The 72089-nt window shown below is 42.5% G+C and overlaps 1 protein-coding gene and 2 long non-coding RNA genes across 3 annotated transcripts; 1 reads left to right on the top strand and 2 right to left on the bottom strand.

Annotated features, from left to right (window-relative positions):
* Positions 1–11947: 11947 nt before the first annotated feature.
* On the bottom strand, positions 11948–13325 carry LOC134628525 (uncharacterized). The gene is made up of 3 exons (XR_010093995.1): positions 13263–13325; positions 12297–12380; positions 11948–12173 (listed from the first exon to the last, which is right to left on the bottom strand). It is a non-coding gene; the product is annotated as an uncharacterized LOC134628525 (long non-coding RNA).
* Positions 13326–22278: 8953 nt separating this feature from the next.
* Positions 22279–23924, top strand: LOC134624670 (uncharacterized). The gene is made up of 5 exons (XR_010093597.2): positions 22279–22367; positions 22482–22633; positions 22752–22784; positions 23087–23270; positions 23727–23924. It is a non-coding gene; the product is annotated as an uncharacterized LOC134624670 (long non-coding RNA).
* A 19334-nt stretch (positions 23925–43258) lies between these two features.
* Positions 43259–53393, bottom strand: LOC134628433 (alpha-2Db adrenergic receptor-like). The gene is made up of 2 exons (XM_063475141.1): positions 53067–53393; positions 43259–44506 (listed from the first exon to the last, which is right to left on the bottom strand). The coding sequence occupies exons 1-2, from the start codon at positions 53391–53393 to the stop codon at positions 43361–43363; spliced, it is 1473 nt and encodes a 490-aa protein (XP_063331211.1). The 3' UTR covers positions 43259–43360.
* Positions 53394–72089: the final 18696 nt, after the last annotated feature.

Below are 72089 nucleotides of genomic sequence, written 5' to 3'. Positions count from 1 at the left end.
TGAGTATCAAATGTTCACCCCACACTAGCTTCAAAGGTCCTCTGAAAGGTTTGCTGCTCGCTCCTTCATCGGTAGTCAGCTTTGGATTCACAGCTGTTGAGTGCAATCAAAGACTGACCCAGTTTTATGGCATCAAACTGTCCATAGAAACCTCTCAAAGTGGATATAAGCTTCTTCTGTTCATATTCTCAGCATGAATAAAGACGTAAAGAGGAAGAATTTTTTCATTTATGGACACAAACTTCTCTCCTTCTTTGAACGCATCAGCTCTGATTGGCTCATTTCTTAAACTGAAGTATCTAAAGTATGACATATCAACATAAAGCCACCACATCACACTTCATTAATATGCTGAATGTGGATCACGTTTGCGTGTGTGAGACTCACTTTTTAATAAAAAATTTCCCATATGCTTCACATGTACACAGTTAAAGTTTTCTGAGTCATACGCAAAGAAATGAGGCAACAGAGAGTCGAGCTGGCAGGAGATGGAAGGAAGAGCAGGAGAGATGTGAAAGATTTTATGATTCTGAACAGAAGGCTAGATAACATTAAAGATGGATATGAGGTGTTGAGATAAAGAGAAGATGAACCGAAAGAGATGAGGTTGCTTTCATGCATCTCATCATCATCTCATCAGATGCTTAGCATTTTCTTGACAGCCATACTCTTTGATGTCGCTCCACTGAAGAACAAGGTTATGATCTTCAGTCCTTTAATATCTCTCCTGCACATCTTCACCTTCCTGCAGACATCACCAGCTGATAGATATGAGAACATTTTCACCCGTACAGTTACATAAATATCTACAATATTTACTTTTAGCTGGATACTGGGACTCGTTTGTCTTTAAGAAAAAAAAATACACATGTGAAAACACTTCAGTGCACATAAAACGGCGTCACTGGCAAAGTATACTAAATTATTAAAACTTAAAATAATTATCCAGTGGAACAATATTCCCCATCAGTGTTATATAGATGGATATTACTGTTGAACACTACATGATGTTTGTTTGGCCTGTTTCCCAAACTTGAACATGATACGAGGCGTGTATGAAAATAAGTCTCCATCACTCTGAGACTCTTTCCCTGCCATAGTGTCGCTTTGAACTTACCAGTGACTCGTGAATCATTCAAGGCCTCCCAGAATATTTTTGTTCCATGAATATAGAGAAAGTTAGCTTTCATTTGACGTGAAAACACTGATTGCTGGACTGTTACATTATTGACAGGATAGATTTAAAAACATGGCCTGTTGTAGCTGCATGCGTCTTTTCAACTTTCTGAAGCCTGTGGTCCCAGCCTCTTACTCCATAGCTGTGCTGGTACGTGGACTCAAACATCAAATGATCATCAGATGATAGGGCTGCACGATTTTGCATAAAATGAGAATCACGATTTTTTTGCTTAGAATTGAGATCACGATTCTCTCACGATTTTCTTTATTTATATATATATTTTATATATATATATTTTATATTTATATTTTATATTTATATATATATATTATATTTTTCCATATATTATATATATTTATTGCACTTATTAACTGCACATCAACTTCGTAACAGTTGAAACTGAACATAAAAACAATAAATACACATAAAAACAATAAATGCCTCACATTTTGTGGTTGCCGCAAAATGTTGTACTGCTTGAAATTCCGTCTCCACCGTTGCTCGACACTGCGTGTATAGAGCAGGTAGTGCAACAACAGAAAAATAGTTGCGGGACGGCACTGTGTAGCGTTTGTCTAGGGTGTTGATCATTTTCCTAAATCCCTCGTTTTGCACAGTGTTGATATATCTTTGGTCAGGTGATAAGTAATAGCCTCCATAATTTCTTTGTGCCTGCGGGAGTTCGACGTGTATAGGGAAGCGCTGTATAAGGTTCCCGTTATTGATGTTTGGGTGGTTGACCGGGACGGATTTTCTCCTGTCACTTTCTCGTCATCCCTGACGTGTTCTCCGTTGTTTTTCCCTGCCAATTTGAGCATCACGGCACAGCTTCTGTATCACGTGGTATAAGGCTCCGCCCTTGTCATTTGTTGAGCAGGAAGAGTGAGCGCTTGTTTTCATGCAGATTACGTCCCGGATCAAAATGCGTTACAATCGTCGTCGTCTTTTTTTTTTTTTTTTGAAATCGTTGTCATTTGGAAATGAGATCGCACATAAGTATGAATTGAGATCGCGATTTTCTAACGATTAATCGTGCAGCCCTATCAGATGATGTAAATTATCTTTTTGGGAACTAGAAATTGTCTCATGGCCATTTGTCTTTGGTTAGTATTCAAACACAGACTACTCTGTTGAGATGATTTCAGTATTAGCTTTTCTGTTAGCTAGCTTGTTTGCATGGACATGCTGTGGAGGTGCTGATGTGTTGATTTTTCGGCTACATCCACTCGTGTTTTTGTAAACAGAGATATTCTGTTTTTGTTTTTTTTTAAAAATCTCCTCCACGTGTAAACACAAAAAAATGACGTCAAACGCTTTCAAGAACATGCCAAAGCAACAGGTGGCGATATAATCCTAACTGTGTAAAAATGTTGGCCAATCAGAAGTCTAGAAGCCTGGGAGGGAAAGAGTTAACACAGATGGCGCATAGAAGCAGAAATGAGTCCTACGTGTGGACAGTGACAGTGAGGTGGAATTATTCCAAAATATCACACTGGAATATAAAACAGCAAAAACACAAGAAAACGTTCGTCTATGTAAGCGTGTAAAAACTGCAGATAGTAACATTAAAGCAACAGTATTTTGTCGATATCCACCATTGTAGAAATTAATTTCACAGTGTGATGTCAAAAAAGGCGCGCACCTTTGACGTTGTGTGTCTAAATTTCCGTTTTCATGTCCACACATAAACGCAAAATCTGAGTTTTCGAAAATCTCCACCCTGGCAGGAGCTTTTAAAAATCAGTGATCCAAATTTACAATTTACGTGTGGACGAAAGGCCCAAACGCATAGAAAAAGCTGCATTTTCAAAAACACCAGCGTACGTGTGGACTTAGCCTTAGGTTGCTTATTGTGTTTTTTGTTCCAGGTACTAATGTGTTCATTGTACTCCCTCCGTCATGTTGCACTGCGTGGCAGGCAGAGGTAGGACCCAAACGCAGGACTTAACTAAAACTCCAAAAGTACAAACATACAACAACTCAGAAACTAGGAACTAACACCTAGGAACTAAAACTCGGAAATAATTAGGAATTCATGAAGGAAATGAGGGAGACACACAGCAAACAGGGACAACTAGCAAAGGGAGACTAAAGACTAAATACACACACAGGATAACGCGAGGAAGGGCAAAAGGTGGGATCCCAGCTGGAAATAATTACTAAAACGACAAAGGAAGCAAAACAGAGCACAACACACACAGGATGGGAGACTATCAAAATAAAACAGGAAGTAACAAACACTGAGACTCAGACTACTGTACGACACGCGGGTTTGACACAGGGACCGGGAGAAACAAGCATCGAGACAAAAGATCAACAACGTAAGGAGAAGAGTGACTAACGTGGAACACATGAAAACAGAAACCTAAAGTCCAGATAACAAACCAGCACTCGAAGATACAAATACTCAGCAGAGCAGAAATACAACTACAAGAACCGAAAAAGACCAAATACATAAACACTGGAGACCCAGGACTGTGACACACTCTCTAGTTTCTGCCTCCTCTCTATTCCCCATGTCCTCTTGTTGAGTTTTCATTGCCTTCTTAGATTTTCCCATTTTTAGCTACTTCCTGTTTTATTACAAAAATTTGAAGCTGATTTACAGTGGGTACGGAAAGTATTCAGACCCCCTTAATTTTTACACTCTTTGTTATATTGCAGCCATTTGCTAAAATCATTTAAGTTCATTTTTTTCCTCATTAATGTACACACAGCACCCATATTGACAGAAAAACACAGAATTGTTGACATTTTTGCAGATTTATTAATATATCATAAAAATATATCACATGGTCCTAAGTATTCAGACCCTTCGCTCAGTATTTAGTAGAAGCACCCTTTTGATCCAATACAGCCATCAGTCTTTTTCACACCTGGATTTGGGGATCCAGGCGTGATCCTGGTGTGGTGCAAGTCCGGGCTCTGCTGGGCCGTTCAGCAACAGTCACGGAGTTGTTGTGAAGCCACTCCTTCGTTATTTTAGCTGTGTGCTTAGGGTCATTGTCTTGTTGGAAGGCAAACCTTCGGCCCAGTCTGAGGTCCTGAGCAGTCGGGAGAAGGTTTTCTTCCAGGATATCCCTGTACTTGGCCGCATTCATCTTTCCCTTGATTGCAAACAGTCGTCCTGTCCCTGCAGCTGAAAAACACCCCCACAGCATGATGCTGCCACCACCATGCTTCACTGTTGGGACTGTATTGGACAGGTGATGAGCAGTGCCTGGTTTTCTCCACACATACTGCCTAGAATTCAGGCCAAAAAGTTCTATCTTGGTGTAATCAGACCAGAGAACCTTATTTCTCACCATCTTGGAGTCCTTCAGGTGTTTTTTTAGCAAACTCCATGCAGGCTTTCCTGTGTCTTGCACTGAGGAGAGGCTTCCGTCAGGCCACTCTGCCATATAGTCCTGACTGGTGGAGGGCAGCAGTGATAGTTGACTTTCTAAAACTTTCTCCCATCTACCGACTGCATCTCTGGAGCTCAACCACAGTGATCTTTGAGTTCTTCTTTACCTCTCTCACCAAGGCTCTTCTCCCCTCTCTCCAAGGCTCTTCTCCCCCGCCAGCTCTAGGAAGGGTTCTGGTCATCCCAAACGTCTTCCATTTAAGGATTATGGAGGCCACTGTGCTCTTAGGAAACTTAAGTGTAGCAGAATAGTTTTTGTAACCTTGGCCAGCTCTGTGCCTTGCCACAGTCTCTGAGCTGTTCAGGCAGCTCAGAGACTGTGACCTCATGATTCTCATTTGCTCTGACATGCATTGTGAGCTGTAAGGTCTTACATAGACAGGTGTGTGGCTTTCCTAATCAAGTCCAATCAGTATAATCAAACACAGCTGGAGTCAAATGAAGGTGTAGAACCATCTCAAGGATGATCAGAAGAAATGGACAGCACCTGAGTTAAATATATGAGTGTCACAGCAAAGGGTCTGAATACTTAGGACCATGAGATATTTCAGTTTTTCTTTTTTAATAAACCTGCATCCGGGACATCCGTACCCACTGTAGTTTTATTTCCTTTGTCTTGTCTTCTGTAATTAGTTTCACCTGTGTTTCTTTCCCCACCTGCTTCCCTTATTACCTCTTTTATTTAAACACTCAGTCTGCTTGTGTTCGTTGTTACCTGAGGATATCCTCTGGCCAAGCATCCCATCTACATCACTGCTGGTCTCCTGCCATACTTCATAAGTAGTTCCTTCATATCCACTGATGCCGGCCTCGAAATTGAAGTCATCACCAGATGTTGTATGTCAACCATCCGTTGTGCTAAAAGTGTCAGTTAATTTGCCAGTAGACACCTGCAAAGATGATAGACCGCTGTGGCCACAAGATGACCACGATTTACATAATAATGGGCTAGTCTTTACTGGAGAGAGCACAGTTCAAGGTATAAGGAAAGCTTTAGATTTTCCCTTTTAAACCCGAAATATGCACGTCCAGACTTCAAAACCATATTCTTGCCTCATATTATCTAAATTCAAATTCACATACAGAGAAAAGTCTTGATGCATGCTGAATCATCCAGGTAAGAAAATCCCAAAAGCTTGATCCTGTTGATCTGGACGTTTTCAGTGGGAGAAACGTTTCATCACTCATCCAGACGTCTTCAGTCTCAGCTGACTGCAGGTTTTCCCAATACTATAAACAGTACATTTGCACAATGACTGAAACCAGCCCACTGAATGATCAATGGGCTGTGATCTGTGTCAGTGGTTGTTGATCAGTGGTCATAACAATTTGCATATTAATGATCAAGGAACTGACCTCACAGCCCATTGTTCAATGTTTCTCCCGCTGAGAACACTAAGTCCAGATGAACAGATTCAACCTTTAGGGATACAGAGAAACATTTGCTTTATTCTTACCCATGAGAACCCGCCACCGCCCCTTTGCACATTGAGGAAAGCTCCTTTTAAAGTTATAACACTGACTCTCCCATAGCTTTCCTGACAGTAAAAATGGGTCTGGGCTCTTATGGGTTAAGCTGAGTTTCTGTGCTTCTCTCCACAGCTCAGGCTGGATGAAAGCTTGCAGCTGCCTCCTCCTATGTGGAAACCTTCTTTTCAGTCAAAGTTAATAAAATCTTAGTTCACCAAATCCACATAAATGGGCTTTTCTGTTTGCACTAACAAGATCAACATGTTGTTTGAATGTTTTCAGAAGCATGAGGTGATTATGAGGTGAAGTCCTTGAAGGCTTCCACCTCCTCTTTTCCAAAGAGTGTTAATTCAGTGCACAAAAAGCGTCCGCTGGGCCAACTGAGGCTGTTTCTCTTTTGAAAATCTGGGTTTTATGAATTCCAAAGTGGTGAGCGTCTCCTCAGTTTAAGAAGGAACCACTGCCTGTCACCATCTAACAACATGAGAAAATGCTCCCCGTCCTTGGGCCAAAGTCAAATAGCTGATTGTGTATTGTGCTAAATTTGCACTGAGGCAAAAATAACCTCTTCCCATTCACTCCTTCAAATGAATGATAAAAGAGGAAGAAAGTGTGTTGATTCTCTGTGCTACAGTTTGACTTTCTTTGCACTTTCAGTTGCAAATTCTTTCAAAAAGAAACAAATCAAGAAAGAAAAAGTTAAAAGCAAAGAATTAGAAATGAAAGAAAGAACTGAGGAAATGAAAATGACAAAGAGCACAAACAGCCCAGAGGATCAAAGCACGAATGAGAGCACGTCACAATAAAGTACCTCGGAAAAGCAGGCAGGACTGCCATGCATTATCACACAGAGACCCACTCTTCTGTTTTGGTGCAAAAGCATGTGTTGTACCCTCAGCTGGCATCTGAATAATATTTGCTGGTAGTGCTGGGCGATATGACGATATATATCGTGTGGACGATAGAAAAGTGTCTATCGTGCCATTTGTCTTCTATCGTTTCTAACCCTAATTTTATAAATTATTACATAAAATATATCATTAACCCTTTACAACCGGTCGGAGCAGGCACACTCCGTTTTGCCTAACTATTTTTAAATCCCTGTAGAACTGGAACCACGTAAGGTAGCGCAATAATGGTTTTTTTTTGCATATGAAACCGTAGGAGTTGTACTTACATCTTATTCCATTAGCTTGTCCTCGGTCACGGTTTCCTTACACATATAACTTTGCAAAAATTGCATAAAAAGCACTTCCAGTAACAAAAACATAATATTCCAGAAACAGGCTTTGCCGATCCGATCAGCTGTTCATAACACTTCCTATGTTGGAATATAAGTCAGCACGAACTATCGCATGTCCGCCATTACCTGTCCGAAACCGGAAGTGACGTCATTTCGCGCAAAATTTAGTTTTTTACCTTCAAAGCCTATGTTGGTGTTTTTAAAAGTCATGTTTAACTTTATGCTTTTCTGTATCGTTTCTGGGATGCTTAGAACTCAAATTACACTGTTGGAAATAGTTTATTTTGATGCACATGCTGTGTTCTTGCAAATTTGCATTTATTTATTTTCATTTTTCCTGTAGTATATAAAAATTAGTGTATCTCAAAAATAAAACTATGAAGACACTCAAAATAAATTTCTCGTGGTTGGAAACTATTTTGTGCAACTTTTTTGTATTTACAGTTTTGAGGGATAAACCTCTTAAATTTCTCTAACTAGAAATATATGTAAAAAACAAAACAAAAACGATTTTCAATTTTTTTGTAGTTTATTGCACTTTTTTGCAATTTATGTAGTTACTATGGACTTAATGCATACATATTATTAAAATTTGGGCTATAACGGTTGTATTGATGTATAGCAACTTGAAATGCTCCCACAAATGGCACTACAGCATGTAAAATGTAAAGATAAGCTCTGGCGGACTTGGTTCTATGGTTGGTCTTAAAGGGTTAAATAGCCTGTGGCAAATATATTAGTGTTGTCTTCTCACTATACATACTCTGAACTTTATGCAAGAGAAAATAAAGTATAAAAAAATGATATTTTTCACAAAGAAACTCCATCTTGTGGTTTTGCGACATGGTGCTGCTTTACGTGCACCTGGATTTGCGACATGCTTTACGGTAACTCAAAACAAAGACTGCACCCTCTCCACTCGCTGTTTACAGACTGCATACTTTCCAGATGACCACAGGTCAGGTGGTATATCGTGATACATATCGTTATCGTGATATAAAAGAATTCATATCGTGATAAATATTTTTTCCATATCGCCCAGCACTATTTGCTGGTTTTATTATAAATATAAGAAGCCTGAAAAAAGGATGTTAGACATATGAGACGCATACAAACACAAGAAACAAACAGAGTGGATTGTCATTTTTTATTGTCAAGGCTGAATATGTGAAGAAAGCTCACTAGAAAGCTTCACAAAGATGTTCCTTTGCTACTATCATGGAAGCACAAAGGTATAGTTACTTGTACGATATGGGTCAGATTTACTAAGCAGGCCAAATTACTGTACCAACAGGTGAGAATTACAAGAATCAATAGATGGGAATGTTCGGAGGGTCAGTCACTGTTTAAACAAAGATTCAGTTTGCTGTAATAATTAAGTTGCCGACCTACAATGCAAATTAGGACCCAGTGAGAATGAAAGTAATCTGCTAGGATCAGCTTAGGTGTCACGTCAGGCACTAGGTCAGTGGGGAACATCCAGGAAGGGGGAAGGGTCCAAGGGGGCTCGAGGGGGTCCAGGCAGGAGGGAATCCAACTCTCAAACCAAACCAGCAGCCACTCCACATAATCAACTTAGGGGGGAAAACTCTCTCTCTCTCACTGCGACAAGGAGAAGCCACGACCTGCACACAGGGAAGACAAGGATCACTGTGGAGATGCCACAGAAAACACTGGAGGAGACGACAGAGATGTAGGAGCCAGAGTTTCACTACCAAAGTGGGTCAACGTTCCAGCGATGACTGGCAGGCTACCCACGCCTGAAGTAAGAGCCCCTGATTGCTCATCTTCCACAGGTGGGGACCAGCCACAGGTGAGTTGGGAGGCTCAGGAGGACTCTCGTCCACAGATGACTTTGAACACAAAGCAAAGAGACACAGAGACAGACAGAGTCCACTGCAGAGGCCGGGTTTGGTGACAAACACCTGTCCATTGATGATGCCATCCATTGTCAAATGCTGATTGGTTGAGAAGTGGCCAGAATAGTAAAAGGAGTGATAGTAGAGTTCACCAAGAAAGGAAGAAGCAAAATAATAATAATAATAAATAATAATAATAATAATACGGTGGTTAGCACTGTTGCCTCACATCAAGAAGGTCCTGAGTTCAATTCCACCATCAGGCCGGGGTCTTTCTGTGTGGAGTTTGCATGTTCTCCCCATGTTTGCGTGGGTTCTCCCCGGGTACTCCGGCTTCCTCCCACCGTCCAAAGACATGCAGTTTGTGGGGATAGGTTAATTGAAAAATCTAAATTACCCATAGGTGTGAATGCAGGAGCGAATGTGAGTGCGAATGGTTGTCTGTCTCTGTGTGTTGGCCCTGTGACAGACTGGCGACCTGTCCAGGGTGTACCCCGCCTCTCGCCCTATGACAGCTGGGATAGGCGTGTCCCCTGCGACCCTGAAAAGGAGAAGCGGAAGCGAATGGATGGATAAAAAATTAAATACAGTTTGAGAAGTACAGGGAGTGTCTGTAGTCAATGCTTTCCATTATTTTAAACACTCAGTGTCAAAACTAGTCATACCCTTACAGAATACTAATATCTTATAACAGCCAACTAATGCACATTATAGTATAAAATTCATGATTGATTTTATTTCTCTGTGAACTAAAAATGATGTTTAAGTTGTCACAACCCAGCTCAAAGGAAGTGACAAGCAAGAGACACAGGCTTTTAAAGGCTGTAAGATATATTTAATGAAAATAAGGTGAAGAAACTTAAACACAATTGAAATGATATAACAGCCATAACTGAAGCCTCAAATAAACATGATGGATGCCAGGCAGAGAGAGACAGCCGCCCATGGTTCAGTCAAGTGCTGTGTCCGAATTCAGGGGAAGGATGCTCATAAGGACACTACCTACCTACGTCACAAGGTAGTGTCCCGTAGTCAGGAAGTGAGCGGCTGTGGACAACCCCCTTTTTTTTCTCCATAGAAACTTTATTGAACAAACAATGAGTATCCAACATAACAGACGGGCTGTGGACAGCCTCCTAGCCTTCAACTCCGCCCTTACTTGCGTGTTTTTCCGGTCGCTAGCGCCACAGCGCGAAAACTTTAAAATGGACCCAGAAATGTCGCTCCGTTGTTTGGACAATTTTAATTCTCGAGGAGCTAGAAAAATCTTATCGTCGTTGGCCGCACGTTTTGTACCTTAGGCTCATCAGAGACAATCATATCCAGGTAAAATAATTTCCTTTAATCTACACGCATTTAGGAATTACTTAGCTAATTACACGGATAATTTAATTATTGCCGGCGTTGTGCCAAAAAAGTGTTCGCCTGCCAAAACTGATTTCCAATGTTTCTGTGTGTAATATGTGTAATATCTTTATGTATGTTGGTAAATAGACTTCGGTGAACATGGTTTACTAAGGGGTTTTATATATACAATAATTACCTGTTGTTCAAGTATCTTTATAACTCAATTATAGGTACAATTGATATATTTGTTGCGCTGTCTGCTGTCCTCTTGGCCAGATTACTCTTAAAAAATAAATTTCTAATGTCAACAAGATTGTTTGTGAACTGGATAAATAAAGGATATATAAAAGTCACTGCCAAAAACTGATTGCAGCTTCTACCTTGTTACAGGAATGTTGCTGGTGGCTCAAAGTGACTTCATTTCATTAATGAGGGAAACATTTGACATGTTTCACGTATTATAGACCAACAAGTTATTCATAGCAGGTTAAATACGAGCAATCAGTTTAGGGCAAAAACCGGAAATCAGTTTTTGGCACAACATCGGTCATTCTTACACATGTACTGTATCATATAAAATATATGAACTAAATATCTTTGAAACGTATAGAATCTAATCTTTTGTTTGTTTTTTTACATAGCACTTTATCAAACTGTTGTCTGCTACAGAGTTACAAGTATTATACTAATAATGTAGCATCCACCATCTCCTGCTTGCATATTTCTGAAAACATCTTAGTGGTGTGGCAGCCACGAGTGAGCCAGCCCTGCGAACCCTGTGGATGGACGATGCAGTGGACAGTGGGAGGAAGCATCCTAAAGCTCTTTGCAGACCACCCTGTGTGATTCTCCACTCGCCGACCAGAAAAGACAAACCGCAGGTCTCAGTTGCAGCACCCCATCCACGTCTGATCTTGCTCGGGCAGATTCAGCAACACTGCCAGCGACTTCCTGTAATCTATTACAGTTGTTCAAGAAACGGTCCAGGAACAGGTCACTCAGGTTAATCCTGTGTGAACAACTGAAAATACTGTTTTTCCATCTTTACATACTGTGTATTTGAAATATTCTTGTTTAATTGTTATTGTTATTTACTTTATTGCTATCAAATAAATATCCAAGTAAAATTGTTCAAAGTTAGCATTATGTTAATACATGTTACAAATGCCTGTAAATCAAATTGAGTTCAGTGACAATTACTGTTTGTTTGAATCAATTTATTAATAACATAAAACCTTTAAACTAATGCAACACATATAACAATGTAACAAATATATTCAAATAAGTAAATTTCTCAATACATAACTCATTTGGGAACTAATCTTTCTAGAAGTGAAAACAGTCTGTCCATCCTCTCCCTGCTCTCCTCTCCTCTGCCTCTCTTTGCTGCCTCATGTCCTCTCTGATGAGGTCTAGCAGCTCATCATCCCTGTCTCTTTCCCTCTTTCTCCCTGTCGTAGGTGGCTGAGCCGCTTCGTCATCGCTGTCGTTTTGGTCACCCACTGCTGTGCTTGGCCCTGGAGTGTCCTCAGGGAGAGAGGACATTAGGACAGGAGGCTTAATGGAAGGCATCTGTCCTATCACCTCATCCATGAGGGCAAACCAGGGCCAAGTAGCAGCAGTGGGCTTCCCACTGACCCCCTCTCCTGAGCCTGGATACTTGCAATCCTAAAGGCAGAGGAAATCAAAAATGACAGCAGGCAAATAAAAACACCACAACAACTCTTAGTAATTGCACATTTATTAACTTGTGTTCCTAAGAATTATCTTCTTGATAACACACATACGTACTTTGTATTCTTTAAAGTTATCTCATGTCTTCTGGCCTGCAAGGGGGTGACTTTCCCCTGCAGGCCCATCTTCTCCAGAATTGTCCTGATCACACACAACAAATAAGAGAAGAAAGGAAACCATGGCAACTATGTTAATCCCTAAACCCAAAAGTGTTCACAGCAGAACACCAGAGGAACACCGTCTGGACATCACAGGTTCTGTACAGCAGCGGTCCGTGAGTCGTTTGGTACCGGGCCACGAGAGTTGAGGCTCCGCTGTGAGATTTATGGTTTTCAGGGTTTTTATCGTTAACTCGGTTTCCCTGAGTCTTTCCCTTGTTGTAGTTTTGTGTCTTATTTTGAAAGAAATATTTACACGTTACCATAGCGACCACAAGAGGCAGAGAGGAGGATGTTACTCTTAATTTGGCACATTCTCAGGAGGACGCTGCTAATAAAGTTACACAATTACACAGTACATTCACGTTTATTATTATATTTACAAAATACCACCGTTTTTGTCTTGGTCGGATCATTTTATGTGGTTGTATTTATCCGCGATACCTTAAAGGCTCCGTGTCTGACATAAACCGGTCTGCGGCGCAAAAAGGTTGGGGACCGCTGCTGTACAGCATGAGGGTTAATAGGACCGTACTCATATGAATATGATGTGTACATTAATTTATTCTTGTACCTCCACGCCGTAGCGGCTCAATTCTTCACCCCAGTGAAGAGGTGATCGTTTTCTCCTCGTTTTAATAAATTAAGCCGTTTGGTCTTTGTTCCCCACAACATATCACCAATTTGAAAAAATCTAAATTAGCTGTATGTAAGCGGCAATACATGAAAAACCGCGGGACCCGCCATACAAGCTGGTTTACGGTTATTTAAATAAAAGAAACATGTCTATGCAGATGCCCAAAGCTTAACAACACGACCACTATAACAATTTAACTTTTGTACAACCAGATGTTCATATACTTACATTTGAAAGTGTTTTCCTCTCCTGCTTCGACCACCATCGTTATCAGAAACAAATCTCCTCTATGACCCGCAATGAATCCTGGGATACAGTAGGACACGAAGGATACATCGGACCCATCCTTAAAATTTGGGGAAATGTAGGACGCATTTGTCGCCACATTTTGAGTACTCTTTGAATTTGGACAGCCCTCGTCGCGTCGCTGTGACGTCATTGCCTCCAAATATGGCATTGAAGCATCCTTCTTCTGAATTCGGACACAGCCAAGGTGTCTTTGTCTGGGACTGGCCTTCTCAGGTGTGCTGCATCTATAATTGGGTCAGCTCCACCTACCTGCAAGAAACAGGTAACAGAAAAAGCAAAACACAAGGCCAGCCCACTGGCTGTCACAAAGTTCAGACTCTTCTTTCCACAAAAAATGTTTCACAAATGACGGCACGAGGCAAACTCACTGTTCCTACTGAAAGCACACACAATGTGACCAATAGAAAATGAGATTAAATATACCTGTTTTGTTTTTTTTTTAAAGAAAAATAACACACTGACACAAAAGTCTTTAGAAAGCTGTAACAGATACTGTAAATATATTATGTAAAGGATTTAGCTTTTAGCCCAGTGACACATTAAACTAAGACTAAGACCATTAACTGAAAACAAAGGTATTATTTAACTCTACAGAAAACACCGAGCTGTCAGCAGCAAAGTGAAGCGCGGCACATTTTTGACATATTTGTCTTTAAGCTGAACACAACCCATTTATAAAACACACTGTTGTGGTTTTTTTTTTTCTTTTTTCTTTTTTTTAAACCTGTCCCGTTTGGTTCTTTTGCCATCAGAATTATTGTCTAAAGGCGAAGAAAGATGCCCAACGGATTTACTTTACCAAATGGACCATCCCAGCCTTGCCGTAATGGTCCATTTGATTTACCTTTTATTGTTTATTTTATTTTATTTTTTTTTTTTACTTGCTAGATACGGGACAGGGGAAAAGAAAAGGGAGAAAGAAAGAGGGGGGAAAAAACAAAACAAACAAAAAAAAAACAGCGGAGAAGAGGGACGGGGATAAAGGGCAAAAAACAAAAACCAACAAAATAAGCAGACAAAAAATACATATATCGATCACCTGGATCACCTGTTGAGAAAGAAAAAAGAAAACAAGCAGAAGAAAACGAGAGTAATAGAATAAACAACATCACAATGATATATGGGAATATAACACTACATACTTAATATTAAACATTATTGTGCAGCACGTAAGATCGACAGCGCACAGTGTGCTTTGAGGTAGGAGCCAAAAAGGGTGTAGTTTGTGTGTGTGATCACCTGTGTGTACACCTGTGAGCATGAGCGCGCTTGTATTTAAAAGGTTCCTTAATGTAATGATCTGCTAGAGGGTGTGGGGGGCCACAGTCCCATCCTCCAGGGCATGAAGCAGGTATGGAGGAGATCAAAACTCCAGACATCCAGAGGCCCCCAGAACACAAGAGACCAAGGAAGACCAACAGAGGGGCAGCCGCGCCACTGTCCCAGAAAGAGCTGAAGAGAGTCCCAGATGAGGGATCACTCAGCAGCCGCGGACCAGAAGCCAGGGGGGGTTGCAGTGACGTGCCCGTGAGCTCCGCCGGCAGCCAGCTGTGCCTGAGTGACCGAGCCCCAGGCCGAGAGGCCGAGGGCACCCCACCCCCGAAGTGGCCTGAGCGAGCCCCAGGTTCCAGGCCCCGATAAGCAGCCACCAAGGAGTGAGCCGGTGTGTACCCGGACGCCCACCCCCGGACACAAAGAACCACCAACGCATCGATGTCTGAGGGCGTCTGCCACCGGCAGGGGAAGTGGTGGGGGGAGATAGGCCTCCAAACCTTGGAGGGCCTGAGATGTCCCCAGAGAGGTGGCGTCTGATACCCAACCTGACATATAGACACAGACATACAGGCACACTCAAATACAAACATCCATTCCCACCCTCATGCTCTCATAGGCAATTACTCCACACTCAACCAACGTGAAGTCAGACATAAAGAGACGCTGTACACACAATCACACTCCCCAAGCGTACTCTAAGAACCGGGTCTAGGTACCCTTGCCCCTGGAGGGGGAAACTGCACCCAGACCCAGGTGGTGTTACCCTTTTCCCTGCAGTGGGGAGAAGCAGACTGCCCCGACTCCGCAGCAGCAGGGAGGCCCCACACCCCAGACCCCAGTCGGACGGCCAACTCCTCCTCCTAGCCCCCCCGCTCCAGCAGGCCGCAGAGACCGGGGGTGTGAGAAGACTCCAAACCTCCCTCTACCCGCTCATATGTAGTGTTGATGTATATGTGTTCTAAGGTGCAATTAAAACCCAGGAGGGCATGGAGCTACCTGCCAGAGAGCAGCAGGTAAGCGCATAGCCCCTCCTGATAGCCCTCAATGTCTACGTGTATTTAAAATTGAGAGGTGGGCAACGACGCCAGGGGTGAGGTGTACACCCTGATGGTAATTTGGAGTCCGTGTTGTGAGCCCACCCCCAAGATCCTATATGTATGTGTTATGAGAGTGTGAGTAATGTGAATGTCTAAGTTGTGAGATAAAATTGAGGCAGAGGCAGCCAGAAGGGGACAGAGGGGGGGGATGCCTCCTCTGCACCCTGGTGACACACCCCTACCCCAAGGCCCTGCATGTGTGGGTGATTGTGGTGGAGCGGGAAGAGGGAGGCAGCTGGAGATGGGGAGGGAAGAAAGGGAGGGGCAAGTGACCCCTCCCTGGGGCCAGCTCCCCCGCTGACCCCAGTAGGCACCCCCATGCTCTGCAACCCGCCAGGGAAAGGGGGCCCAGGCCCATCCGGACCAGGGCCCAGTGCAGCAGCGCCGCCCGGCCCCACAGAGCCCGGGACAGCCCACCCGACCCCACTACAGAGAAAACTGCACCCACCCCATCATCCACTCATCTTCCAGACTACACAAGACAATAGACGCCCAGGCTGAGATCTTCCTCCACCTCTCCTATATCTCCCCCTCCTGCAGAGAGAATTCCTGAGGAGAGGAAAGCTCCTGCAAGATGTGACAACCTCCCCCACCAGTTGAAGAGTCCCCCAGGTGGCTCGATGCACTGGCGGCGCCCTGCGCCAGGACTGGGCCCCCATATACCCACCCGCCCACAACCCCAGCAACATACCAACCAGGACCCGAGCCCCCGAGGCCCGGCCAGGACCCCAGCCCAGAGACAGAGCGCCCCCAGAACCTCACGCCCGTCCCGGACCCACCCAGGGGCAGCCAGGCTACCAGGTCAGTAACCCACGTCCGTCAGCACAGACCCTCCCCTAGCCCCACTGCACGCAGCCACGAGGAAACCGTCACCTAAGAGCCAACAGAGCCCTTAATTGGCCATGACCGCTACCCCGGGTTGAGCCCCCCAAGGAAGATGCTCCTGGGGAACCCCCCGACGCCCTAAGCCTGTCCCTACCCCCACACCAATCACAACAGTAAAGGTGGGACCAAACTATGACCCCCCACCCCCACTAGGTGATGGAGCTGATCAAAGGAGCCCAGAGCAATTGATCTGATGTGGTGGCAGAGGCTGTATCAAGACTAATGTAATCTAATAGATAATTTCTATATTGGTTAGAATTAAGATTATTTTTATTTTTCCAGTTCATGAGGACTGTTTTCTTGGCTATGCATAGGGCAGTGAAAACCATGTGGGCTATATTCTTTTCTGAAGTGACATTATCTAAGCTGCCCAACAAACACACTAAAGGAGAAGTTGGAATGTTACATTTCAGACACTTCGATAAGTCTTCACATATCTCACGCCAAAACTTCTGAACTGGTGGACAGAACCAAAGAGCGTGGATATAATTGTCCAGTGAATTGGTTTGGCAGTGTGAGCAGTTGTTGGTAGACGTAAAGCCCATCTTGAACATCCGATGACCTGTATAGTGCACTCTATGTAGTATTTTGTATTGAATTAATTGAAGACTGGGATTTCTAATTAGATGAAAGGTTTTTAAGCAAATCTGAGACCAGAAGTTTTGGTCTAAGTTAACTGATAAATCCGCTTCCCATTTTGCAATAGGAAGTGATATTGATTCATCTATTTTAGAAAGCATTCTGTATATTTTGGATAGTAATTTGGGGGTTTTAAGAGTAAGAAATTGAACCACACTTGGTGGTGTTTGTAGTTCAACTTGACCCGGTTTAAATTTCTTTTTTACTATGGATTTAATTTGTTGATATTCTAAAAATCTTTTCTTGTTGATCCCATATTGTGTAACTAGTCTGTCAAATGAAATAAATTCTGTTCCTTCTAGTATATGTTCTAAATATTTGATTCCTTTACCACTCCAATCTGAAAAGTTTATCATATTATTGTTTTGTAATATGTCAGGGTTGTTCCAGATAGGTGTACGTTTGCATGGGATTAATGAAGACTCTGTCAACTTCAGAAACTCCCACCATGCTGTCAGAGAGGAGCTAATGTTGACGCTTTTGAAGCATTCATGTCGTTGAATGTTTGAGCTGATAAATGGTAGATCTGAAATCTCTAGATTATTGCAAAGTGCTTGTTCTACATCTAGCCAAGGTTCATCTAAGAGGGTATGTTTTAGCCATCCTGAGATAAATTGGAGCCTGTTGGCTAAGAAGTAGTGCTGAAAGTTAGGTAGTTCTAATCCTCCTTTATCCTTGGTCTTTTGTAGTGTTTTTAAGCTTATACGTGGGGGCTTATTTTTCCAAAGGAATTTGGACATATATGAATCTAGAGATCTGAACCAATCTTGTGGCGGTTTAGTTGGGATCATTGAGAATAAATAATTTATTTTTGGTAAGACCATCATTTTTATAGCGGCAACCCTTCCCATGAGTGATATGGGTAGACATTTCCACCTAGCCAGATCGCCTTCTACTTTCTTTAAAAGTGGGATATAGTTTAATTTAGTTAGATCTGCAAGCTTGGGAGAAACATTAATACCTAAATATTTTATATTTCCCGATTGCAGTGGAGTAGAAGAGGAATTATGGAAGGAGCAATTAATCGGAAGGACTGTAGATTTTGACCAGTTAATTGAGTAATCTGATATTCTTGCAAAAGAGTTTATCAATTCAATCACCCCAGAGATATTGGTTTGTGAATTTTGGAGAAAGAGTAGCACATCATCCGCATAAAGGCTGATTTTATGTTCCACGTTCTTGCATTTTATGCCCTTAATTACTGAATTCTGTCTAATTGCTGCTGCTAGTGGTTCAATAAAAATTGCAAACAGTGAAGGGGAGAGTGGGCATCCCTGCCTGGTGCCCCTCAGGAGACAGAAGCTGGAGGATGTCTGGTCATTTGTTCTGACACAAGCTGTTGGGGAATTATATAATATTTTTAACCAGCTGATGAAAGAAGATCCAAAACCAAATTTGTGTAAAGTTGCAAATAGAAATTTCCAGTTAACTCTGTCAAACGCTTTTTCTGCATCTAAAGAAAATATTGTAGTTTCAAGGTTTTTACTGTATGAGTAGTCTATCAAATTAAGTAATCTACGTGTATTTGTTGATGAGTGCCTACCTTTTATGAAACCAGTTTGGTCAGGATGAATTAAGAGGGGGGTTATTTTCTCTAGTCTCTTCGAGAGAGCTTTGCAGATTATTTTAAGGTCTACATTTATAAGGGATATTGGACGATAGCTTGAGGGATATACAGGGTCTTTGCCTGGTTTTAGCAGGAGATTAATGTTTGCAGAATTCATATTTGATGGGAGTCTGCCATTTTCTTTGATTTCCAACAGCGTTCTGTAAAAAATTGGGGCTAAAATCGTCCAGAATTCTTTGTAGAATTCTGCAGGAAAGCCGTCTGGACCTGGAGCCTTATTATTGGGCATACTTATCAGGGCTTCCTGGAGTTCACCTGGTGTCAGTGGCGAATCCAATGCCATTGCTTGAGAGTCTAATAATTTTGGGAGAGTTATGTTGTCTAAAAACTGATCAATTTCCTTTTTAGATGGGTTTATTTGTGGTGAATACAACGTTTTATAGAAATCCCTGAAGATGTTGTTTATTTGTTTCGGGTCATATACTGTATTCCCAGATGAGTCTTGAACAGCACATAGAGTTGTTTTTTCTTTATTTATTTTTAGCTGGTTTGCTAGAAATTGACCGGATTTATTACCATGTTCATAATTTTGTAAGCGTAGTCTTTGTACTAAGAATTTTGTTTTTTTATCAATTATCTCATTTAATTCTAGTTTTGTTTTGCGTATTTTGTTCAATGTTTCCTGATCTTGGTCGGACGCATAGGCTTCTTCTAGTGATTTGATGGTTTTTTCTAATTCCTGGATATTTTTGTTTTCTTTTTTCTTTTTATGTGATGAGAAAGAAATTATTTTACCTCTCATCACAGCTTTCCCTGCTTCCCATAGAACAGAAGCTGATGTTCCGGGAGTGTCATTAAAGTCTAAATATGAAGTCCACTCTTTTTTAAAATATTTAATAAAGTCTTCATCTTTAAGCAGTGATGTATTAAATCTCCAGTTTTTACTAGGCGTAGTATTATTCTTGTGCATTAGTGTTAAAGATACAGGAGCATGATCGCTGACAGCTATAGGGTGAATCTCAGTGTCTGAAATGTCCCTCAGCAGTGAGCTGCTGACCAAAAAATAATCCAGACGAGAATAGGAGTGATGGACATGTGAGAAAAAAGTATATTCCTTACTGGTGGGGTGAAGGGAGCGCCATGCATCGCAAAGACCAAAGTCGCTCATATACTGTTTGATTATATTTATGGACTGCCAATTACGCTGAGTTCCTGCTGTATTGAGCCTATCCATTTCTTCATTTAGTCCAAGGTTGAGGTCGCCTCCAAGAACAAGTGTGCCATCTAAGTGTTCAGAGAGTGCACTGAAAAAACTGTGAAAGAATGAGGGATCATCAACATTTGGACCATATACACTTACAATACATAGCTTTTTATCAAGTATAGATAGTTTAATGATTAAGAATCTGCCCTCTGGATCTATAACTGTATCGAGTACTGTGAAATTAATTTTTTTATGGATTAAAATTGCTACTCCCCTTTGTCTAGAATTATAACAAGCTGAGAACACATTAGGAAACTCAGGTGTTTTAAGTTCATTCGAACCTCTAAGAGGTCTGTGGGTCTCTTGTAAAAGGACAACATCTGCCTGTAGTTTTTTGAGTTGGTTAAATATTTTTAACCTCTTTTCTCTGGAGCCAGCTCCATTTACATTCCATGTAACGAATCTTAGTGCACCCATAGATGTCTGTGTATAACTAGGGGTGTGCGCTGTGTGTGTCGCTTAGACAGGTGGAGAGAATACATCACTTGTTCGTAAATAAAAAGAGGGGGAGAGAGAAAAAATGTGTGGTGACCCAGATAGCAAGACGACATTGAATCTATGTTGATTTTTGATCCGAACCGTCGTATATGGTCGGGGTTGAAATGCCAATGTTGTAACAACATTGAAATACTGTGGTAAACCGACGGTCTTACTATAGAGACGTTGTAACGATGTTGATTCACCGTTGTTTTTTTGTCATTGATATTTGATCTATTTATAGTCGACCAGGTGACAACAACAACGTCGAGAAAACGTCTATTTATAGTTGACGATCATTCGGCTCCGGTCACCATCAAAAACCATCGATTTGTAGTTGAGCATTAAATTGCATTGCAACTGATCGGGTATAAAGTACCAGAGAAAGTAGATTTATTGTTCATTTGTTATCAATGACTTGGTCTAGTTCACCAGCTTTAAAAAATCGTGTCTACGTGCAATTTATGTCTAGTTGACCGGGAAATTAAAGCAGCGATCACTTGGACTATTCCGCAGCACCCCTCTCACATTGGTACATCCCCCCAGGTATTCATTGTCTTCTACAGTAGAGCGGGACATTTGATTTACTCTCAGCGGAATTGACCGGAGAAGGCATCAGTTCATGCACTGCACTGGCCTGCACCACGATTAGTATAAGGTAAGAATGAATGATTTCTTTTTCCTACTCGGTATTTCCATGTTTGCATTTGAATAACATTAAAAAAAAAAACTCGTTAATGTTGTACATTAACGAGTTTTTTTTTTACTGTTATTTAAATTGTGTCTACTTCTTACAATCCGGCAACAAATAAATTGCACTGCGAACAAAGTATATCAACAAAGAAAACATTTTTGTTTCATAATTTCTTCGTTATAATCCCTTACAAAGCTAGCTTTAACGCTTCGATGTTTCCTTTGTTCTTGCCGTCGCCTCGGCGCTTGACCCAGACTTTCGCTCTGTAGTTGCTTAGTACTACAAAAAATTCTAAATCTGTGATATATGATTGATAAACGTAATGGTAACTGTATAAATGTGTTCAATGACTTTGTTACTTTTGATGATTGGAGAGCACTCGCTTCAATTCGCACACGAAAACTTTAGACTCAGTTTGAAAGCTCACGCAGCATGCCCATGCACCTAACTTTACGTTGCACGCGTACATGACTTTCCGTTTGTGCCTTGAATAATGAATAAGGCTACGTCCACACGTACCAGCGTATTTTTGAAACCGCTGATTTTTCTATGCGTTTGCACCTTTTGTCCACACGTAATGTATGTCTGGCCATACATTGTGTTTGTATTTCCAGGCACATTTCACGAAGCAGAACGCAGTCTTCAGAGATATCCACGTGAACGCTGTGATACGTCTGACCTTCAGTCCGAAGAAGAAACCCAGACCAGTCTTAAAAGAAAGCACAAGTAAAACCTTTTTATTCACAAACATATCTTTGATTGTTAAGAATTTATGATCTTGTCTTTTATACATATCTGTGGTGCTTGCATACTGCAATATCGCCACATAATATAGTCCAAAAAGTGGAAGTTTGTAAACTTTTTAAAAATGCAAAGCCTTGTACACTTGTGCACTTCAAAAATTCATTGTATACTGTACCTTCTTGCACGTCTCTGTTTCCTGTGTGTGTTGTTAGAAATCAAACTAACTTTAGGAAACAATATGCCAAAAGCATATTTACAATTACTTAAGACCGTTTTTAATTTATTTTCTTTAGACCAAATCCCCTGTACACATATACGGACTCAGAGGATGAGCAGCCCACAAAAAAACGGTTTCCCCAGGCCCCTCGAGTGAAAATACCAGGTAATAAAATACTGTCTAGTGTCTGTGTACATATCTGTGTCTGACACGAGGAAACTTTTTTTGACAAGTTGTCTGTATTCTTAAATACTTAAAAAATTATCTTTTTCTAAACAGCCCTCATCACTCCGCAGTCTGCCCCCCAGCCCACTGATAGCAACCATCATAATGCCCCACCCAGCTTCCGGCACCTTTCGCCACTCCGGCACAAACCGACACAGCTTTGCGATCTCGCCAGCATGCAGAGTCTGATGTCTTCCCTATAGATGGTATGCTTTTAAAAAAGCTTTAAAGCTGCATCACAATGTCATTGTACTCTTATCTAAAAAAAAAAACCTAATTTATACTCCTGAATGTCATCTTGTTGTGATTTTTTTTTTTTTGTAGATTCCAGAGACTCTGTGAGGCCACTATTACAAGGCAAGTTTGAAAATCTTGGAATTTCAGTTTACATGGTATAACAAATATATGTGACAGGCAAAAACTAGTAAACACTTTTAGCAGTTACAAGAACTAACAAATGAATATCCAACAAAAGTGAATAGAAATACATTGCACTGCCAATACTTTGGTTTATTCTTTGTATGACTTGAAAATCAGGCTTTAGGGAAAACCAAATGACATGTTTCTATCATCAATTACATGAAGTAAACACACAGGCACTTGCATACACATTTAAGACATGAGACACGCTAATTCCATCTCATAAAATGTGTCTATAGGTGAGACGCTTTGCGTTGATTGGTGCTGCTGGACCACACTGGAGGTGCGAGTCCGCTGTGTAATGGTTTATGCCATTACAAAGGAGCTGGCCTCTGTACTCAACTGGGCAGGGAAAAAAAAACAAGGACCAGACAAAGCAAAAAAGGGCATTTAAAGAGACAGCGCTGTGCAGATGCATATTTGGTAAGTTTTAACATTTATTGTAGTTTTATGAGCCTAAAGTGAACAATAAAGGGATCAATTGATGTGCTGGGTGCGTTTCACATTTCCTATGTCTGTTTTTTGCTATATTACTTTGTCTTTCTTAATAACAAGACTTTCATGTCCGGTTAATCTGGAGATGGAGTCTTTGGTCTTCGGCTTGTTTTGTCCTCGGGTTGTACACTTTGTACAGCCCGAGGACCCATGTTTTCTTTTTTTTTTTAAAGGATACACGGCACACCATGCTAAGACATATCGCATTTTCAGCTTATAGCTCTTTGGGAATCAAATGCGGCAGTTTGCTGATTTCCGCCTGGTGACTTTCATGTTTATCAGCCTAGGAGTTTACATACTTTCTCCCTGCTGAAGACAATTAACAAGAGCTTATTCATGTGCTCTAATTCCCTTTTTTTGTGTGTGTGTCTATTTTTGTCCTAGATGGCCTGGCGCAGCAGGTAGGGGCGAACTCTATGTCTGAGTTGGTCTTTGCTCAAGCAGTCCAGAAATGGCTCAGATATGCTCCAGATCGTACGGGTGGCGCGCAGGACGCACATCATCCATCCCCATCCCGGAGTAAATAATAAAAAGTGACGTGAAACATAGAAATGTAAATAGGAAACTTTGTCTTTTAATAAAGTATTTTGCAAATGATACATGTCTATTGACCTTTTTTGGTTTTTTGTTTTTTTTCAATAAAAAGCAACTGTGCGAAAGAGGTGGAAAATCAACACCATATCTCAACAGTGTTTCAATATCAGAATCTGACATTGTTTCAATGTCAACAGTGTTAGAAAATATAACGTCGAATCAATGTCAGGTTTCAACATTGATTCAACATCAAAACCTGACGTTGTTTCAACATTAAAAATGGGTGCAAGAGTGACGTTGGGTCAACGTCACACTTCAACGTTGCTTCAATGACGTCGCCTGATATTGACTCAACATTGTTTCAATGTTTCCTTGCTATCTGGGGAGATGCTCCCTGAGTCTGACTATGTGTGTGCATATTTACTAATATGAGTACGCTTGGTTTAAGTGTGTGTATCCTATACGACTGTGTGCGCTGTCTGATGTAAATGTGCTGCCGTTGAGCTAATGGCTGTGCGTGATCGTGCTGTGCGTATGTGTCCAAATAAAGGATGTTGTTTGTGGATGAGTGTGGAAGCAGGTGATCGAAGCAGTGAAAGAAAGAAAAAAGAAAGAAAGAAACCAAGGACAAGGGTGAGCAGCATAAAAACAAGAGGGGGAAAAAAGAGAACAAAAAACGAGAAGAAAAAAAAAAATCCGGAAACATTCCGATCAAACCATTGACGGAGAGTGACGGTGTTAATTCTGCTATGAAATCACACCTAAGATGTGATTTGATACTAGTAAGTTAAACAGATGTTAATGCAAGTTAGTGTGAGTGGGTGGGGAAAGGGTGTAGCGGATTCTTATCTGGTGTGAAGTTAATACAGCCACGGAGTGATGTCGGGGTCGCGGTGGAGCTGTCCGTCCATGTACAGCCGGTCCACAGCGATGACAGCGCGGGAGCCCTTCTGGATAAAGCTGCGTCGGATTGGGAAGAGGACCCTGCGTCGTTCCAGGATCTCTTTGGGGAACTGGTCGTTCACGCTGAAGTCCGTTCCTTTTAATTCCCTGCCGCGGCTTTTCACCTGTTCCTTTTGTTTGTAGTGGCCGAATTTGGCCACGATAGGACGTGGTCTCCCGGCCGCAGCCCGAATGGGGCCGAGGCGATGCACCCTATCAAAAACGATGTTCTTCACCGTGTCCTCGGGCAGCTTCAGGTGGGTTTTGATGAAGCTTTTTACCGTGGTCTCCGCGTCCTCTCCAGCGGCTTCTGGAATACCAGAAAATACCAGATTATCACGCATGCTACGAGCTTGTAGATCAATAACTGTTTCTTTTATTTTTTTATTTTCTCTATTTAGCTGAGTAAAATTGTCTGTGAGACATTTCACCGACTCCCTTAGCGTGGTATTTTCAGCAGCGAGCGTTTCCACCTGCTGCTGGCTGAACTCCAGGGACTCTCGCAAGGATTTAAATTCCCGGTGAAGAATCTCCACCAAGGACAGCCTTGCATCGAAACTGGACAGTCGTTGGTCGATTGACTCCAGTATGTCGACAATATCTTTGCCGGCTGGCGATGTTGTGCCGGGGGAATCTGCCGGGCGAAGTCTTTTCGACGACGGCGTGTCAGGTTTGGCCGGGGAAGCTGCACTCTGAGCCTTCTTCATCACGAGATCCTGGAAGTACTGATCAATGTAATCTTGGAGAGCCTCTAAACTCTCCCCGTTGTTCTCCAGGGTGTTGGAGATGATTTAGACAAATGTTGTTAGTTATAAGACAATTGATAAGTGTATTTGGTTATACTGAAGCTTAAAGGAATTTATTCAAATCTAAACTACCATTCGCTTTAATTTTCCGCCAAAATCTCCGGCGTCTGACGTCAGTTACAACATGAGTCGCTTACCTTGTCCGTCACTTCCGTCACTTACCTCTCCACAGCCCGAGCTGTATTAATATTAACTAATATTAACCACACTGTTGTGGTTAATATTAGGTTTTCAGACACCGCTCATTTTTATCCATTTACTACATTAGCATCAAAGCCCATAAATCATACTGGCAACAGCCTGACTACAGAAACAGAGTCTTGTTTAAATGGCTTTTTGCTGGCACCTCTTGGCAGGACATGAACAGTCATAACTTTGAAAGACAGCTGCACTTATTTTGCACCTGAATTTTAAAAGTATTGGCCTTCATTACTTGCATTACAATGAGATACTATTTTCTCACAGCCCAAACCTACGCACAGAGATAATATAATAGCAGTAAATATTTAATTCACTGCAGTACAGAAATGGCAGGTATTACACATATATTACTACTATGTTATTTATTGCTTTGTTTGTGCATCATTGTAATTAATTATGTGTATTTGGTGTCTGTTATCTGTTATTGAGTGTTGAGTATAATCAAATGGAAACCACCGGTGCCGATGTAGACGTGGCTAAAACTGAACTTTTGCCTCAGGTTTGTGCTTTTTAGTGAACTTAATGTGATATTGTACATATATTTATTACTTTTTAGATTAGCCATTTTTATATTTTGCTTGTTTTACATTATTGTATTTTGCACAACTCTGTTGCTTGTGAAGCTCGCACACAAGAATTTCACTCACATGTACTGTACCAGTGTACCTGCACATGTGATGTGACAATAAAAGTGATTTGATTTGATTTATTAGAAAACTACTTATCTCTAATTCTGCTAGCGTCATAGTGCTCTAGCCTCCAACTGCAGTAACTTCCGAATTCAGAAAATCAAGATATGATGAATATACTGAGTTTATAAACCAATGGATGATGTCACAATGACTGCATGTTTTTTACAGGGCCCTAAATAGTTGGACAATAATACCTAATACTTTAATTTTGCCTCTGTACCAACGCACTGGAGTTTAAGTCAAACAGTAAAGATGTGAAGAATGTGCAGATTTTCAGCTTTAATTCAAGGGGTTGAATGAAAGTAATGAATTAAATATTTAGGAATTGCTGCCGTTTTTACACATTAAAGATTTGGAGTTGATTCCAAGTATTACAATTTGGTTTCTGTTCACTGGAAATCTCAATATGAGGTCCAAAGACATGTGAGTGCATCAATACAAATATTTTTCAAAACATAAAGCTATCAGAGAGAGAGAGCAAAAACTTTAGCGTTGGTCAAAACGAGGAGAAAAGGAAGAAGGAATGCACAGCTTCACAGAATTCTTTTCCTTGTTGAGAAAAGCTCTTCACAACATCTAACCAAGTCAATGAGACTCTTGAAGTAAGTGTATCATTGTCAGTGTCTGCAATCTTTGTATTACCTTTATGAAATATGGAGGATTTACTGGTTACACTCAAAAGGAGAGAAGCCAGACTAGACTTGCTCAGACGTATAGCTCTGGGAAAAGTTCCCCGCTCCATCATTGAAGCTTTCAACACTGACAGGCTAAACAAGTTACAACTTTAGGTTTTTTTCATGACCAGCGTAGAGAAAACTAATTTGATGATAATAGAGTGCTTGTTTAGTTGCTAATGCTAGCTTTATTTCTACACAAAGTGCAACTTGTAACTGGTCTCAGTGAACGTAGAACCTGTAGCAGCTTGTCTAGCACTCCAGTCTCACATGGCTGAATTGCTGTCATTCCCAATCGCTTTCACTTTGTTGGAATACCACTAAAGGTTGACTGTGGAACATTTAGTAGCCAGGAAGTTTCATGGCTGGACTTGTTGCACGTGTCACAGCACCAGCTGGACTTCACTGAGCGACCCATTCCTTCATAAATGTCTGTAGGAGCAGTCTGTGCTTGGTTTTATACACCTATTGCCATGGAAGGGATTAGATCACCTATATTTTGCTAATTTACTTTTATAACATGCAGCTTATTATTCCTTCAAAGCTGATAACCATGTTCTCCAAACATGCACACCTTTGTCATAGTTTTTCACATTTTTCACACATGCCCTAAGCAAACATTAAAAAACAGAACTTCCTTTGGAAGATTTGATGGTTTGGATTACCAGAGATACCAGAGTTCAGAATATAACTGCTGTGCCTTCATGCTCAAAGCTAGCTAAGGTAATTTGGGCATCTGGTTAGGATGTCTCTCTACTGAGGCAGGTCCAGAAGGGAAGAAAAACAGAAAACTTATCTCGGCTTGCCAGAGACACTTTGGGTTTTCAGGAATACCTTTAGGGTGCATCTTTGGAGGAGAACATCTGGGAGGCTTTCTTTAGCCTGTTGTAATTACAACCCTGATCCCAGAAATTAGTCACTATAACCCTGGTAATAATGACATCAGTTCAATTCAGTTTTATTTATACAGCAACAACAGTCGCCTCAAGGTGCTTTATATTGTAAGGTCGACCCTACAATAATACATACAGAGAAAAACCCAACAACCATATGACCCCCTATGAGCAGCACTTTGGCGACAGTGGGAAGGAAAAACTCCCTTTTAACAGGAAGAAACCTCCAGCAGAACCAGGCTCAGGGAGGTCTGACACAAGTCTGCCTTTAGAAAGTAGACCACTTCACAAAGTGTGGTGCAAAACTGCCAGCCTTGACCTGATGATCAACAACCCATCAACCTGATGGAGCCAAGTAAAAAAATGAATTCATAGGTCTTAGGTGTAGCCCAACAGTTTTTTAGCATTCATTTTGCCCACATTGAGCCGTTCTTTTTTGAAAGTGGACAGCCTTATTAGACAGCCAAAGCCTGGGGAACTGGGACATCTAAACACACAAAAAAGAGGGAATACATCCTCATGTTGGATGCCTTGCTCTTGTTGATGATAGCATCGTGATATTAACCAGCTCTCTGGTGGCAGAACAACAAACATGAACACACATTTGTCACAATGTGTCGTTTTAAAAGCTTCACCTCTGCCCAGCTTCCCTCTCAAAAACCAGGCAGACACGTGGACATCAGCATCCCTGTCTGATGAAATTTACATCACGTGGACCCTCATCGTATCATCGGACCTGTTAAAGAACTTTAGTTGGTATTTGCTTTTTACATAATGATAACTAGCACACAGTAACAGGTAAACAATTAAATTTGATGCTAATAATATAAACAAATGCAAAGACTTACACTTCTGTCTTCTTCACAACATTTTTTGATAGTTTTAAGAGGCAAATACTTTTGAGACAAGATGTCTGTTGTTTTATGTAATCATGTATAGAAGTGTCGTGAAACACTCCTTAGTCAAGATTTATTTTAAGTAAATTTCAACATTAGTTTTTGCTGAGTGAGCACTGAACTGACACTCAAGCTTTTCACTCCACGAGTCTCACAGTGACAGCAAAGCTTTAAAGCAGGTTCCACAGAGCTGACACGCTCAGCAGGCTATAATGACTTCTAAATAAATTGCGAGATTTAACTGTCAGAGGAAATCACACAAATGTTATGAGCAGCAGTGTATTCATCTGAAAAATGAAATGAAACTGAGGCGTCTGCCTTGAACAGGTACCTCGTGCACTAACACCAGAAACGTCCGACAGTCATTTGGAACATATCGGTTACTTTAGTCGAGTTAAAACAACTATTTGTATCATAAACTCACAGTCACTTATAATTTTAATTAAAAAAATCATTAATCGCATTTGCAGTACAAACTGATGATGATGAACTTTGAGTTCAGCTCTGACTCTGTGTCACAGAGTCTCCAAGGATTTGTCTCCAAGAACACAGAAAATGTGGAAAAGTTGTGTCCACTGACATGAATGAACAGATTAAACGTAGTCACTATTCCAGTAACTGCTGGAACAATGTGATGCAATAGAAGAATAAACGTGTGTGTGTCGTTATTTAATGCTAACACATTTATTTCACCATATGGTCGGAAATCTCTGGAACGTGTTTCAGAAGGAAAAACTGATGAAGGAAAGCTAACGGTGTCTTTATGGGAGGTTAATGGGAGCTGCAGGGATCATATGGTCATGATAGGAGCCAAATATTCAGCTGTAGGCAGCAACAAGTTTGGTTTTGGTCTTTAATGGGGAATGGCTTTTCTAGCATTGAGGGAGCAATATCACTTTAAACCAATTTAGCACATGATGAATAACAAGAAGCTTTGCTACAAGAAGATGACGTGTGGGGTGTAAGCGTTCCTGTCCCGTCTGTAAAGACGTGTTATTGGCATGGTGTTGGGTCCATTTTGTGTGAAAGAAAAGATGAATATGCTCAAAGAGCATTTTCTTAAATTTAATAAGCAGTTGAAGGTTCAAGTTTAAAGAAAACGTCTGCCGTGTCTCTGTGCTCGCTCAGGAGAGCGCCACACTCAGAGTCATGCTTTTTATTATGTGTGATGAACAGGACACTAAGGTCCAAACAGTTTAGGGTGGCCTGACGTCAGCTCAGGTTTCTTCTTCTGTAGCTTTTCGGCCACTTCACCCATCACCATGGCAACCACCTCTTGTCCTATAAGAGCTGTTTTATGACCGAGGCCGCGTTCCCGTTAGGGGTCTTAGTCTTGTGTCTGTTAGTAACAAAGTAACGGTCCAATCCAAAACTTCCCTACAAACCACTGTGTGCAGGTAAGTGGCATAACAAATAAACAAAAACATTCCTCTGAAAATGGTCGGATACTAGGACTGACGGACAAATGTCCAAAGAACACCAAGGAAAGACATTCAGAAAGTCTGGAGAACTATTCCTCAGAACTTATTTAAAAAGATTAGAGGAAAGTCTGGAAGGAAAATAGAAAAGAAGGATGATTTTTGTACTGACTGTATTTTGACTGTTGAGTGGTGCAGGATTGTTTCACTCAGTGCACCGTGGTTTTTGAGACTGTCCTTTAAATAATGACCACGTAAGTCATTTGTGTAGGCACATTTTTACAACCAACACCTTTGTGTTAAACCAAGTAGTGTTGAGTGTGTGAATGACGTGTTCGGTTTTCCCTGGCAAATTTCAAAGAAATTCAAATTGTGTGGTGTAAATATGGATTTGTTAGACTTCTGTTTTAGTAACTCTGGGTCTGTATGTCTGAAAATGCCAAATTATTAGAGGTTATTTTAATATCACTGGATGCACTGATAACTATCAGTGAATAACTTTGATACTGAAGAAATGTTAAAAACCTCTGACTGTTCATGTGCACTACAGCAACAGTGGTTACACAACAGAACAAAATCTGCTCATTTTTACAAATTATTCACTATAAACATTATCGGGTCATCGAGTTATGTGTTTGTCCACAGGACGGAAAGTTAATTCAGCGAAATAAATGTTTCCAAATGTCAAAATAAGGCAGCAAAATTAAGCAAGGCAATGTTTTGTTTTTATTAATGTATCCAGTTTTGAATATAACAAAATTATACACACAACATGAGTTATGATAACATGACCAACTGTTCGTCAGTGTCAGCTTGCCAACCCTGATATGCAAAACATGTTTAAATCCAAAGTTACACTGAAATTTTGTTTATCCTTCTTGTGTTCCTCCTCTGTTCCCTCAGTCTTGTCTCCTCGTCTTTTGTCTCTGCTCACCTGGTGTCACCCGGTCATCGGTTACTTCCTGTTTTACTTTGGTGGTCTTGCATTTCTTGTGCTTTGTATCCAGGCCTACTTCCTTTGTCTTGTCTTCAGTGATTAGCCACAGCTGTGCTTCCACCTGTTCCCTTTCCCCCTCGTTATCTGTGTTTCTATACCCTTTGTTGTGTTCTCCCTCGTGGCCGTGTTTCCCTTGTAGTATGCTTTCATAGAAGCTTCCTAGTTTCCTAATTTGCTCCTGACCTGCTTTTCTTTGTGTTTTGTAAGAGCTCAACAATAAAGCTGCTCTTGAATTTATTCCTCACCTTCAAGTCCTGCATTTTGGGTCCAGCCCCTCCCTGACATGGCATTACAATGTATGACATGGAACAGGTTAAAAAGAGCACAACATTCACAGTGTGCTGCAGGAAAGATTGTAGTCTCTTCACATACATGAAGAACAATTACATTGTTGGTCCAATGTCCATTTTTAATATGTTCAGCCTGTGAGAATCTGGAGAAAATGAAGAAGAGGCTCAACATCCTTCAGTCAGAGCTGTCGTCATACGTGGAAACCTTTTGGGTCCATGACGTTTGTGTTATAAATATAATAAAGAATAAATTTACTGAATTTTCACTGTGTGTGTGTGTGTGTGTGTGTGTGTTGGTGGCATGTATATTTTTCCTTAACACACCAGCAAACAGCAGAGGACATTTTGGTGATGAATAGAGAGGCAAAAATAAAACGGTCTGCTCTGCTCCATGAATCTGATGATGAGGCAGAACCAGCAGACAGATGGGGCGTCTTCACTGATGTTTTTCTGTGACAGCTGCCCTTTCATGATATTTGGCTTGTATTTTGTTTTAGTTAAGAGCGCTGTCAGTTCAGTTCAATTCAATTATATTTTTATAAAGCCAAATCACAACAACAGTTCCCTTCAGGAGCTTCATATTGTAAGATAAAGACCCTACAATAATAAAGAGAACTTCCCAACAATCAGATGACCCCCTGTGAGCAAGCACTTTGGCGACAGTGGGAAGGAAAAACTCCCTTTTAACAGGAAGAAACCTCCAGCAGAACCAGGCTCAGGGAGGGGCGGGGCCATCTGCTGCGACTGAGCGACTGGTGAGAGAAGGAAGACAGGATAAAGACATGCTGTGGAAGAGAGACAGAGATTAATAACAGGTATGATTCAGTGCAGAGAGGTCTATTAACACATAGTGAGTGAAGAAGAAACACCCAGTGCATCATGGGAATCCCCCAGCAGCCTACAACTAAAGGAGGATTTGGGGTCACCTGATCCAGCCCTAACTATATCTTAAAATCTTCAAAAAGTAGAGATAGTCTGTCTCCCAAATGGAGCCTCTGCGTGTATTTTTAAATATATCTCGCTGTAAATGACTCGCAGTTGATGGAACTGCAATGATTGATAGCTTTTATCGTAGCCCATTGTTGCACCAGCACCAGCTATTTAAATGTTTTCTACGATTGTCGCCTTTCGCTGATTTTGTTTTTTTCTCTGGCCTCAGTTTAAAAAATGGAATTTGTCTGGAAGACTTTGTGGCTCAGCCTAGCATCGCTGCTTGTTCTGTCTGTGCCTGTATCCTCCGGCAGTTAGAGTTAGACACACGTGCTCTGCTTAGAGGCAAGTATGAGTTTCAGATCTGTGGAATGGGGGAAGAAAATAAAAGGGAAACACTTCACAAATAGTGCTCCGTCTTTATTATTGCAGTCTGTGTTCACAGACAAAGGAGATCTGTGCTTGAACGAAAAAAATGTTTCAAAGTCCAACGTGTGTCATTTAAATCCATGTGATGAATTCTGTTTCCATGGACAAATAATTCAATCTCTGTAATCATTGGTAACACTTTGGTGTTCTGTGTGGTTTTTCTTTCCTAAAATGATTTTTCTTTTTGAAACGATGAGGTCATTAGGCAACTTAAAGCTCTAAGTGATTACATCACCATATAGCGTATGTACCTCCTATTTTATGTGCAGGAAAGGAGCGTGTCACCCACACACAACATCGCTGTAACCATACAGCTGCTTTCCTGCATTTATATTGGCAGGATATGAGCACTGTTGGAAAGCATTTAGGTGAATGAGGCAAGTTGTACAAAGTGTTTTAAGCAAGTAGAGAGGATAAGCACCAGTCTATTCACAGTGTCACTTACCTTCATTTATAGGACACGCCCATCTGCTCTTTGATTGGTCAGTCTCCTCCGGCTGCTCACGCACTGAAAAAATATTCTTTGTGCTCAAGAAACAAAATCAAAGGTTGATTTATTCAGATAATGAAACATTAAAAAAATGCTCTTGGGATAAACTGACTGTATAGTAATCATGCACATTTATTGGACCAGCTCTCCATAAACTTTTATATCTCACACTGTAACTATGTAAGAAAGTGACATGGAAAATTTACATGTAATGAAATTATCAAATCAGCTTTTAGGGAAGTTTTTTTTCACTGTGTCATCAGGCCAGCAGAGGGGGAAAGTAGCCAAGTACAGTTACTTAAGTATAATTTAGATGTACTTCACTCACATTTACACGGCTCCCGTTTGGTCTTCTTCACAAACTGTATATACTGTAAGGCTGCAAAGCACAATAACCTGTGTCCAACATCTTCAGTAGTCTGATAATGGATGCATTTAATATTTTATATGTTAAAATTGGACTGAAAATTTCAAATTTGTTTCTGGAAAAACACAATAAATGTATCAGTACATGAAACGATCTGTCCTTAGAAAAGCCTTAGTTTTAGCTTGAAAAACACTTTTTTACAATATCACACTCTGACTTCAGCTGTCACATGGTTTAATGTTTTTTGGCTGAGACTGAAATAATGAAGCCGCCTTGAAACTATGAGCGAATGCATTCGATGCTTCACCAGTGCTCCACTCACTGATGAGAAAACAATTTAATCAAATTATGAATGTCTTGGAGTCACATCTGTTTTATCCACGTTAGGATTTTGTCTCGTCCTTCAGATAATTCTGCAGGCTGCACTTTACCACAGCTTTGTAAAACACATGCGATTATTTTCACATTCAGGGATTCGCTGCACTTTCTTCTTTGCTTAAATAATTGCAGCTTGTCTCTTTGTCTATTATACTGGAATCTCACAGGCTCGCTATTCACATACAAAACTACAATTAATAATCTATAGCATCCTGCTCTTTTGTGCTTGATGCATTTATTTCTTTTCCTTTTTCATTTAATTATTTGTTTCACATCACAAACAAAAAAAATGCCTTTGTTTATTTGATTGTGCACCAAAGGCCCAGGGACCCAGAGCTGGTCTTTGTGAAGCAGACAAACTGCTGCGACTTGATGCTTTCTCTGCTTTTGTAACGCTGTAGCACTACAGCCTCTTTCGGCTTCGCTCGGGATAGTGGATTATGTTTGAAATCAAAGTACTTTGTCCTCCTGCGTGCTTCTGATCACGTCGTCCCCCGTTTTTAGGTTGAATGTAAACGTCCTGCCGAGTCATTTCCCCTCTCAATCAATCAAATGTTGAGATGTGACCAGAACTTACAGTGTAGCTTGGTAATGAGATTTGGAAAATTGTGAAAGAGAGAAGGGGAATGAGATTCAATTCAATTCAATTCAATTCAATTTTATTTATATAGCGCCAAATCACAACAAAAGTCGCCTCAAGGCGCTTTATATTGTACAGTAGATAGCACAATAATAAATACAGAGAAAAACCCAACAATCATACGACCCCCTATGAGCAAGCACTTTGGCGACAGTGGGAAGGAAAAACTCCCTTTTAACAGGAAGAAACCTCCGGCAGAACCAGGCTCAGGGAGGGGCGGGGCCATCTGCTGTGATTGGTTGGGGTGAGAGAAGGAAAACAGGATAAAGACATGCTGTGGAAGAGAGACAGAGATTAATAACAGATATGATTTGATGCAGAGAGGTCTATTAACACATAGTGAGTGAGAAAGGTGACTGGAAAGGAAAAACTCAATGCATCATGGGAATCCCCGGCAGCCTATGTCTATTGCAGCATAACTAAGGGAGGATTCAGGGTCACCTGGTCCAGCCCTAACTATATGCTTTAGCAAAAAGGAAAGTTTTAAGCCTAATCTTGAAAGTAGAGATAGTGTCTGTCTCCCGAATCCAAACTGGAAGCTGGTTCCACAGAAGAGGGGCCTGAAAACTGAAGGCTCTCCCTCCCATTCTACTTTTAAATACTCTAGGAACAGCAAGTAGGCCTGCAGAGCAAGAGCGAAGTGCTCTAATAGGGTGATATGGCACTACAAGGTCATTAAGATAAGATGGGGCCTGATTATTTAAGACCTTGTATGTGAGGAGCAGGATTTTGAATTCAATTCTGGATTTAACAGGAAGCCAATGAAGGGAAGCCAATACAGGAGAAATATGCTCTCTCTTTCTAGTCCCTGTCAGTACTCTTGCTGCAGCATTTTGGATTAACTGAAGACTTTTCAGTGAGTTTTTAGGACATCCTGATAATTGTGAATTACAGTAGTCCAGCCTGGAAGTAATAAATGCATGAACTAGTTTTTCAGCGTCACTCTGAGACAGGATATTTCTAATTTTAGAGATGTTGCGCAAATGGAAGAAAGCAGTCTTACATATTTGTTTAATATGTGCGTTGAAGGACATATCCTGGTCAAAAATGACTCCAAGGTTCCTCACAGTGTTACTGGAGGCCAAGGTAATGCCATCCAGAGTAAGAATCTGGTTAGATACCATATTTCTAAGATTTTCAGGGCCGAGTACAATAACCTCAGTTTTATCTGAATTAAGAAGCAGGAAGTTAGCGGTTAGTTAACACTCACTATGTGTTAATAGACCTCTCTGCATCGAATCATATCTGTTATTAATCTCTGTCTCTCTTCCACAGCATGTCTTTCATCCTGTTTTCCTTCTTTCACCCCAACCGGTCGCAGCAGATGGCCGCCCCTCCCTGAGCCTGGTTCTGCCGGAGGTTTCTTCCTGTTAAAAGGGAGTTTTTCCTTCCCACTGTCGCCAAAGTGCTTGCTCATAGGGGGTCATATGATATGATTGTTGGGTTTTTCTCTGTATTTATTATTGTGCTATCTACTGTACAATATAAAGCGCCTTGAGGCGACTTTTGTTGTGATTTGGCGCTATATAAATAAAATTGAATTGAATTGAATTGAATTGAATCCAGGTCTTTATGTCTTTAAGACATTCCTGCAGTTTAACTAATTGGTGTGTGTTACCTGGCTTCATGGATAGATAGAGCTGCGTGTCATCAGCATAGCAGTGAAAATTTATGCTATGTCTTCTAATGATGCTGCCTAAGGGAAGCATGTATAATGTAAATAGAATTGGTCCTAGCACTGAACCCTGTGGAACACCATAATTGACCTTAGTGTGTGAAGAGGACTCTCCATTTACTTGAACAAATTGGAGTCTATTAGATAGATATGATACAAACCACTGCAGCACAGTACCTGTAATACCTACAGCATGTTCTAATCGCTCTAATAGGATATTATGATCAACAGTATCAAACGCTGCACTAAGGTCTAGCAGGACAAGCACAGAGATGAGTCCACTGTCAGAGGCCATAAGAAGATCATTTGTAACCTTCACTAAAGCTGTTTCTGTGCTGTGATGAGCTCTGAAACCTGACTGAAACTCTTCAAATAAGCCATTCCTCTGCAGATGATCTGTTAGCTGTTTGACAACTACTCTTTCAAGGATTTTTGATATGAAAGGAAGGTTGGAGATTGGCCTATAATTAGCTAAGACAGCTGGGTCTAGAGATGCTTTTTAAGTAAAGGTTTAACTACAGCCAGCTTGAAGGCCTGTGGTACATAGCTGATTATTAGAGATAGGTTGATCATATTTAAGATTGAAGAATTAATTAATGGCAGGACTTCTTTGAGCAGTTTTGTAGGAATGGGGTCTAAAAGACACGTTGATGGTTTGGAGGAATTAATTATTGAAGTTAACTCAGAAAGATCAATTGGAGAAAAAGAGTCTAACTTAACATCAATGGTACTAAAAGTAGCTGTAGATAATATTACATCTGTGGGATGATTATTGGTAATTTTTTCTCTAATGATAAGAATTTTATTTGTGAAGAAGTTCATGAAGTCATTACTAGTTAACGTTAAAGGGATGGTTGGCTCAACAGAGCTCTGACTGTTTGTCAGCCTGGCTACAGTGCTGAAGAGAAACCTGGGGTTGTTCTTATTTTCTTCAATCAGTGACGAATAGTAAGATGTTCTGGCTTTGCGGAGGGCTTTCTTATAAAGCAGCAAACTATTTCTCCAGGCTAAATGATGATCCTCTAAATTTGTGACACGCCATTTCCTCTCCAGCTTACGAGTTATCTGCTTTAGGCTACGTGTTTGAGAATTATACCACGGAGTCAGGTACTTCTGATTTGAGACCTTAGTTTTCACTGGAGCTACAGTATCCAGAGTCGTACGTAGTGAGGAGGTAAAATTATTAACAAGATAATCGACCTCTGTTGGAGTAGCGTTCAGATAGCTGCCCTGCTCTATGTTGGTACAGGGCATTGAAGATGATAACAGTGGGTGGATTATATTCTTAAACTTAGTTACAGCACTATCAGAAAGACATCTACTTTGATAAAGTCTACTCTCCACTGCTGTGTAATCAATTATTGTAAATGTGAATGTTATCAGGAAATGATCAGACAGCAGAGGGTTTTCAGGAAACACTGTTAAATGTTCAGTTTCTATGCCATATGTTAAAACAAGATCTAGAGTGTGATTAAAGTGGTGGGTGGGTTCTTTTACATTTTGAGAGAAGCCAATTGAGTCTAATAACAGATTAAATGCCATGTTGAGGCTGTCATTTTTAGCATCTACATGGATGTTAAAATCACCCACAATAATTATTTTATCTGAGCTGAGCACTAAATCAGATAAAAAGTCTGAGAAATCAGAGAGAAACTCTGTGTAAGGCCCAGGTGGACGATAGATAATAACAAGTAAGACTGGTTTGTGAGTTTTACAGCTGGGGTGGACGAGGCTAAGCATCAGGCTTTCAAATGAATTAAAAGTCTGTCTTGGTCTTTCGTAAATTAATAGGCTGGTGTGAAAAATTGCTGCCACACCGCCCCCTCGGCCTGTGCTTCGAGATTTCTGGTAGTTAGAATGATTTGGGGGTGTTGATTCATTTAAACTAACATAATCATCCTGCTGCAACCAGGTTTCTGTAAGGCAGAGTAAATCAATTTGTTGATCAATTATCAAGTCATGTACTAACAGAGACTTGGAGGAGAGAGACCTAATATTTAATAATCCACATTTCACTGTTTTACTCTTTGGTTCAGATGTGGATACTGTATTGTTCTTTCTTTGTGATTTTTTATGTTTAAGTTGTTTATTGCTGGTTTTTGGTTTGTTTTTTGTCTTTTTGGGAGCTGACACAGTCTCAATGGAGATGGGTTTTTGGGGGGGTAGCAGGAGGAGAGAAGCTGCAGAGAGGCGTGTAAGACTGCAACTCTGCTTCCTGGTCCCAACTCTGGATAGTCATATTTTGGGGGGGTTAATAAATTGGTCCATATTTCTAGAAATGAGAGCTGCTCCATCCAAAGTGGGATGGATGCCGTCTCTCCTAACAAGACCAGGTTTCCTCCAGAATGTTTGCCAATTATCTATGAAGCCCACATCGTTTCTGGGACACCACTCAGACAGCCAGCAATTTAAGGAGAACATGCGGCTAAACATGTCACTCCTGGTCTGATTGGGGAGGGGACCAGAGAAAACTACAGAGTCCGACATTGTTTTGGCAAAGTTACACACCGATTCAATATTGATTTTAGTGACCTCCGATTGGCGTAACCGGGTGTCATTACTGCCGACGTGAATTATGATCTTACTGTATTTACGTTTACCCTTAGCCAGCAGTTTTAAATTTCCTTCAATGTCGCCTGCTCTGGCCCCTGGAAGACAATTGACTATGGTTGCCGGTGTCTCTAGCTTCACATGTCTGAGAACAGAATCACCAATTACCAGAGTTTGACCCCCGGCGGGTGTGTCGCCGAGTGGGGAAAAACGGTTAGACACATGAACAGGTTGGTGGTGTACCTGGGGCTTCTGTTTAAGACTATGCTTCCTCCTCACCGTCACCCAGCCGCCCTCTTTCCCCAGCTGCTTGGGGTCTGCCGGGGAACAGCTAGCGGGGCCTGCGCTATCTTCGGCTGCACCAGCTACAGGGGCCTGGCTAGCTACGGGTGAATGAAGGGTGCGAAGCCGAGTCTCCAATTCAGTAATCCTGGCCTCCAGAGCTGCAAATATGCTACATTTGTTACAGGTATCATTACTGCTAAAGGAGGCCGAGGAGTAACTAAACATCTGACACAATGAGCAGGAAAGTGCAGGAGGGACAGGTGAAGTAGCCATAGTGCTAACGAGTCGGCTACGAGCTAAGCTAAGCTAGCGAAACAGTACAGAGACAGTGAGTGAATACTTTGGCTATAAATTAGGTAGTGAGCACACAGAAAGGGTGATTCAGATGAAGCACGTTAAGATTATACTATGAAAAAGGGATGTATCAAAAGATTTAAATTGAATTGCTAAGCAGAAAAGCTACTCAGAAACACCACTGTGTTCGAGCAGGAACAGGAAGTGATACTCTACCGCAGAGCGAGCGAACACCAAGTGCAGCAAATGGTCTGGCCTGTTGGAAATTAGTCTCCGCTGTATCACTAAAATAAGCCGTAAGCAGAGTGCCACAGTAGAGCTACAGAGAGGTGAAATAGGCATGACTGGAATGCTGATGTGATAAGGACAGGTGAGGCGTTTCGCGGTCATGTCCTTCAGTTGACCTGGAAATATGTTGTGGCTGTGCTGTGGTATAATAGAGGAAATCATAGAATAGTCCCCTCTGAAACTGTTCTCCTCACAGCATGCACACGGACACATCAGCAGTGTCACGGTGCATTAATACGGTACAATGTATCCAAATGGGACCGTGAGAAGACCAGCCTAAATTTGCACTGTACTGTTGAGCATGCAGAGAGTACTCACCCCTTAAATCTTTTCCTCTGTTCCTCCATTAAGTTTAAGGACCACGGAAAGTTCTTTTTCCTGGTGTTCAATGAGAGCTACATTCCCACAGAAGGACAGATGATAGTGGAAGTCTGGCTTTCATGCTACGGTAAAAACTGAGGCAGAGGGATGAGATCATTGCAACGTGTTCCTCTGCGTGTGATCTTTTGGTGTTTGCCGACTCACAGATCATACATGTGGCCTTGATCTAATGCCCTTCAAATTTTTGAGTAGACAGGAAGGAGGCTCACTTCACCACATTATCCACCATATTTACTTCATATTGCATGTGATGCTCACATACTAAAGTGAGATTTTATTGCCATTTGATTAAAAGTTGCTACAAAAACATCCTCATTTTGATTCATAGTTTATTTTTAATGGTACATTATTTTCGTTCTGGCTTGTAGCTGCTCAATTACGCCCACACAGTGAGTGACAGCTTAGTGTGAAAAGTGCTGTGGACATGTTGCTTCACTGGGACACAACTGCACGAACCTTCAGGCTGGGCCCAGGACCTCGTCTCCGTGTGCTTCACTGTGATCTGTGAGCCTATAAATGAATGAGCTGCTAGATTTCAAAACGTTCTGTTTTATCTATTTATAGCTGAGCTTTGCTGGAGGAAAAAGAATCATTATTCTTATTTGGCCGTAAGATGGTTAAGGGTAATAGACGCATTGATTAGTGACACATACCTTGTTTCCTCTCTATTTAAAAACACAGTATTGACCAACACATTTCCAACCCTCCGTTAAGGTTGCTCGTACGTCACAGATATTTTCCTACATTTCCTACATTCTTGAGCAGGAAGCTGCATCCACAACTATGTTTTAAAGTAAGCATATTTTTTCCCAGCTGTGCGATAGACTCTAGAAATATCCAGGGTCCATTCAGCTACTTGCCCTGTGATAGCTGATATATGGGCCAGCTCCCTGGGCTGCCCGACCCAGAGTCTCCTGGGGATGATCTTTGCTTCAGGGTCTCATTGCTGCTTTTTGTGGATGATGTGATTTTTCTTTCTGCTTCATCAGGTGGTGTCCTCCAGCTCACGCTGGGGTATTTCTTTTTTGAATGAGAGGTGGCAGAAATGAGAATTAGCACTTCCACGGTTCTCAGACTTGAAAGTGCTTAAAAGGAGGATGAGTCGCTGCCCCAAATGGAAAGAAGTTAAGTATTTCAAGCTCTTGTTGACAACTGAGGAGTGCATGTCCGCAGTTAAGTGGACACAAACGAGCTGTGGACAATGACCAAAAGGGGCTTTGATCATAATGCACAAAATGGAATTTATGTTATTTTTCATAGAAGTCAATGCAACTGGAAGTCTTTCTGCAACAAGAGGAATCCAGTAAAAAGAATTGCAGTTTATGGCACTGGCAGATATGTCCATCTTATATGTGAGCGGGGTGCAGTGGTTGAATACGCCGCCCCTACATGTGCCAAAGTGTTTGTGACCAAGGCACTAAGAGCCAACTTGCTCCACGTGGCAGGGAAGCACCTTGGTGGCAGCTCCTTACACGTCATACTGTGTATGTGCATCTATTTAATTAAATTTTTAAAAAATATTTTTGGCATGTAAGTGCAGGCTGTTCACTTACAATCCTATGAATGCCCGAGAACACTCGTGACCATGTAGTCATCTGCATATCCAGACATGTTTGTGTGTTATGTGGCTCATCAAATACAGAGCTGATCTGGATTGGTACTCTAAGAGAGACTTTCTGTTATGCCTGCTGTTCCAGCCTGTACATGGATGTATCAGTTGTGGCTCCTCCAGCTGCTGTGTATTTTTGGCACACCCCCTTGTGGCATATATCGTATGATAATGCAGACTCTTCATTTTTCACCCAGCCTCTCACAAATGAATATGTTTGATCTAAAGCAGCTCTTCGTTTTGGACCATCCTGCTTCCTTTTAGATTTTGTTAGGGATGAGGTTCTTACATAACTTTAAAGTTATTGTCAAGAATGATGTTGCATAGCAACTGGAGCAATTTTTGTGTACTGATTACTCACAGTTGCACTACCAACACCTGTGTCTGTGCTTCATGCTTGAAAAGCCATATCAGACTTGATTATAATCTGTTTTATCTTAACTGAAAAGTCATTTATGACGTTTTTTTTGCACAAACTGTTGTAGCGCCTGATTAACCACACTGTCTGTCCAGTTATCTGCAGCTTAGCTTAACGTCGGCCCCTTCGGGCTCCTTACCAAATACAGTAGAAAGGTAAAAGCTGAGTTACATCGCCAGCAGTCCTGAGCTTCCATCTTAAACTTCAGAGGATAATTATCCAATGCTGAATGAGCCTGAGGTTGATTATTTTTAGTGGTTAGAGTCTCGGGTGTAGTTCAACTCTGCCTTTTCTTTCTCTCTCTTTCTGTTCAGCCCGTCTGCTACTGTAGCTGTGCATGCATTTTAATGCCTTTGCCCCCAAGCTGTATAGTGTCAACAGAACACTGTTGCTGCATGAAAAACGGGTACATTTCTTACAGCTTTGTCTGTCTCCACCTGAAGTTAAAGTTTAAACTATGTGCCAGGCACAGAAATTCATTAAAAACACCGTGTGTGTTATTCAAAGCGCAGTGGTTTGTTCTACCCCTCACATTCCTTAAAGCCTTTTTTCGGTCAATGACAGGATTGCAGAGGCAGTCTGCTTGCTTGCTACAGACGTGGAAGAACCATGGGGACGTTGTTCGCTGCCCCATGGATGTTTTCCTCTAATTAACATTCAAGTTCAGGCACAATCCAGGTTGTAATGTTGAACTGTTATTGCATCAAGGAGGCAGAAACACCTGCCTTTAATCGTCTTCCTCTGTGGGTTTACACTAGAATAGAAAGTGATGATTAAATAAATTAGCGAGTGGTTGAATAATGAATCAGTGCTCCGGCTGTATGACAAGCCCTTTAATGTCGATATGACAGCACAGTGGAAAACAGGATTAAAACTGCGTGTCCACAGTTGCGTCTGATTGCGTGTCAGTGCGTGCGCTCACACACACACGCTCAGACATCTTAGGTTCGTTTATGAGTCTGGAATAAAATCTTCTTGAAGGCCCTTCTGAAGTCTCGGTTAAAAATGGTGTAGATGATGGGGTTCAGGCAGCTGTTGCAGTACCCGATCCAGAAGAAGAGGTTGAAGAGAGTGTCAGGGATGATGCAGTTCTCCCTGCAGACAGCGTGGAGGCTGTAAGTGAAGAAAAATGGGAACCAGCAGAGGACAAATACGCCCATCACCACTGCCAGGACAAACGTGAAGCGCTTCTCTCTCATTTGAGCCACTTTGTTTTTGGATAGAGACGTGTGTCTGCTGCGGACGGGCACCGGAGACGGGAGAAGGAAATGGTTGGAGCCGTGGTCCGATGATGCCCACGATATGGAGGCACAGGAAAGAGGGGGCACAGAAGGAGGGGGTTTCAAACTGTTTGCTGTTCCCTCCGCGTCCTTTCCCTCATCTGTTTTCACCCTCCCACCGCCTCTCCTAGGGAAGCGGAGCGATGAGGAAAACGACAAGGATGTTTTTATTTCACCTTGGCAGCTCCGTTCCTCTAAGTCGATCTCATCCAGCTCTCCTCTCCTGTGAGTGCTGCTGTTGCTGTCGATGTTGGAAGAACTGTGTCGGTCGGGGGGCCGCGGGCTGTCCAGCTCGTACTGAGGACAGCCCTTCCTTTGGCAAACCCTGGACGTGCCCACGAAGCACGTCTCGGACTGCGATGGCTGCCGCTCCATCACGTTCTTCGCCACGAACACGGTGGAGGCCCGCTGCTTAGCAACGCGGTATATCTTACAGTAAACGAGTATCATGATGACTCCCGGGGCGAAGAAGGACACCAGGCAGGAGGAGAGGATGTACCATGTCTGGTTGTTGAGGAGACACTCCTGTGTGTGCGTGTTATTCTCACGGTACGTCCCCAGATCCTCTTTGTGGGTCATTAGCAGCGGTGGGGACGAGATGACAATAGATATGAGCCACACGATGCTGATCATTGTTTTGATCCGCCGGGGAGTACGTTTGCGGTTGTAGCTCACCGCTTTGGTGACGGACCAGTACCGGTCAAGGCTGATGGCACACAGGTGGACAATGGAGGAAGTGCAAAAGAGGACGTCCAGAGCCAGGTAGAAGGAGCACCAGGTGGAACCAAAGTACCAGTAGCCCATGACCTGGAAGGAGGACAAAGTGATTAAGACGTGTAAGAAGAAAAGTGCTTATTCCTCAGTCAGCATCTGTCAGCAGGGAATCACTTAATCGAATATTTCACTGCAGTATAAATATTCTGTCAATGCCTCATTACTGCCACACTGGAGGCTCTTACAGCGGCTGCTGCTGTGGTCTTCCTCCAGCCAGTTCAAAAATGATGTGAGCCATTAATCTTTTCCCAGAAATATTCATCAACCCCCCCCAGCTTCTGCTAGCACCAAGTCTGTCCTTTTCCAATGTCCCTTTTCATCTGCCCTCATGTACTTCACTTTTTCATGACCTGCTTGGTAAAAACAAAAAGTAGTACATGTCACCCTGTTGCACTCCTAGTTTATGGATTTAGAGGTGTGAAATGAGCCTGCATGTTAGATGAGGGTTAAAATAAATTGTTTTTATTTGCAAGATCAGCACACAATCATAAACAGCAATTCCTAAAACCGGGCCAACAGTCCTTCTTACTTTTCAAGCTGCTGATCATAGCTGTGGCAGACTGAAATAACAGAACACAGCAGGATCTTTAAGTGTAGTAAACAGAAAGACAGACAGTGAGATAAATGGGAGGGAAAGCCACAAAAGTCCAGGAGCACAAATCAGTAGTTTCATTTCAACACTATTGTTGTTAAACTGTAAATCTTTATATGTAAGAATCACCATGGAATATTCCATCGTTTTTCTTTGAACATCGTACTCTTTGAATTTCAGGCGGTGGGGTGAAGCTGTTCCAACAAGCAGCTCCACAGCTCTAATGATGTACGCTGGCTTCAAGAACAGATAGACAGTTATGAAGATAAGCACTCAGCCGTAGACTGAGGTGTAAGCTCAGCGTTTCTCACAGATTCTATTTATACACAAGACACAAGCGCACTTTAAAAATGTTGCAAACATCTCATTTTATAAAATGCCTTTTCTGTAAATTGCCTAACTTCTAATAATTAATAGATTAGTACAATCGTCTGTCTCTTCAGCGAGTCTCCCGTCACATTGAAAGACGCCAACTCCAACATGTTGGACTGCAGCTGGAGTCTGCACTCCTTGTTCTGTTCATTAGCCTCCGAGTGCCTAGCGAAGCACCACGTGGTTGATGGTTACAGTGGCCCCCTTCTCGTCTCCACCAACTGCAGTCCAAGACAACGACATCAAAGACCACTGTAACCATGACCATCCATCAGCAGGGACCATAAGCCATGCTAGACGGTTAAAATAAGGGCTTTGTAGTTAACTGGTAAGTCTACATATTAGAGCTAAAAATCCTGGCACAACTTCACCTGCTTCCAAGGTGCATGGAGAAGATGAAAGAATTAAAAAAGCAGGAACTCCAACAACACTTGAAGAAAGAAGAACAACTTTAATAATTGACCAACGCGTTTCGGCTTGTGGCCACAAGCCGAAACGCGTTGTGGCCACAAGTATTGCTGGAGTTCCTGCTTTTTTAAGTCTACATATTAGTGCAGTTTCTTTGTGTTCTCTCCAGTCTCATCTCTTTTCCTTGTCAGAGTACCTGGTACAATAGCCGTGTCCAAATTCAGAGGCTGCATCTTCCTGAGGACACGGCCTTCGCGGTCTACGTGGGCCGGGTCCTCCGAAGGCCGGGTAGGCCAGAAGTGAGTGAAACTGGACGGTCTAGCCAATAACATTTTTAAGTTATCTAAGTGACTTATATATCATGTCTAACCTGAGTAGCGAAAACGATGTGCCGAGAGTCCGCTGTTCTCGCCGGCTCTAGTGAGCCTTGAACCCCCGGCTAGCTATCGAGCTGGTGGGTAACAGACGTCTCCAAAAACGTCGAAGCACTTTTACAAATATGTGATTTGAAGTTTACACAGCAACATTTTCACCTGAAAATATCTTAAAAGTTTATTTTGTGACCCAGAAAGAGTAACAAGAGTAATATTAAAACTAAGTAGCTGCCGCCATTGTTGGAAACTGGAATTGGCCGTCTGAGCCACGCTATGAATTCTGGGATATGGTGGGCCACGAAGGATACACCCGACCCATCCTTCAAATCTGGGGAAAAGGAGGACGCAAATTTGGACCGCCTTTGTCGCGTCGCTGTGATGTAATCGACCTACAAATGTGGCCTCAGGAGGATGCAGCCCATGAATTTGGACACCCCCAATGACTCCCCTCATAACTCCACCCGTCCTTCAGCTGAAGAAAGAGGTAGCAGACGAGACTAGGTAAGACTAGTTACAGTGTAACCAGTTAAGTAGGAGACTAAAGACGGCTCAAAGTACCAGGATGACTGTGGTGTGAGAGTGAATACAAAGACCTGAGCAGAAAGCAACAGAAAGTATTACAGATATGAAGCCATGTCTAACACAATACAGCTGCAGGATCATTTCAAGGAATAATAGCTGATGAAAAGCAGGAACAAAGCACCAGGCAGTTATTGCTGAGAGCAGAGGAGAACATCAGAGTGGATTCAGCAGCTACACATCAAACAGGTGCCTCTGAAGTTGAGCGAGGGGAAACAATTAATTAAATTGTTCAGAATTATTTGTCACTTTTTTTAACAAGCCAAGATGTTGACAGTCTACTTCTCACACGTTTTCATGCAGAACGCGAGCCAGAGAGCGTCTCTTCATTACTCAATAAGACGTTCAAATTCATTTCATGTTTCCACCTCAAAGGACAATGAACACTTCCAAGTAAAACATGAACGTTTCTCCATATCAGCCCTGACTGGGCTTCCCCGCTCAGTTACTCAGTTACAATATCATGGTCCAGGCTGTCCGTCAGTGTGTAAGGTGTGTTTTTCCTACTTCCTGTCTACCTCGCCTGCCTCTCCTCACCTGCAGGTCATCGGCAGTACTTAAGGAGCAGCTCAGACCTTCACTCTTCGCCAGATCGTCAGCTATTCTGTAGCGGTAAATTAGCCCTGATGGTCAGCTTGACCTTTGTTACTTCCTGTGAGACGGACATCTTCTTTTATTAGGATCCTCTATCTAACAAGAATGGGTCAACACTCCTCTTCCTGCAGCAACTGTCCCTTTAGTTCCCAAACATTTACTGACCGATGTTTCAAAGATGGGAGATGTTAGACTGTGGTAACCATGGCTCCGTGTGAGCATCTTTAGCTGTTTTGTGTTATTACCATCAAAAACAAAATGACTCAAAATGCTTCAGTTTCTCAGTTGAACCATTTGATGGTTTCTATGTTCTGTTGTAAATAACATGGGTTTATGAGATTCTGCAAAAAGAGCATTCTCTCTAACATGAATCAAAGTCCACACGTCCAACACCAAAAATAATGATATTAAAAATGTACCTGAAGTTACACCAACAGGCACCTCTGTGTGTTTGCACCCAGCACATGTACTCACTGGTATTACTTATACAGGTTTTTCCTACAAACTCAGGGGTTTTCACAACAAGTCACATGCTCCCATACCCACGATGCATCATTCTATCCCTTTAAGACCTTTCTAACTAACCCTCACACACACATGCACACTCACAATCTGAGAGATGCATCAGGGGTTTGGTACATTACCTTCCCCATTAAGGATTGGATGAGGCTCGGCTCCAATAATTGACCTTTGGTGTAGTAGATGACCTGCTCTACTTCCTCAGTCACAGGAGGAATCGATAACCCTCTGAGGTCTACATCAGCGTACTGTAGGCGGTGATCCTGACCCTCGCTCTAACCGAACACTACACTTAAAAAAAACAAAACAAAATTGATGTGTTGGGAAATATGTGATTAGCTTTTGCTGCGTGTCAGCAAAGCGATCATGTCTTTGTTCCAGGTCTGCCAAGACTTTGTCTTTCAATAAACACAAAGCCTGCTGGTTTCCTGGGGTTAGGGTCAGAGTTGTCCCTGACCTCAGAGCGTCAACATTCAGACTGCTCAATCCCAGCTTTAATTTCACACACTGCACTGAATCCCCATCGGTGTTCGAGAAAATCTAGGAAACAATTCCATCCATGACCTTTATGCAAATGTATGAGCAGGAGTGAATTTATGTGTCGGTCTTTTGTGGTGACAAGAAAGCTGTGTGCTTAGGTGAATGCACCTGAAAGGATCCAGTCACAGAGATTGAGCTTCTTGTGTCGGGGCTCAGCCTTAGAGATAAGACGAGGAGATCAGTCAAAGCCATGAGGTGCTTCGGGCATCCTACTGGGATGCCTCATGGGTGTTTCTGTTGTGACGTTTTTTAGAAGGAGACCCCAGGACAGATCCAGGACACGCTGAAGAGACTGACTCTGAGCTGGGCCTCAGTGTCTCCCCAGAAGAGCTGGAGGGGATGTCAGGGCATCTTTGCTGCTGCCCCCAACATGCAGAGCCCGTTAAGAAGTAGAAACTGAATGGATGGATGAAGTAAATTTGTTGCCATAAACAGCTGATGGGGCTCACACTTCAGCAGGCTGCAATTATTACAAGGAGATGAGGGAAGGATATGATTTCATTCAATGTGCTTTAATCAAAGAGTAAAAAATGGAGAAATGTCTTCAACGTTTCTTGTGTCTCAGTAGCAGAGCAGAAGCTGCTGTGAACATTACATACATTCATGTATGTTTTGTGCATTATTTATCATGTATCTGTTTCTTCTGCATGCTTCAAATGTTTTGGAAATGTCTGTTTTCCTTCTGGGTATTCCAAGCTCAAATTGGAAATGCATTTTTAAAAACAAGTGGATGGAAATGCTTCTCATGATCCACAGCTGGATACTAATTCAAAATTCAGCACCAGAAGCTCCCACCCCATATATTTACCCCCGGCTTCATTGTGACGCAGTCTTTATGTGCATGCAGTGCATGTTTTTGGTCCAACACTGGAGGGTTCCTTTAACCCTGTCGTGCATGAATTATGACAACCTCAATCAGGATTTTTATTCATCTTTAACCATGAAAAGATGAATAAAGTACTTAATGTTATTGCATTGCAATTTTGAGGTACTAAAGTCGCTTTGAAGAGCAGCTGTAGACCTGGTCTCCAACTTCGAAGGATTCATTTCAAAAGCAACAAGTTCATTTTCACAGAGTTGCATTACTGGTCATGCTGTGGTCTCCTACCAGTGTTTCCCCAGTGTCACTGAAAGCCTAAAAGCCTGCTAATAGAAAATATGTAAAAAGGTCCGCACCATGTGATTCACAGTCCTTGGATCAGTCTTTATGAGTAAACTAAAGGCTTCACTATATCTTCCACTACACTGTCTTCTTTTGTTGGCGTTTTAATCGCAGTGATTAAAAAAACCACAAGCTGCCCTTTTTCTATTTGTCATTTATCCAAGTGAATGATAAATATGGTAAATGGCCTGTATTTGTATAGCGCTTTACTTAGTCCCTAAGGACCCCAAAGCGCTTTACACTACATCCAGTCATCCACCCATTCACATATTGGTGTGAACATTTCACATGACTTCATTTAGAAAACTCAGTGGAGGATTCCCAGCTGTTACAGCGTCTTCCTGTTGAGGTGTGAAGGTGGACACCCCCGTGAGTCTGTGAAGGTTCTCAGTCATCCAGGTCATCATAGTCTAAGGAGCTTGGAAAGAAAAGCGTCTGGACTTCTTTAAGTTGCTTGAAGACGTTTCACCTCTCATCCCAGAAGCTTCTTCAGGTCAAATGGTGGCGTGTCCCAGATTGACCTCAGAAAATCACATGATAGGGTGGGGCTAGGTTTCACCTGAAACCTTGGCTGATTGTGACCCACACCCGTTTTCACACCTTGGATCGTGTGATTAGGTAGAGGATCATCAGGGGGTCCTTTGTCCTACACTGTCTCACACTCCTACAGGGCTTAAATCTGGGACTCTCCACCATTTGACCCTAGAACTGAAGAAGCTTCTGGGATGAGAGGTGAAACGTCTTCAAGCTACTTAAAGAAGTCCAGATGCTTTTCTTTCCAAGCTCCTTAGACACCCCTGTGAGGTAATCCAGCTTTATTAAGTGATTCAAAATTAGTAATGCACATTTCTAAAAAATATGTTACTGTGTACATCAGCACTGAATATGAATAAATATGTGGTTGTGTTACAGTAAATTATTCATATACTACTATAGTAGGTATACAATTTAACAGTGTAGTGCATATCATTGCACTGCACTGAAGCATCAGAACGGGAGAGAAAGGAAAGAAAAGAAAACTGAGTATTTCAGAAACTGTTGATCTACTGGAATTTTCCACACAAGCATCTATAGAGTTCACAAAGAATGGCAGGAAAAAGACAAAACATCCAGTAACTCAAACAACGATTCATTACAACCAAAGTGTGCAGAAGAGCATCTATGAAAGCATCATACACTGGGCTTGGGCTACAGCAGCAGAAGACCACACCAAGTGCTAATCCTGTCAGCTAAGAACAGTTTGCAAAGGCTCACTGAAGTGAACAATAATAGGTTGGACAAATGTTGCCTCATGAGTCTGGATTTCTGCTGCAAGATTCAGAAGGTAAATGCTGAAACGACATGAAAGCATAGATCCATCCTGCCTTGAATAAGTGGTTCGAGGTACTTGTGGCGTTGTTTAAATACCACAGCCCACCTGAGTATTGTTGCTGACCATGTCTATCTCTTTACATCCACAGTGTACACATCTTCTGATGGCTGCTTACAGCAGGATATGCAAATGATCCCAATCAGGTTTCTTGAACATCACAGGCTTTGAGGGTCGTTTCAAACAGATGAGCTACTTGGGTATGAGATTCCTATTTGATGCAATCTCACGGTAATGGAGCGGAAAATGGGACAGACTTCGTCACAATGGCAGGAGGGCACGTTGCAATGCTGGGATGAAAAGTGTCATGATTGGCTGTGTGCTGCAGGCAGGAAAGGACCCAAAGGCAGACTCGTAGGCGAGACTCCAACACAGGTTTACTCACTGAATGAGTAAACTGTACAAAACTAAACTGGAAAATCTAATGAACTGAACACACAGAAACTCACACAACCATGAGGGAGATCGCAACGCCGGACAGAAGGAAACAAAGAGCTTACACAGGGAACAACAAGGGAACAGGAAACACATGGGGAACTCAGCTGGAGACAGAGGACGCAAAGCTAAACACAACACATGAGACGAAGTACCTTCAGAGTAAGATGGTGTACACAGACAGGAGACTACCAAAGTAAAACAGGAAGTAACGCGAACACATGCACAGAGACATGACTGGGGAAACACGGATAAACGTGATGGAGACGGCGGGGGCAGAAACACGAGGAGGGAAGCAAGACACTCACAGCTAATATAAACACACACACACAGAAAGAGACACAAAGCTAAACAGAACAAGCTAGGCACTACAGAATAAACTCAAGACTGACAAAGTGGACTTAAACATAAATCACATCACAAAATGACAAAAACACAGGAAAACTCAAAACGCTGGGTTTTCTTGGACCATGACAAAAAGCTTTTTTTAATTCCAAAAAAATAAATTGCCTAAATAAATTTATTGGGTGACTGGACTTTAATTCAAAAAAATAAAAAATAAAAATAGTGGAGGCTTACAAATGATGCAGACTAGTTGAGTCCACAGCACAGTCATAGATGCTGATACACCCTGACTGGTACTGGGCTGTACTGGCAGCTACACCTTACTCCAAGCAGTCATTTGTATTGATCGCGGCTTCAGCTGAAAACGTAGCAACACAAGAAGCACTAAGCTGTGTTATATTGTGACCCGCTCTGAGGGAAGTGAGCTTTATGTACTCTAATGAATGCCATCAGGTCCTTATTAGCTGTTCTATGTCGTATGATTGCGCATGTCATACGCCTTAATCAGGCCAATGTATTTTAACATACTGTAAATATTGTTTCATAAACAAGAATGAGTTTGGACTTTTATTTCAGCCTTAACATTTATCAACATGATGACATGATTTACTGTTATTACGGCGTGCCTTAGGATGCATTAACAATGCGGTTTGGCCTCTGATGTACCTTATCACCAAACAGCAGGAGGCTGCAAGCTCACGGGGCTCAGATCAGTCCCGTACGCTTGGTACTCGCAGAGGGTCGGTCTGTATAGCAGCCAGCGAGCGCAGAGTGAGAGGATGATGAAAGTGAAGAGAGAGGGGAGAATGGAGGGTGCCCTGAGGGTGAAAGTAAGGATGAGCAGGGGACAGAGAGAAAAATAGGATTGTATTTTTTCAGGCTTTTTTATCATGGAAATCATAAATACTCAAATGAAAATGAAGAAAATCATGTTCTCTTAACCTTGATACTCCCAGTGAAACTCATTTAACCATCAAATAATTGTAGACTGCAGTATGTTGAGAAATGAAAGGAAAGGGCTGCACAGAGTCTACTCGTCTGTCGGCAGACTCAGCGTTGCCAGAGCTCTGTGGTGAGCCCCTGCTTTGGTGCAGTGAACACTGTATTTTTTCACAAGAGAAGAATCGAGATGGAGAGAAACCTCCAGACCAAGTTTGAACAACATCTAAAATTATTGGACTTTCAGAGATTTGACCTGATCGGCACTAATACAGCTATTAATTCTAGTTTGTAAACAAACAAGGAACAGGAACAGAATACATAGAAAACTGGGTGAACTTGGAACTACAAAACAGTCGCCTCACCTCATTGGCTAGGGAGAAGGGGATGACCAGCGTTGCCACCAGTATGTCCGCTGAAGCCAGAGACACCAGGAAAAGGTTCTGAGGTGCCCTCAGGGCTCGACTGGTGAACACCGCCACCACGACCAGCACGTTCCCCACCACAGTCCCCAGGATGATGACCGTGACCACCAGTACGATAAACACCGACGCCACCTGCGAGTGAGGAGGTAGAGGAGGAGATCTGGACGAGCCAGAGCTCGCCTGGCTGACATTCTCCAGAGAAGAGTTGGGTATCAACGTGGCCGGCGTGGTGGCCGTTACAGGCGTCAACGCCTCCGATACATCCATCCTGCTTAGACCACTGACGCTGTGATCTCCATTTTCACTGAAGTCCAGTGCATGTGTCTTTATGTCACAAAAAAAGCCAGTGAAAACACAGAAATGTCCCCCAAATATCTTCACCAACTTCAAAATATTAAAGTTTCAAAAAAAAGAAAAAGAAAAGATGATTTGTCTCTTGACAAAAATCGATTTCTGTCGTTCTCACAGGACGATAACTATCCTGAGTATTTCATACTATTATCCTCTGAAACACGCAGCTTAATATCAGTGGTCGTGCCCAAACACACTCTGCCACTACATGAAGGCTTTGCATGAGAAATTTCATTAAGAAAGAATTTCAAATCCCATCTTCTAAAGTCCCCACTTTTAAATTTTATATAAAAGCTACAGACTGACCTGTTTAACTCCAGTGAGCTGAAGGAACGAACAAAAAGACAAGCATATGGCTGCGTGCTCTAGTTGGAGTGAGGACAGAAAGCCTATTTGGGATGCATGGTACCCTCATTCTGCTGCACTGGCAAAACAACCAGCGGCTGAAAAGTGGAGGGAAAAAAATACTCAAAAGAAAAGATTAAATCTTTAAAAATAAAAAAAAGTGTCAAGAAAAAAAAGCAGGTCCTCACTTTCATGCGAGTTATTGCTGAGCTGAGTGACAGTGCTGCTGCCGCTGCTGCCGCTGCCGTTCACTGAGTCGGTACTGCTGGAATAGAGAAGAGAGGAGGAGGAGGAGGAGAGAGAGATGAGAAGAAGAAAGACTTGGACAGGAGAGAGAGAGAGGCAGAGGTGTTTGAAGGAGAAGAGGCAAGGAAAAAGCAAAGGAGTGAGACAGAAACGATGGATGAAGTGTGAGAGTATGGGAGGAGGGAAAAGGGGAACACGGGGAGATATGGGAATGGGGAATGAAAAGGAAACTAATGAAGCTAGAGAGAGCAAAAACAAGAAGAAGAAGATGAAGATGAGGTGAAAGAGGGGAACTGGAATTGGGAGGAAATTGAAAATAAGGGATCGTTAAAAAGAGAAGAAAGGGGAGAGGGGAAATGAAGGGTAAAGATGAACAGACAAAACAGGAAACAGAAAAGAAATGAGAAGGTGTAGAAAAAGGAAAGACTGCAGGGGCCTGTGGAGGAAAGAGGAAAAAGGAAGGATGAATGGCAGGAAGAAGAGGGGAGGAGAGGCGAGAAGAACAAGAGTAGTTATGTAAGAAAAAATAAAGAGAGAAAAGGGAAAAAAACAGAGGGGAAAGAACGGACAGGAAGATGAGGAAAACCGGGCAAAGCAGACAAGGAAAGACTGGAAGACAGGAAGAGATGAGGAAAACTATGACACGCTCAAGAAAGAAGAGGGAAGGAAGTGGGAGGAATAAGGAACTGAGTGTGAAGGAAGCAAAGAGAGAAAGGGAGATTGGAAAGTGGGCAGTAGAGAAAGAAAAGAGGGGAGAGAAAGGAGAGGAGGTAGAGAAGGAAATGGAAAGGAGCCTCGGAGAAAAGAGAGAAAGAAGAGTTGTGTCAACTTCTGAGTGCTCATCAGTTTCCATTTATCCTGAGATGAGAGAAGTCAGAGCAAGGAGCCTTTTATTTAATCACTGATGCTCTTAATTTAGCTGCCTGGCACTGAGTGCTCACATGTAGGCAGATCGACCAGAATCCGCCTGCACTGTGGTTACACTTCTCCTGCATGTGAATGCAACTCACCACAGTGACACTCGCACGCCTTTCACACCAGCGTCAGAGGTGGCTGAACTGTCACGGCCATGCGTGACAGGAATCCATGCAGGGAGGTAATCCTGTGGTGCCACGGCCCGTGGGCACATTTACAGTGGATTAGTGGATACATACAGTCTATCTTCTTGCTCTTACTGCCTCGCTGCATCAACATCATCCTTCCTGAGGGAGCGTTCATATTAGCCACGTTTGGAGCCGTTTATTCAACCTTTGGGGCTTTAGGTCGTTGAGAATAATGAATCTTCATCACCACCAAATGCATTGTTGGTGGTGCTGTTCCACATGTGCTCTTCAAGCTAGCAAAGAGTGTTCCTCCAAAAAGCCCTATTTTGCTTTTTGTTTTTTGAAGTGGTCCAGATCCACACAGAAATGTAGTGGTTTCTTTATTTACCCATGCTCCTCCTACCTACCAAGTTTGATCAGATTTGGCTTGGTAGATTTTGGCCAACAAACAGACAAATGGCAGTGATCGCCTACTTCTATTCTCTCCCTGGCAGAGGACGAAAAGAACAAGCCCAGGATCTTTCTGTTCACATCAGGCACTGAGAGCTGACTAAACAACCCCCAGAATCACTCCACCATGTATGCTAACATACTTGTACACATATATATATATGTATAAATATATATATATACATATATATATATAATGTGATAGTGTCCTTTTCCTAATTGTTGTAGGATACTAGATGTAGTGTTCCTGCTTCCACAACCTGCATTGAATCAGTGTGTTGCAGGTGATACTGATTGTACCATAGTTTAGCCATTTAACACACAGCACACTTTTCAGTTACTGAAGACAAATCTTGAATTTACAGTAAATCCCTCAGAGCAAATCACAGTATTCATGACATGCTGTGCTTTCCTCCCATACACACCAGAGAGCACGAGAGCTTAGTGTGGCTCCAACTTGGAAAAACACAGTGATGCTCATACAATAGTGGCTTCTTAATTAAAAGGCAAACTCACCCGAAACACTCATACTGTTGTTTCTTGCACACAAGAAAGCCACAGTTCCTCTCACTCCAAGCTCGATGACTAAACTCACTGAAGAGAAAAACATCACATCATCTGCAAATAGTAGAGACAAGATCCTGATGCAATCAAAACAGACGCCCTCTGCCCCCTGGCTCCACCTAGAAATTCTGTGGACCAATCGCTGACAAATGTTCTACGGATCCAGAGGCATTCTCACTGACTTTAATGCAGTCTTGTAGAGCCTTGAGAAACTCAGAGCAAATCTCATCCACTGTGAACAGGAAGCCACTTCAAACTTCTGAGTCATCTGATGGTTTGCCAGCTGACTGAACTTCTTGTTCTGTGCGTTTTCCTCTGCCACAGTCCAACCTGCTTTGCTGCTTTTACCTGCCAATAGTTAACCATCTCCGCGAATCGCTACCTTATCGTGGTGGAGGGGTTTGTGTGTCCCAGGGATCCCAGGGGCTATGTTGTCTGGGGGCTTTTGCCCCCTGGTAGGGTCTCCCATGGCAAATTGGTCCTGGGTGAGGGACCAGACAAAGAGCGATTCAGAAGACCCTTATGAAGAGAACATCGAGGGAACAGTTTACCCTGCCCGGGATAGGGTTACCGGGGCCCCGCCCTGGAGCCAGGCCCGGGGAGGGTGCCCGAGGGCGAGCGTCTGGTGGCCGGGCCTTAGTCCATGGGGCCCGGCCGGGCACAGCCCGAAGAGGAGACATGGGCCCATCCTCCCGCAGGCCCACCACCCGCAGGAGGCGCCATAGGGGTCGGGTGCATTGTGTGCCGGGCGGCGGCCAGGAGCAGAGGCCCTGGCGGACTGATCCCCGGCTGCCAAGACTGGCAATAGGGACATGGAATGTCACCTCTCTGGAGGGGAAGGAGCCTGAGTTAGTGCGTGAGGTTGAGAGGTACCGGCTAGATATAGTCGGGCTCACCTCTACGCATGGCTTGGGTTCTGGAACCAGTCTCCTGGAGAGGGGCTGGACTCTGTCTCAGTCTGGAGTTGCCCCTGGTGAGAGGCGGCGGGCTGGGGTGGGTATTCTAATATCCCCTCGGCTTGCTGCTGGTACGTTGGGGTTTTTCCCGGTGGATGAGAGGGTTTGTTCCCTGCGCCTTAGGGCCGGGGAACGGGTCCTGACTGTCATCTGCGCTTATGCGCCAAGTGGCAGTTCAGAGTACCCAGCCTTCTTAGAGTCCCTGGGCGGGGTGCTGGAAGGTGCCCTACCTGGAGACTCTGTTGTCCTGCTGGGAGACTTCAATGCTCACATGGGTAACGACAGCGAGACCTGGAGGGGCGTGATTGGGAGGAACGGCCTCCCTGATCTGAACCCGAGTGGTGTTTTGTTATTGGACTTCTGTGCAAATCACAGTTTGGCCATAACGAACACCTTGTTCGAACATAAGAGTGTCCATAAGTGCACGTGGCACCAGGACGCTCTAGGCCGCAGGTCGATGATCGATTTTGTAATCGTATCACCAGACCTGCGACCATATGTTCTGGACACTCGGGTAAAGAGAGGGGCTGAGCTGTCAACTGATCACCACCTGGTGGTGAGTTGGATCAGGGGGCGGGGGAGGACGCTGGACAGACCCGGTGCACCTAAACGCGTAGTGAGGGTGTGCTGGGAACGTCTAGCAGAGGCCCCAGTCCGCGAGATCTTCAACACACACCTCTGGCAGAGCTTCAACAGCATTCCGAGGGAGACTGGGGACATTGAGTCCGAATGGACCATGTTCAGCGTCTCCATCGCCAAAGCTGCTGCATTGAGCTGCGGCCGCAAGGTGGTTGGTGCCTGCCGTGGTGGTAATCCCCGAACCAAATGGTGGACACTAGAGGTGAAGGGAGCCACCAGGCTGAAGAAGGAGTCCTATCGGGCTTGGTTAGCCTGTGGGACTCCGGAGGCAGCTGACAGGTATCGACAGGCCAAGCGGAATGCGGCTCGGGCAGTGGCTGAAGCAAAGACTCGGGTGTGGGAGGAGTTCGGAGAGGCCATGGAAAAAGACTTTCGGACTGCCTCGAAGAGATTCTGGCAAACCGTCAGGCGTCTCAGGAGGGGAAAGCGGTGCTCTACCTGCACTGTGTATAGTGCTGGCGGAGCGCTGCTGACGTCGACTGAGAAAATTGTCAGGCGGTGGAAGGAATACTTCGAGGACCTCCTTAATCCCACTGACACGTCTTCCGAGGAGGAAGCAGAGTCTGGGGATGAGGGGAATGACCCGCCAATTTCCGGGGGCGAGGTCACTGAGGCAGTTAAAAAACTCCTTGGTGGCAGAGCCCCTGGTGTTGATGAGGTCCGCCCCGAGTTCCTGAAGGCTCTGGACGTTGTAGGGCTGTCTTGGTTGACACGCCTCTGCAATGTTGCGTGGAGATCAGGGGCAGTACCCCTGGACTGGCAGACCGGGGTGGTGGTCCCCATCTTTAAGAAGGGAGACCGGAGGGTGTGTTCCAATTACAGGGGAATCACACTCCTCAGCCTCCCTGGGAAAGTCTATGCCAGTGTGCTGGAAAGGAGAGTTCGTCCGCTAGTCGAACCTCGGATACAGGAGGAACAATGCGGTTTTCGTCCTGGTCGCGGAACACTGGACCAGCTCTTTAGCCTCTCGAGGATACTTGAGGGTGCATGGGAGTTTGCCCAACCAGTCTACATGTGTTTTGTGGACTTGGAGAAGGCATTCGACCGTGTCCCTCGGGGTGTCCTGTGGGAGGTGTTGCGGGAGTATGGGGTGTCTGGCCCATTGTTACGGGCCATTCGATCCCTGTACAACCGTTGCAAGAGCTTGGTTCGCATTGCCGGTAATAAGTAGGACTCGTTCCCGGTGGGTGATGGGCTCCGCCAGGGCTGCCCTTTGTCACCGGTTCTGTTCATAATTTTTATGGACAGGATTTCTAGGCGCAGCCAAGTGGCGGAGGGCTTTCACTTCGGTGGCCTCAGAATCTCATCTCTGCTTTTTGCCGATGATGTGGTTCTGTTGGCTTCATCGGGTGAAGGCCTCCAGTTTGCACTGGAACGGTTCGCAGCCGAGTGTGAAGCAGCAGGAATGAGGATCAGCACCTCCAAATCTGAGGCCATGGTTCTCAGCCGGAAAAGGGTGGAGTGCCCACTCCGGGTCGGGGATGAGTTCCTGCCCCAAGTGGAAGAGTTCAAGTATCTCGGGGTCTTGTTCACGAGTGATGGGAGAAGGGAGCCGGAGATCGACAGACGGATTGGTGCTGCGGCTGCAGTGATGCGGACGCTGCACCGGTCCATCGTGGTGAAGAGGGAGCTGAGTGTAAAAGCGAAGCTCTCAATTTACCGGTCGATCTACGTCCCTACCCTCACCTATGGCCACGAGCTGTGGGTAGTGACCGAAAGAACGAGATCGCGGATACAAGCGGCAGAAATGAGCTTCCTCCGAAGGGTGGCTGGCCTCTCCCTTAGAGATAGGGTGAGAAGTTCGGCCATCCGGGAGGGGCTCAGAGTAGAGCCGCTGCTCCTCCACATCGAAAGGAGTCAGTTGAGATGGTTCGGGCATCTGACAAGGATGCCTCCTGGGCGCCTCCTGGGTGAGGTGTTCCGGGCATGTCCCACCGGGAGGAGGCCCCGGGGCAGACCCAGGACACGCTGGAGAGATTATATCTCTCGGCTGACCTGGGAACGCCTTGGTGTTCCCCCGGATAAGCTGGAGGAGGTGGCTGGGGAGAGGGAGGTCTGGGCTTCTCTGCTTAGGCTGCTGCCCCCGCGACCCGGCCCCGGATAAAGCGGATGAAGATGGATGGATGGATGGATGGATAGTTAACCATCGTCAGTATAACAGCTGCCTTCACCTCCAGTGTCCACCGTCTGGTTAGGGCAGGGGTCAGCAACCTTTAACACCCAAAGAGCCATTTGGAGCCGGTTTCCACGCAAAAAGAAAACACTGGGAGCCGCAAATACTTGTTGACATCTAAAATGAAGATAACACTGTATATATTGTTTTTTACTTTTATGCTTTGTGTGAACAACTAAGGTGTGTTGCTTATGAAATCCATGAAGTGCTACAGAGAAAATTACATTTTATTTATGTAATGAACACATTTTGAACTCTTAAAGAAATATAACAAAAGGAAAGACACCCAGCTGAACTAAAATGATCCAGCAAACAAAAACTGTTGTGAGCCGCCACCCTTATATCGCCTTTGGGCTTTTGGAGCCTTGACCTGACTTTTAAAAAATAATTGGAAAAAAAGCACTATGCTGCTGAAAAATGAAAAATAGATATTTGCAAAATTCTGCCTAAATATGTATTTTACCTGGTTAATGTGTGTGGTGGGGCGTGGTCTGCAGCGCCGCTGCAGGGGAGGCGGACACACCTGAGCTGCACCCGCAATCACGCGTCGCCGCCTTAACGTCTGTGCTATCTATGCTGTTGTGTTGGCGTGTGTCGGGCTGTGAGCTGAAAAGCTACAGCCGGCTGTATGCATACAGCAACCGTGTGTGAAAAGTGGCCTATAAAGAAAGATCGTCGGATCTGCCGTGATATGTTTACAATGGGACTTGTGCTCCTGACCGTCTGCGCACAGACCAGGGCTGTACGAAGTTGCTAGTAAGCTGTCATCTGTGAGGCGTGAGCGGTGTTTGTTTTTAACATAGTTCACGGTGCAGAACAGCTGCTGACATAATGTGGATCAGAAGATCCATAATTGGCCTACCTGGGGTTGAAAGTCTCGATAAATGCACGGCGTTTCGGCGGGTATGCCGACTTCCGCGAGTGTGACTCTTATTTTGAGAGATGAAAAAATAATAGAATATAATTTTATTTTTATATTTCAATGTCACAATAATCTTCCAATTTAGAACTACAAGTTAAAAAAGAACTAACATAAATAAAATACACTTCAGCTAAATACTTCTAATTTATTTTCCCAAACCACGCGGAGCCGCACTATAAGGACTAAAGAGCCACGCGCGGCTCCGGAGCCGCAGGTTGCCGACCCCTGGGTTAGGGGATTACCAGCACGGTGAGCACCATCTACCTCGTGACCACAACTCTGCAAGAGTCCAGTGAGGTGTGGATTGGGCACCAGCTGAAGGTGGAGACGTTTGAGAAGCCAAATCCATCTTTTATACAGCGCTCCCTCGTTTATCGTGGGAGTTACGTTCTAAAAATAACCCGCGATAGGTGAAATCCGCAAAGTAGCCAACTTTATTTTTTACAATTATTATAGATGTTTTAAGTAAAACCCCTCACTACACACTTTATACACTTTTCTCAGACAGGCATGAACATTTTCACACTTTTCTCTCTTGTTTAAACTCTCAAAGTTCAAACCTTTGTAGAAATATAAGTCCAGTGTTATAGAAAGAAACCAAAGGCTCCCGCAGGTGGTCGACAGTGTTGTGTTTGTTGGGGAGAAAACTTACAAACATACAGTCCAGCACTTCAGAGTCACACTGCTAGGATCGAAGATTTATGTGAATTTGACAAGCTGAATGCGTTCTGTACTGGACAGGAGACACGGCACGAGATTGACTGATGATGGTCTACAGCCAATCAGGACGCAGAACACAATGCGCTGTGCAAAAAAAAAAAAATGCATGCAAAATTGCAGGAAAAAAGCGAGGCCGCGAAAGGTGAACCGCGTTATAGAGAGGGACCACTGTATACAGTTCATTAGTTTAACATAATAGTGGACTGATTTGCTGGCTACCTGGTATATATAATTTTGTAATAGTTTCGGGCATCATCTGTGATCTCTGACAAAAGTATACATGCATACGTACTGATGTTTCTGAGGTGACTGCTACAGGTAACCATGTATTGTGAGAAGCTGCGTGTAGCACAAACAACAGTAGTGTTTGGTGGATCTTTAAGTCTGGATTGTGGTTTATGTGCGATGGTGTGTGCGTGGTAAGGATTGTGTCGCCCAGTGTTTGTTTGTTTTTCCAATGAAGCCTTGGGCACATGGAATCCATCAGGTGTTTCCACCCAAACAAAATGAATCATTTATTGTGGGCTTTGGTCTTAATGAGATTTGCTGACCATCCATTTTTTTGTCTTTGTGCGCTGTGTTTAATGTTGCTTTCACAGCTGCAGAGTGACACACTGCTCTGATTTTCTAGCCATAATTACCACATTATGGTGAACATATTAGCAAACAATTGCCTACTTACCCAGACAGCATCCAATACAAGCATCCATTCACAGGTCTATTTGTATCCATCTGATCAATCTTAATCCAATAATGACTCGATGTTTCCACCTGCAGTGACTCCAGAGAGGAACAGCTTTTTCATGGAGTTCCACTATGACTGTTTTTGATGTTTGTGCTTTTATTCACTTTAATAATAATTCTTTGTAGGTTTTCTTATGGGACATGGTGATTTCATTCAATATGAATGTCAAATATATTAACTGCAGAAGCTTTAACAGCCATTTCCCTTCCGAAAGCAAATCTTAACAGTTTTGGGGGATTTATCTTGACCAGGAGATCAGCTTTGGCTAACATTAGCTTGTGTGTGGGGAGTGCCAGAGGCTTTGTTCAGACCAGGCAGCTACGTTATGAGTAAATTTCACACAACAAAGTGTTTCTCATTTGGACAATAATTAGATGTTAAAATCATTTTTTTAAAATGTCTAGTAGCACATTTAGTGAAACGAGGAACATCACTGAGTACTGAGCACTGACAGTGATGCTGACAGGAGGCCTTACTGTTTCAGGCAAGATGAAGAACTGATCCTTTTCTGACTGTTGAGCCCAGTGGACCAAACTGACCAAACTCTGAATGATGATTGTTGCAAGATGTTTTTTATGTGCCATCATAAAATAATACAAACTGTCTTATCAATTTTCAATGAATTTGAACTGAAAGGTTCATAAATGCTTGCTTGCTGTGGTGGATTAGTGTATTCAGGCATTTTCGTGTTGCAAATGAAGGCCACCAACAGCCTTTAGAGAAGGTACATCTGCAAACAAAAGGCTGACATTTGGAGCTATGAAAGCATTATGCACTGAAAATGACAGACGCAGCTTAAACAGAATTGCACAGCCTCTTATTGTCCTTTAAACTGGTAGGAGTTGAATGGTGTACAAACTGAAATAACTTTTCTCTGACTGACCACTAAGAAGGATAAAAGCTCAAACTTTTCCACTTGTATGAATCTTCTATACAAAGATTGCAGAGTTTGAGAGTTGCAGGTGCAATGCCGCCACGTTGTTGTTCATGCAAAACCAACATAAAGAAAGATGCATGAAAAAGAAGGAAAACTCCCGATCAGGCTGATATCGCAGCAAAGCGTGTAATAGACACTTCACGCGTGGCATCTCCTAAACATTAAACATTTAACCCCCTAGCTTAATTGTTTACGGCAATTAGGGAATATCACTTTATTCAGTCAAATATTTAGTACGCAGTTTTTGCATGTGTGGGACTCTCGGCTCATACATGCAAACATTTTGGCATCTCTTGTGCCACAAATACATTTTATATATACTTTATTTTACTTAAAATTGGATACTGTACTGCAGTATTTTTGTCTTTTTATTTTGTATGTCACTCTGTATTTTTACATCTCATAGTTATGGATGCACATGTATAAAGTTAAAGTGTAGTATATTAACCAACCCGCCACAATATCTTCTGTGTGTAACGATGGTCATGAGCTGGTTGGCTCGCTATGCTGCCATGATGGCCACATGTTACATCATGGTGTCTCTCTCTCACTCTGGTTTTCTCTCTCTCTATTTGTGTGTGTGTGTCTGCATTAACCACACCTTGTGTTTCAGAGGTGGGCCTTCTTCTTGCTTCCGTCCATCAACACCTGGGCACCTGAGCTGACCTCACCTGTTACTGATCAGCTGCTCCTTATTTAGGCTGGCGTAAGCCGACCGCTCGACACTGGATTTTTATCTAAGGAACAATTTGTGGGTTTGGCTCTTCTGTGTTTGAATGTTGTCTAACTTTTTTGTGGGAGCTCTCAATTTACCTAAAGTAAATTTACCTCAATTTACTTTAGTCACTCACCTGGGAGTGAGTGACTAAAGTGAAAGGAGGCAGCAGGTATGTTGACGGGCATCTCTTTTAACTGGGGGGTTGAGGATCAGATGGCTTGTTTTTTTCTGCTGCTGCTGAAGTTTCCATTGTCTGCATTTTTTAATCATTCACTGTATATAAACGCACTGAACATGGACGCTGTGTCGGTACTTTGGGTCAGACATGACACTAGATCAGTGGTTCCATCACCTCGTTTGTATTTTTATTAGTTTAACTGTTTGGAATCTAAACAATATAATAAAGAAAAACACACATTTGTTCTTTTGGATTCTTTATTACGTTCATTTGATTTTTTCATTCTCTGTATCTACTGTACAATATAAAGCGCCTTGAGGCGACTGCTGTTGTGATTTGGTGCTATATAAATAAAATTGAATTGAATTGAATTTAGGATTTAAGTGACAGCTTGTAAAGGTGAAGAGACGAGGGGACTGTCCACCCAACTGTGTCAGAAAAGAGCTGAAGTTTGAGCTGTTTACATTTAATCATTTATCTGCAGTCTAAACTTTTGGTATGTGTAAAAAGACAGTTGGTAACAGTACTCATCCTTCCTGGTTGCTTCCTGCAGGATGTGGAGCAAAAGAGTAAAAGCAGCTCAATCACCTGCTTATGAGCTCCAGTGTGCCAGGTTAGGGGAGTCTGGTTAAGAAGGGTTTTAATTTCGATAGAAATGGTTGAAGCTTATGTTATTGATTTGTTTATAGTATGTGTTGGAATGATGTATATGTTTGTTATGTGTTCTAATGTTATTGAATGTTTGTTTGTGTGGAGGGTTATGTTTTTAATTTGACTGGTTAACCCCCATACTACAGTCCAGATGCTCACCTGAAACAGGGAGAGTATAAAAAGATGCTTTTAAGAGGGTTGTGCTGTGTTAACACGTGCCTTCTTCAATAAAGTTTTCTAGTCCATGAATACGTTTTATTCCAGTCTCACATCATATTATTGGAAGGGATCTATGAGAGCTGGCCAAACTGACAGGTTCCCAAACTTTTTTTTGTTAAGCCCCCCTTTGTTTTACAATAAATAAATAAATGAAACTTGTATGTTTTGGATACTTCCTAAAACAATATATGAAAGTAATGAGAAAGTGGCCACTTTCATGAGTAAATCATATAAGCCTTCTATGATTCACTATATGAAGCGAGCTAAAGCTGATGCAAGTCTTTTATAAGTTTTTCCTATTTCTTTTCCATATGGGTTGGACAGCCCAGCGCTGCTCCCGACGCAGGGAAACTAATGGGGAGACCTACTGTGGCACTTGTGCAGGTGAAGCCAAAGGCAGGATATGCTTCATCATATTTTCTAGTCTTTGGTTTGGAAGGAAGTTGGTTTGGAAACATATTGGGCGATGCTTCATCTCCTGCTTTGCGTTTGTGTGGGCGCCCCGTCAAAAACCTGTCCGTTATTCTAGCAGTGTCCAAGCGCTCTTTTTTTTTTTCTTTTTAAATCATACCGCGCCCCCTGCAATGGCTCTCTGCACCAGATCCATATACTGTTTTCATCCTTTTCTTTCTTTGGCTCTTCCCTTTAATGTCGCTGTGGTGCCTCCATCTCGCCCCACATCTGTTTCAAGGAGGAGTATTGGGGTGATTACAGAGCTTCCTTATTGAACTTGCATATAAGCATCATATGACTTTTCTCTGTCACACCGTCCTACATCCATGAACCTCCTCTGCGCTCCTCTTTTCCTCCTTTCAGCCAATACAAACAGTAAGAGCAGTTTTAAACAGCACTATGTACCATTATTACTTTAAGGGCAATATATTGATCTGAAGGTTAAAGGAGAGGTCAGAGGTCAAATGTGGCATGATATTTTAAATTTGTATATGTTACTTTCTATATGTTGACAACACATTTGTAATAATCAGAGTTTCCAAGTTGTAAGGCTTTTTGTCAATTTGTGATCAATAAACCATTGTGGTGACCTCTGTTGATGTAAGGTAACTTTGAATGGATTGTGCATGCACGCCTGTTCAGCTGAAGGTTAAAGTGATGATAGCTCTATATAGAGCTATTTGAAACTGTGCCTCACTGCCGCTGTTTTTATGGACAGTATATATGGAATGATACACAAGGATTTTAAATACCAAGTTATAGTTTGCATCCAAATATCATATCTCACTTTTACATTTCACATCTGCTTTTTTTCCAGGTTGACACTAAAATGCATTCGATCGTCAAAGTTTCATTCAGAGAACGAGAATGAGCTGCCTCGTTAGCTAGAAATGTGCTGTAGTGCATATTGAATAATATGCTCAAGTTATTCTTGTCCAGTTTCATACAAATCATTACCTGTGACCTACTCCCACATAGTGTTTATATGCAAAATACAATAGCACTCCCTCCAAAGTAAATATTACCCAGAGTGCTTCTTGTTGTTATCGTTGGATTCGTTGCAAACCTCACTCTATATTTTATCAGTCTGTACGATATGTGTTCCAGCTTACAGCACACTGATGAAAATATTGAGCCGCTTCTTTTAATGTTTCATTTCAGTCTCATTGCTGTGTAAAATCGAGCCGTGCCGTCTGCCTTCACCAACATTTGAGAAAAATGGATCGTCCTAAAGAGGTCCCTGACTCTGAGCGTTGGACTGTAACAGGATGCCACCTTTGCAAAAAGTCCGCTTGTGACTTCTTCCCTCCAACATATTCAACAATCAGCTGTCAGTGATTGCAAAGTGGGAGCATTTAGAAACTGCAGCAGCTGAGCCTTGAGGTGAGAGACCATGTAAGTTTCAGAGCACGCTCACCAAATGTTGCATATCAGCACAGAAAACTGCGAGCTTTGTTACAGGGCTCTGGTCTTTAAGTATGTGTAAGTAATGTGCAATGTCATGATCATTTTGAAGAAAACAAAAACCATTTCCCCGTCTTGCATTGGAAATACACTGTACTATTGTGGCACGGCCCACATTATGGAGTAGATTACTTTCCATTTTCTATATTAATTTTTTTACATCTTTGTTTAATATTCACTGTGCTGATGTGGATGATGAATGTTCTATTATGGAATTTCTTATTATCCCGCCATTATAAATGCGATAAAGATTGTTCTCTCTAATCGACTTACAAGAACAAAATAAATCACGATGACTCTGTGCCTCGTGGCTCTTCAAACATACCTTTCAAATGAGTGTACAAGAAAGGGGACACTCCTTATTACCTGCAAGTTAGGTAAGTCACTCCATCTTATATTATTACAAGATCACAAGATGAAGAAATGTTGTCTGTTTTTCCACAAAGTTATCAAGAAATGATGCAGTATTTAAGTAATTTGTCTCCTTTCCTGTAAAATACATAAAATGTCTTGAATTTTTTTTTTTAAAAAAGGTGAAACTGAGACAATGATTATTTATTTGTTTCCTGTAAAAACCTGACTTATCCCCATATTATTGTGTGCCAACCTCTAAATATTTGTAGGTACATTAGAAATAAAACACCCTCAAATTTGTTTTCATCACAGGGGAATCAGGCTTGTAGTTGTATTACGAAGTCTTACTAGAGTTCCTATGACTGAGCTGGTCCTGTACATATAATGTGTAGGTGGTCCATCACAATAACACCTCTTTGCAGAAATAATCAGAAAGCATCTGCCACATCCCAGTGGCAGAAACTGTGTCTCAGTTCCAGCTGTGAAGTGTGAGTCTGACTAAAACTCATTTCCATGAATCATGTCAGGATCCACCGACATGTGCCGAGGTCTCGCTGACTTTCTCTTCTATTCTCTGTAAACGTCTTGAAGCCCAAAAGGCAAATATAAAAAAATGAATAAAAACATTAACTTTCTGGGGTCGTGAGTGCCGTTCTCATTCAGCTGCAGCTAGGGTCATGTACACAATACAGTGGCTCCTTTATCCCCAAGCTCAGTCTCTACTGTTTGAATACATGATGCTGGAATGCCTCAATATGTAAATATGAAAGTGAAACTTTACTAATATAAACACACACAGCTGCTGTTTTCCCCTGAAACATAGTCTGAGGCAACAACTGGAGACCTGCTAATGAGTTTAGTTACTTTCTTTTCACATATTTGCCATTCACTGTACAAAAGCATTTCCAGACTGCCTACAGAATGTGTGCATGTGTATATAACCTTGATGCTAGGAGATTTATAAAGCATTTCATAAATGAAATAAAAGTTTATCAAATAAAAGTTGCAGTTTGTTCACCTATAGATAAATAAACTGTCTGTAAGATGTCATGGTCACACGTTTCTTGTAGTTGGTCACCAGGTTTACTCACATCTCATGAGCAGTTTTCAGCTTTCTCTGCAGATTTTCTATAGCACTGAGTTCCTGAGACCACTTAGACCGTTCAATGACCTTGATGCGATTGTGGTTCAAGAGTTGGCAGTTCACCTTGTAATCGGAAGGTTGCCGGTTCAAGCCCCGGCTCCGACAGTCTCGGTCATTGTGTCCTTGGGCAAGACACTTCACCCGTTACCTACTGGTGGTGGTCAGAGGGCCCGGTGGCGCCAGTGTCCGGCAGCCTCCCCCCCAGGGCAGCTGTGGCTACAATGTAGCTTGCCATCACCAGTGTGTGAATGACTGAATGTAGTGTAAAGCGCTTTGGGGTCCATAGGGACTAAGTAAAGCTCTATACAAATACAGGCCATTTACTATTTGATGTGCTTCTTTTCAGCCTTGATGATGTCTTTTAGGTGCTTGTCATGCTAAAAGACCCGCCCACAGCCCATCTTCAGTGTTCTGGCTGAGGGAGGAAGGTTTCCTTCCAAGATTGTACGTAGCCCTGTCCATTGGTCTCTCGATGCAGTGAAGTCATCCTGTATCCTCAGCAAAACAGCCTCATCTCGTCACATTTGCACCTCCGTGTTGGCCTGTGGGGATGGTGCTCCTTGGGTCATACTCAGGGCATGAACTCGATTTTGGTTTCATCTGACCACTTTGTCATGTCGTCAGATGTTAAGTGGCTCAACCACCACCTTTCTCCAGCTCATCCTCAACCCATGAGGCAAGATCTTGGATGGAACTCCAGCCTGAGGGGGACTGATAGTCATTTTATATTCTTCCATTTCTAAATTTTATATGGTGCTTTTCTGTCTGACATTCTCACACATTCAGTGCGGAGCAAAGCAACTTGCCCAGTCGAACCAACAACTTTCAACTAGTAGATAACTTGCACCGCCTCTTGAGCTAATCTTCCATTTCTGATTAATCATGTCAACAGTCACCTTCTCAGCAAGCTTCTTGCAGATGGTATCATCGCCTGTTCCAGCCATGTGCAGGTCTACAACCATTAGTCATCCTTTGACCTCTTGCCTGTGGTGGTGGAGAGGTTGGAACGGAAGAAATTGATTCTCTGGTGTGATTTATATACGTAACAAGCTGAGATCAGGAGTATCTTTGATTGACTGATTGTTACTGTATCATGTACTTATTTCACTTAGTGACATGTAAATCAGTTCATAACTTTCATGTAATGTGTTTTTGTGGGTTTTTGCATGTTTTTGTGTGTTTTCAGTTGATATTTTGTCCCTCTTCATTAAATTGAAACTACCATAAAAATTAGAAACTGTTCATTTGATTTAGCATTTTCAGTTAGTTAGTGATTTATCGCATGTACCCTTTGTACTTTTATTGCATCTGTATGTAATTTTAACCTATTGTGTTACTGGGTTTTTCCAGTTGATATTTCTGTGTTGATTTTAGCTAACTTTTACACTAGGTGTGAAATATTTGTTTTAACATAGTACTCCCGGGTTAATTAGCTTTGTTTTGTCTTACAGAAACTTACAGATTTGTGCAGCGTATAACAGTGTGTAATAAAGTACAGGAAATGTATTTTTTTTTAACTTCAGTCAAAGCTGAGTGACAGTGATATATTCTTTCTAATCAGAAATATGAAGATCACAGAAACGGTGGCAAGGCGAGAATGAAAAGTCCCCGTTACACCAGGCAGGTGTTCAGCTGCAGTTATAAGCCCTCAGTGTATGGTGATGTATTACTGCAGGGAGCCCGTAGCCACTGTGTCGCTAAGTCACTCTGAACTGCAGGTTTTAAAAAACTGCCTGAGTCCTGTCAGCTATGCAGCGTCTGTTTAAATTGGAGTTCAAAAATAAAAAATGAAATTAAAAAACACTGCATATTTTCAGTGATGTGACGGGTGATGTGTGTGGACCCACCGCATGAGTCAGATCTCTAACATGAGGGGACGGGTCAGCAGAGGTGGGAAAGAGACGCACACCAACACTGAAGACAGACAGACAAAATAACCCTCTCAGTCCTCTGAGTGCAATGTTCTGAAAGCTATCAGTTTCTAAACTGTGTGACACCTGACAAAGAGTTTTAAATCCCCGGTCATAGCCCAAAGGTCCGACTAATCTAATGGCAAATTAATCCCCAAAAGACGAGAAAAGCTCTTTAAAACGTTTCGTCTTTAAATATCAACTAACAGAGAAGCTTAGCAACCATAAAGAGTGTAATGTTTTTTCAGCTAAAGCTCGGAGCGGCTGGGAGTCCTGCAGGACGCTGTTATGAATCTAATGCTGTTTCTTCACTTGGCCCACTGAGGCTGTTTCATTTGTTGTGTGAAATCCCAAAAAACAGCACATTAGGGAAGCGAGCACGTTTTGGGAAGTCCACATTTTTATGCATTTTTCTTGATTTTCTTGGCAAATTTATCAATCAATCAATCAATACTTTATTTATATAGCACATTTAAAGACCAGAGGTACACCAAAGTGCTTCTCAATAGTAAAATATGAAATAAAATTAATTACATATGGGTACGATAGTAGAGTACAAATACATTTCCAGACAAAACAAAGCTAATTAACCCGGGAGTACTATGTTAAAACAAATATTTCACACCTAGTGTAAAAGTTAGCTAAAATCAACACAGAAATATCAACTGGAAAAACCCAGTAACACAATAGGTTAAAATTACATACAGATGCAATAAAAGTACAAAGTGTACATGCGATAAATCACTAACTAACTGAAAATGCTAAATCAAATACGTTTTCAATCGTGTTTTAAAAGTTTGAATAGATTCCGACGCGCGAATATCAGCTGGAAGACTGTTCCAGAGGTTCGGTGCAGCAAAGGCACGATCACCTCTGGTTTTCAGCCGGGACTGAAGCTTCACCAAGAGCATTTGACTCGATGATCGAAGTGCTCTCCTAGGAGTATACAGGCTGAGAAGTTCAGTTAAATAGCATGGCACAATATTATTTACGATTTTGAATGTAAGCAATAAAATCTTAAAATCAGTCCGATATTTGATGTGCAGCCAGTGTGGGTCAGCAAGGATCGGGGTAATAGAATCAAACCTTCTAGTACCAGTTAAAAGGTGTGCTGCTGCATTTTGGACAAGTTGCAGTTTATGAAGAAGGGCAGATTGGAGGCCCGGGTAAAGGGAGTTGTAGTAGTCTAATCTTGAAGTAACAAAGGCATGGATACGTTTTTCAAGATCCATTCGCGGTATGTAATGCTTAGCCTTAGAGATTTGTCGTAGTTGGTAAAAGCTAGACTGTACTAGAGAGGACACTTGTTTATCAAGTTTAAAGGAGCTGTCCAAAGGAACACCCAAGTTATGTACTGTATCAGAGAGGGAGGTAGCAAAGGGACCAAATATATCGGCTAATTGTCCCCGAGGGATGTGGCTATCAAAGACAATAATTTCCGTTTGCTTTTCATTTAGAAAAAGGGAGTTACTGGATAACCAGCCTTTGACCTCCCTCATACAATCAAGAAAGCAGCGTAGTGAAGATGGGGTATCGTCAGTCAGACAAAAATAGATTTGAATATCATCAGCATAAAAATGAAAAGAGATGTTATATTTGTCAAATATAGAGCACAAGGGTAGCATGTACAATGAGAACAACATAGGGCCCAGAACAGACCCCTGGGGCACACCACAACGAAAAGGGGTAACAGAAGAAGAGTAGCTCCCCATCGTAACAGAAAAGGACCTATCCAAAAGATACGATTTAAAGCATTCAAGGGCGTTTCCTTTAATGCCTAC

The sequence above is a fragment of the Pelmatolapia mariae genome, linkage group LG1 (genome assembly GCF_036321145.2).
Source record: "Pelmatolapia mariae isolate MD_Pm_ZW linkage group LG1, Pm_UMD_F_2, whole genome shotgun sequence".
Taxonomy (NCBI): Eukaryota; Metazoa; Chordata; class Actinopteri; order Cichliformes; family Cichlidae; genus Pelmatolapia; species Pelmatolapia mariae.
The sequence above is the reverse complement of the archived record's forward strand: the minus strand, read 5'-3'. Positions and strand labels throughout refer to the sequence as shown.

Excerpts from the sequence above, each read along its gene's own strand:
- LOC134628433 (XM_063475141.1), bottom strand. The coding sequence starts at position 53,393 with ATGGATGTATCGGAGGCGTTGACGCCTGTAACGGCCACCACGCCGGCC. Across the intron at positions 44,507-53,066 it reads CCTTCTCCCTAGCCAATGAG|GTCATGGGCTACTGGTACTT; the intron begins GTGAGGCGACTG and ends TCCTCCTTCCAG.